The sequence below is a fragment of the Arachis hypogaea genome, chromosome 1 (genome assembly GCF_003086295.3).
Source record: "Arachis hypogaea cultivar Tifrunner chromosome 1, arahy.Tifrunner.gnm2.J5K5, whole genome shotgun sequence".
NCBI classification, from domain to species: Eukaryota; Viridiplantae; Streptophyta; class Magnoliopsida; order Fabales; family Fabaceae; genus Arachis; species Arachis hypogaea.
Genome location: NC_092036.1, coordinates 11497304 through 11569392, shown reverse-complemented (window position 1 = coordinate 11569392; position 72089 = coordinate 11497304). Strand labels below are relative to the sequence as shown.

The window sequence follows — 72089 nt, the reverse complement described above, 5'->3', positions numbered from 1 at the left end:
TCCTAAATTCTACCGATTATAATGATGTCTTCGCTTGTGGTGCGATTGAAGTTAATCTGGCTTCCGGCACTAAGTCTTTCACAAACTCGCTTTCTATCTGAAATAGAAGTTCTGACACACCTTCAAGAATTGTCTTAGAAACTCTCTCGTATAGGGATTTGTTTCATCTTCACTTACCTCTTAACAATAAACAGCTAAAGATTGAATTCGCTCTATTCCTCTTCCTCAAAGTTTTGCCGTCACTGGATTCTGAACAATAACTCCGCATAGCCCTCAACACTCCTGATTTCTTAGATATGGTTCAACCTGCTTCCCTGATACGGTCTAACCTGCTTCCACTACGTCACTTAATCCTTAACCTTCACAAGCCTAACCACTCCTCTAAGTTAGCTAAATGTTACTCCGTCTCAACAACCAATAGTTTTCGACTAATCACCGACTTGGACCTCATAATTACTGAAACTCGTCATGCGTCACGAAGGAACATTACATATCAATGGTAGGCAAGGAAATTAAAAATTCAACTGTTGGTTCATAATTACCTCGGGTTTGAAAATCGGGTTCGGTTGCATCCCGGCTTCCTCTGTACGAACAATTCCAAGACATATGCCCTGGCCTCCCGCACTTGTAACATACGCCTAATCCGGCCCTGCATGGTCTGTTTGGATGGTACCTCTTGCAACTTGAGCACCTTAAGTCACCCGGTTGAGCACTAGTTTGCCCTTCTGAATTTGGGTCCGAACGATTATCGTTCCTTCGGTCATTGTTCCGGCGCTGAGAATGTGAAGCGACAAAATGATTCTTCTTGAAATTTTGGCTCTTAGGTGTAATCTTTCCCTTTTTCTTTGTGAAGGATTCCTGGCGATTATTCCTTGCTACCTCAGTTCTCCTTGAGCTTTCTCCCGTTGTTTGACCCGTGTTAACTTGCTCCGGATAACCCGCTGGCACCCATGTATTCGGAACATTATGTCCACCTTCATATTCACTATCACCATCGTTGCCAGTTCCAGCTTGTGATTCCATCTCATCCATCACTCGGATGGTCGCAGCAGCAACAGCGCCAACGGCAGCAACAACACTTGTCATTGCGGTCACGATATCGGTTAAACTACCTACCGGTATAGTCACCTCATCAGCTCTCCGTCCTCGACCTTGCTTACGCTCGCGACGGCGCCTACGAGATGCCATTTGGTTCCTGTTCACTCCAAACAAGTGATATCAAGGTGATCAGTCTCAATATCTCAAGTTTAGTATTTCAAAGTCCCAAATGCATGCTCATGAGCATTCATGCCTCGTATATCTGTTAGATACCCTAAATAGCATGTATAGACACCCAGAGTATGCCTAGAGGCATAATCAGTCCGTCCCTCAGGCTCTATAGGAACGAACTGCTCTGATACCATAATGTAACACCCTACTACACAGTGTTTTACGCTTAAGTCATAGAACAGAGGTAGTGTGGTATTACAGACCTCTAATAGTAAGGATATACATATAATACTGGAAAATAATATACTAGGAGCCTTGAAGCAAAGTGGGTAAACAAGAATCGCAGAATAAAAAGCGCAACGCTCAAGGAATAGGATTACTTGCGTGCTAAGGGACCTAATAGGAACATGATAAAACAATAAACGAAGGGATAAAGAAAAGCCAAGGAACAGCATAACTAGCCTCTGACTCAGCCTGCGAAGCTAAGGCTGGCCGGAGGATACATATATACATATAAACATACATAAGTGTCCCCAAAATATACCAAAATACCAAAGTAAACTCCTATCTCTCCCTCAACCTCTAAGAGGGGCAGCATACATAAGTTACTTGGAGAGTAAACTATACATATATATACATATATACAAATAGAAACCAAAATACACCCAAGAACTACTTCGCTTTCCAGAATCCAGACGCCTAGCGAGGAGCCTCTTGATCTGCATCTGAAAAACAACAATACAATATGGAATGAGAACCGGAGGTTCTCAGCATGGTAAAAGTGCCACGCGCATAAGAAATACAGTCCTGAGAATGCCATAGGCAACCCCTAGAACTCCGTTACTCAATTATCCAACTTAAGCACTAAAATAGAAGCCATAAACAGGGGTAGGTATTCTAAATCTGCCTAACTTACTCAAGTTCAAACTTAACCTAACGACAAACCACTGAACCGAAAATCATACATGCATAGAACCGAAATCACAATAGCCACCGAACCACTATCACAATAGCCACCGAACCACTATCGCAATAGCCACCGAACCACTATCACAATAGTCACCGAACCACTATCACAATAGCCACCGAACCGAAATACGTTCATGTGGTTAATCCTTCATTTTCAATTTTCAATCCTAAACTAACACCAAGCCATTTCTCCTTTCCTCCATCCTCCATCATCCACAATGCAACAAAAACAAACAACCAAACAAGTTCACGCACAAGTAATGAGCAGATAGTACAAATAGCAAGTATAGCAGGTAGCAGGTGATATAAATCAATTAGGCAAACCCAGGAAATGCATAGCAATCAAGCAAACAAATGCATATGATGCATGTCTGTCCTATGGCTGATGGGGCCCATCTGTCGGTTATCCAGCCAACCCGACAAGTCTGAATTGTCCTTAGACTGTCCCTCGTCGCGCATCCCCAAGAGTCTATGCATAGATTTCACATACATTCATCATATAATCACTCAATGGGGGTATCCATACCCGGGAATTTATACGTGCCCGGTCACCCTTACGACGTAGGGTTAACAGAGTATCGAGAATCAACCTGGAACACGTGGTGGCGAGCCACGGTTTTTACCCAGGGAAACTCGTATCTCAGATATCATCATTCATAAGCCATTTCATAGTCATAATCATTATTTAATCATTCATCAAGCCATGGCATGTTAACTCCTTTTGTTAACAACCTCTCTTTCACATTTTTCATCATCATTCCCTTATAATTCATCTTGATTACCCTTTCCAGGTCCTGGCCAAACTATTTATCAAATTCTCCTCAAAACTTCTTAATATCGAATAATCTTAAAATCAACCCAACTCTAACATTAAACAAATCACATCACACGAAGATTAAACTTTACTTCTCGAACCCATGACTATCACTAAAACATCCTCGACACTCTATTTTCTTTGCTGTTTTTAATATACAAATGAACTCAGAATTGCACAAACTTTATGTCCAGGCGTTCATATTGAAATAAGCTTTCTAACAAACTAAATATCATAATTTTCTGATTTTTCTAGCCTCAGGAATAAAGGAAAAACCGTGACTGCTCTGCAGTGCATAAAACCAGAAAAACAGCAGCAGCATGTGATATTCAAAATTCAATATAAAATCCAAGTTAAATCCGATGACTTTAAAAATTAATGTAGTTAAACTTTACTCATCCAGAAACAGGTGTGTCTTGGTTGCAACCCAATTGCTATTCAATTCTAAGAGTTACAAGCATTGGAAGTTGATGCATAACTTGCTGAAATATGTTTCTTTTCAGCTCTGACCACCAATATTCAAAAACTCTCAACTCCCAATCCTCAACTCTTAAAATTATGAAGTTTTAGAAAAATAAAGAGGATTAATCAATATTTTATAACAAAATTGGTTTCGCTCCAAAACTCAACTCGTAGGAGTCGCAGCAAGACAAACAAGTTGCTGCCCTGTTTGACATTTTCTGCTGCAGGACAGATTTAACAACCTATCTTTAAAAATTTGCCATAAATTGTATATTTAACAAAAAGGTCCCAAATTTTCCAGTTTAGTTCCTTATATTCCCAAGTTTAGCCCAGACTTGGTCTCATGCAATTCCGATCATTACATAATTAGTTACAGCAAATGCAATACCACCACAACACAACTCTACATCCTTATTAACAAACACCAATCCTAATCCATCATAAATAAATATAAGAACACACTATTAATAACTTCCACACCTAATAATTCCAATATATATATATATATATATATATCCACCAACAAATCCATTCCAATAACATTACAAGGCTAATCATTAAATACAACAAACAATTCAACTTATCCTATGGTATCTCTAACCTAAGCTTTCACAACACCGTAAATATTAAACGTACGAAACTTAAACCATACCTTGGCCGATCACTTAATTCACCCAAGGCAGCTTCTCAACACAAAATTACAGCCTCTTCAAGCTCAAGTAAAACAGCCACAACTAAGTTTTGATCACCAACAAGCCTCCAAATATTCTCAATGCATATATACCCACTTAATCTACACCTAATACATATACATATTCCAATTTCAATTCTCCATTACTAAAACAAGATTGAGCTAGGGTTAGGGTATTCTTACCATACCCATATGCTCAATAGCTTGAGCCCACAAGATCCAGAAGCTAACTTGAACCTAGAACACAAGAATTGAACAATTTTTAACTTAATTGTTCATAAATTTCCGAAATTAGGAAAAGCTGGCTGAGAAGGAAATAATGAGTTACCTACCAAATTGTTCCATGGGTTTCGTAGAGCTCGTCGCGGTGAACGCATGATCGCAAACGATTTGTCAATCGGAGCTCCGGATCAAAAGTTATATGGATTTGAAATTAAAGTGAGGGTTAGGTTTTTGCTTGTGTTCTTCTTCCCCCTAAGAAATGTTTCCCAGCGTGAATAATGAAGAAGAAGGGAAATAAGAAGCTGTGCCTCTTTAATGGATTGGGTTCGGTTGGGCCTTGGGCCCATTTTGGGTCCGGTTCAACCAGTCCGGCCCATCCGGCCCAATTTTGGGCCAAACTTTTCGAAATTGGTATCAAAATTCTCGTTTCGACGAGCTCTATCCTATTTTGATATCAGTTTTGCGTATTTAATTTTCCTATTGAAAATTCGATTTATTGACTAATTATATACCGATTTTAGCGGGGTTTACATCCTACCCACCTAATTAGGAATTTTGTCCTCAAAATTCAGAGTGCGCTACCTGAATAGAGGTGTGGGTAGTCCTTCCGCATCTCTGTCTCAAGCTTCTAGGTGTATTCTCCAATACCAGCCCAACACCAAGCTACTTTCACTTAAGAAAACCTCTCTCCTGCGTAAACGTTTAATGCTAGTATCATCAATCCTAACCAGAGTTACTGGAAGCGTCAGACCTTCTCTTACTTGGACTGATTCTGATTGTAGGACATAACTGGGTCGAAAGTGTATTTATGAAGCTGTAATATGTGAAACACATCATGCAGGTTCGAACATTGTGATAGTAAAGCGATCCTATACGCCACTGGTCCGATGTGATGGGAATTTAGCTTTTTAGTTTTTGATTGATCATCCGATTCTAGTTCGTTGAAGTGATCTTCAGAAATAGGTATCCTCTTCCTTCCAACTTGAGAAGTCTTCTTCCTAGATCTGCCTAACTCTTTTGTCGGCTTTCATAGTGATAATTCTAACTTAGATTTGTGTCACTCTTCCTCCATTGTTTCGGCTGTCAAATTCAGGAACTAAGACGTTTGGTATTTCAGTTTTCGGTTAATTCAAATGTGTTTAACATACTGTGAAGTTTCACCTTCTCCCTGATGTATAGTCTCTTTGATATCCCCAAGAAGTGGTTTACTCTGATGGGCAAAACGGGCCTGGTCACTTGATCCACAGTTCACTAATAGTATCACCTTTTGTCCTAGTCATCGGCAATCTATTATGAAATCGATGGTTATTCTCTTTTCTTTCTCATGCGTCGAACATGCAATCACATTGATCGTCACTTTGTTCTTACTCAAATTTAAATTTAAATTTAGAATTGATTAACAACTCATATTTTTTTAATTTCAATAAAAAATAAATTAATTAGATATAAAATATTCATCATTTAATAATTTTAATTATTTAAATTTTAATTATCAAAAATTGGATTAAAAATTAATTATAAACATAATAATCGATATATATATATATATATATATATATCGATATATATATATCGATTATACTACATTTTGTCTCTGTTCTGTGGACCAAGGAGAAAGGGAGCTCAGCGGCAAGAGGATTGTAACATGAGAGAAGCAAGGAGGTCAACTTCTTTCAAATATACAACATGGGTTCTGGCAATGCAATGTGGTTGGACTCTCATGTCGATCCGAACGAATTATCCTTTCCACGGAGGTAAATCTTTGCCCGCTAGGCAAGAGGATAGCAAGTTACAAATTCTGTGTTTTTCTTGATAGGGCATGTATTTTACTATAAAATTGAAGTAGTTAATGGCGGGGTTACCCCTATTGTGGTGACGAATCTTGTATGTGTTCCTAAGAAAAAGGAATTTGTCCAATTTTCGGGGTCTCGAAAGGGGGCGTGGAAACACATAAGAACTCTTGAATGGAAATCGAAAAATAGATGTAACTCCAGTTACTCCGGAAATGGTAAGATCTTTGGCGCAAGAACGCAAGAAGAGGGGTTGATCCGTATCATCTTGACTTGGTTCTTATCTTTTTCTTTTTTTAAGAAAAGAATACCGAGTCGAGTTCTTCTCCTACCCGTATCGAATAGAACATGTTGAGCCAAATCTTCTTGATGGAAATATATATATATATATATATATATATATATATATATATATATATATTAGTACGTAAATAATAATATCCAATGTATTGATTATTTTTTTTGACAGAGTTAATATATAATCTATCGAGGATTAATTTATTATCCAATTTTTTTTATAAACTTTGTAATATGTGAAAATAGTAATCTTATTTTTTATTATTATTTAAGAAATTTTTCATAATTTTTTAATTATATAATTAACTTAATTAATAATCTTTATTAAATCTTTTATACTAAAAAAATGTCAATTTATACTATTTACATATTTTTTCACTACTAATAAATAAATAAATATTTGCACTATTATACTTGTTGTCCTAAATGATAACTTAAGTTATTTATTTTGTATGTTAAATTTATTAAATGTTAAGATGGAAAATTAAAATTGTTCAATAAATTATATAAATAGTCATTACAGAAAAAAAATTATATATCATATATAATAATTCTTGATATATATAGTGTCATGTATATATTAAGATTCTCTATTTTAATTATGTGAGTGATTATTGTTATTTCCACTTTTTCGTTACATTAGAAAATAATATTTAAAACTAAAAAAGAGATAATTAATTTTTTAATTTGAATTAAAAAATGTCTTGCAAATATATCTAACTTTTACATATACTAAGTGTTATAATATTAAATAGTATAGTATTTGCTATAACAATGACTCAAAATATTAATTTAAAATATATTTAGGCCTAGTAAGATCTCAATGCAAGAAAGATCAACTAAAATCTATTGTTAGGGTCCCAAATCTGACTTAGGTTCATTACCTTAAAGGCCCAATGCAGATGAAGTCCACGCGTCCCCTCTTAAATCGGCTCAAATTGGATCTTCGTTGCTAGTTAGATATGATAATAAGGACTCAGAAGAGCGTGAGAAACCCACTTTCTATCCCTCATTCCTATTTTAAAAAAAATGTCCCCATTCTTTCTCCGTCATTGCAAGTTCCTATTTAATTAACCCTCAGAGAACGTAGATCTCTTCGGGTATCTACGAATATTCTTTAAAAATTTTTTAAAAAATTAACACAAAAAGACATAATATAATAAATCATAAAATAATCAATTCAATATAATTTAACACAATTTATAACATATTCGTTATGAAAAATAACATTTCAAAAGGAGAAAACATAATAAAATAATCCAACATAATAACATAACATAATTTTTTAGGACGATACTGAACGACGTAGTGACGGACTTGATGAGAGGTAGAGAAAGTGAGTTAGAGAGAGAGAGAGGATCAAGGCTGAGAATGAGCCAGGAAGAAAAAGGAAAGATTCGAATTAGAAGCAGAAATTAGGGTTACTAAATTCAAGAAATGGATTTACGTATATATAAATTAGGATAAATTAATAATTTTATATTCGCGTATATTTAATAAGTTTCATGGAACGGGTACTTATGTCCGTGCCCCTATTAGGAGTGGCAAATGGGAAAAGTCCGTCCTGTCTCGCCAAAAGCCCGCTCCGCCTAGTAAGACGGTCCTGAATTTTTCCCCCGCCCGCCTAATGGTAGGCTAGCGGGATCTTCTTTTTTTTATAAACCATTAAATATTAAACAATATATATAATTTCACAACAATTTCAATAAATTTATAATTTCTAAAAACATAAAAAAATTATAATTTTTAAATTCATGCACATTAACGTGTTTATAATTATAAATATGTAATAACTTAATTATAAATCAATTTTTTTGAAACAAAATAATAAAACTAGCATTGTCTAAAGCAAAAAATATTATCTAAAATATATAATTAAACATCTTCAAGTTTATAATCAATCAAACATAAAACACAATCCAAAATATAAATTAAAACTTTTTCAATTATCATCTTCATCCTCTTGTAAATCAATAACATCATAGAAATTTGTAAAAAAATGGCTCTACCAAAATAAAAATTTGGCCCAGCGGAAAAGCCTACCCCGCCCCGCCGAAGCCCACCAAATCCCGTGGATTAGGTGGTGCAGGGTAGGCAGAATTTTTAAGTTTGGTGGTCATAAATTTTCAGCCCAACCCGCATTTTTTGACGGGTTATGCGACCAGCTCGACAGGTTTTGACCCGTTTGCCACCCCTAGTCCCCATCCATTTTCGCGTGGCAGGTCGTGAGGATTTCAGGAGTCCCCATCTAGCTCCAAAATGTGAGTAATCTCTGCAAATACCCATTTTGGCTGTTTTTGTGATCATCCTTATTGCTAGCATTCATTGGTTCGTGACATGAAGCTATTCTAGCCACTCAATAAATTTTCAGATAATCAAAGTTTAGGTTATATCATTTTTATAAAGTTACATGTATCCTTATTATAACAATATTAATAAAAGATAAATGGATAAATACTAAACTATTGTTTGGATATAAGATAAAAAAAATAAGAGAAAAGAAAATAGAAAGAAAAGTATATTTTTTTGTGTGCTGTTTAGATAAAAAAATGAATGAAAAGAAAATAGAGGAAAAAATTTCTTTTGCTTGAATGGAAGAAAAAGTAAGAAGAGAAAAAATCATAATAGAGAAAAATTATATTAATATTTTTATATATTATATATAAATTATAATTCAAATGGTAACTCTGTATTTTTATCTATATTTGTACTTTTGAATCAGTTTTTTTCGCAATTTTGAAGAGAAAAAATTTACATGAGCTCCATATACACTTTTATGTTTTTCATTCAATTTCTTTGTTGAACCAAATAATGAAAAATTGATTTTTCCATCCATTTTCTTCTCTAGCATGTTATTTCTCTACAAATTCTTCTAATCTAAATAATACATAAATATGTGATCTATTCTATTATATATAACAATAACTAATATCATATATTAGGCTAATTTACGTTGATAAATCAAAATCACCCTAAAATTATCTGAATCCCCTAAACCCAATAACGTTACCTAGTTATCTCCATTTACATTTCCATATAAATCGAATTTAATGAATTCTAATTAGGGTAATAAGTAGTAAATATAATTTATATTTAATAATTTACCTCTAACTTATGGTAAAAATGTAAGATATGATGCAAAAAAAAAAAAAAAAACTAAAGCGACATAAATTTTTTACTAACAAAAAAAATATTTTTTTTTAAATTTTTTAGACACGTATTTATCTTTTTAAGTTATACATTTTGATTTATATAAATTAATGATAATTAAATGTACAAAAAAATACTAATTAATAAAAAATAAAATTTAAGATAAACATGTCCTGAACAAATTGAAATAAAATAAAGACTTTTAATTATGATCATTAATTATAATTACATATATTTATTTCAAGATTTATACTTCAAAAACACAGTATATTAATATTTTGTATTTTTATTTTTTAATTTTATACTATCACAAACATTAGTTACTCTCCAATAATGACAATAAAAAAAGATAAACATAACTAAATGATCTTAAAATTATATAATAATTTTTAACATAACAAAAAAATATATAATTACCTAAAATATAATATTTGTGTAGTAATTAAAATTTAATTGTCAATATAAAGTAATATATAATATCATTTCGTAATTAAATAAGTGTTTAATGAAAGAATTTAATATTTATATAAAATATGACAAAATAAATTAAAGTTTGAGTTTAATCATAGCAAGCGTTCAAGTTTAAATTTTTATAAATTAATTTATTTGTGTTAAAGTGAATTGCGCAATAAAAAATTCATAAAAATTTCATATATTGAAGTAGACAATAATTTATTTATAAATACAAAAAGTGTATTGAATAAGTAAGAAATTATTTTATTTTAATTTGGTCCATAATTTACATGATTTAAATTTAGCATAATATATATGATTTGATTTGATTTAATTATTAGTTGAAAATATCTCAGTTGCCTATTTTATTCATAGATTTATTATTTTAATGACTAATAAATTAATCAAATTAATTAATTAGTACACACAATAAATTTGGGTTAATAAATTAAAAGAAATAAATTAAAAATACTAACAGATATTAAAATAAATAAATTAAAAAATACTACCAAATCAATTTGATATAAATTACAATAAATTATATAATATTTAAATATTTAATCAAATTAATTAGTTGATATAGTTAGTTTATCGTAATAACTTATAGTTAATGAGTTAAAAGAAATAAATCGGAAAACATTCTTAGAAGTATGCTACGTCAACTTCATCATTAAATACAAAAATTCGATTTTTGTATAATAAAATAGATAGATAAATTTGAATACGTGATATTATTCTTATTAAAATTATCTAATTATATTATGCAACTTAAACTTTTAGAGAAGATTATTAATGACATCTTATTGGTCAAAAAATTTATTAATGACTCTAGAGTTTAGATAACTTGATGTGAATTTTTTTTATTTTTTACATTAACTTTAGATAAAAAAAATTAATTCTGACATATAATTGAAAACTTAAAATGCAATTAATAAAAAAATTTATCTATAATTATTAATGAGATGTAATCTAGATATAATGAAAATTAAATCATATAAATAGAGATTTTGCATAATAGATAGAGTTAAATTCAAGGATAAGGATGTTTTTTAATTAATTTTTTAATTTATTCAATTACAATAATAATAATGATAATAATAATAATAATAATATATTTGTCTACATTTAACTTTCTCGTAGATGATTTTTAATCTATTTTATATTCATCTACATTAAAAAAAAGAAATGAATGATATACAATCTTTAATACGGTGCTCTTTTAGGTATTTAAAAATCTATAACAAAAAAAAAGCCTTGAAAAACCAAATAGCCACCTAACTTTTCTTGCCCTCAATTCTGTGACTTCACTCCCAAAAACTCAGAAGAGTAGAATATTACTTGACTTGCTTTCGAATGCAGAAGAACATGCAACTTCCATCTCGTCGCCGTTATTCCACCTGCCCAGTCATTGTCGTTGTTGTGTCTGCTCTGCTGCCGTGTGCGTTGCTATGTGTCATCCAATTTAATGAATTTAATTAGAATAAACAATAAATTATTTATTTTAGACTTCATAAATGAAAAAACCAATTCACTGATACAATGAATTACAATTAACGTAGTCTAATTAATTAAGAAATATGAATTATAATAAATTATATTAATATTTAAATATCCAATCAAATCAATTAGTTGATATAATTAAGTTATTGTAATAAATTGTATTGAATGAGTTAAAATAATTAAATCGGGAAACACTCTCTGGAGTATGCTACGTCAGCTTCATCATTAAGTGCAGAAACCCAATTTTTATATAATAGAATAGATAAATAGATAAATAAGTAAGTATTTGCACTATTATACTTCTTATTTTACATGATGACTTAAGATATTTGTTTTGTATGTTTGTATCTTATATTCATTAAATATTGATATTAAGAGGAGAAAATTATGTAATAAATTTTATAAATAGTAATTATAAAAAATAAATAATTATTTATTATATATAATAATTTTTGGTATACATAGGATCATATATATATATTAGGATATCTATTTTAATTATGTGAGTAATTATTGTTATTTTTACTTTTTTATTATATTAGTAAATAATATTTAAAACTAAAAGAAAGAAAAATAACTAAAAAATTTTCTTAATTTGAATAAAAACTCTCTTATAAATATAATAAAAATATAAGATGTGATGTAAAAAAAAGTTAAAGTGACATAAATTTTTACTAAAAATAAAAATATTTTTTTGTTTATTTTTTTTAGATACATAACTATTTTATTCAAGGTATAAATTTTAATTGATATAAATTAATAATAGTTAAGTATACCAAAAAAAGAGCAATCAATAAAAAAATAAAACTTAAATAAGGAAAATATGTTTTGAAAAAAATTAGAATAAAATAAAAACTCCAATTATAACCATTAATCATAATCATAATCATATATATTTATTTTAAGATTTATACTTCAAAAATTCAGAATATTAATATTTTGTGATTTTTATTTTTTTAATTTTAGACTATTATAAATATTAGTTGTTTTCTAATAATAGCAATCTTTTTAAAAGAATAAACATAATTAAATAATTTTAAAAATATATCATGATTTTTAAAATAACAAAAAATATACAATTATCTAAAATATATTATTTTTGTGTAGCAATTGAAATTTAATTGTCAATATAAAAATTATATATAATATCCTATCATAAACAAATAAGTGTTTAATAAAAAATTTAATATTTATATAATATAAAAAATAAATTAAAATTTGAGCTTAATCATAGAAAACACTCAATTTTAAATTTTTATAAATCAAATTTTATCATTTTTTTCTCGAAATAACTTATACAATGAAAAATTTCTAACGCATTATTAATACTCAAATAATAAAAATAATATATTAATAAATAAAAATATTATTAAAAATTAAATGTACAGATAAAAAATTATAACTTGCAAAAATATTGCTAGAATTTATTACATAAATATTAAAAGTCATGTATTTATATAAATTAAATTATATTAAATTGTAAGATATTTAGATATTTAATTAAATTTAAAAATAAATAGTATGCCAATTCAAATAATTTAGATCGGAGATAAAAAAGATATATAATCAAATTATATTATATAACATAACATTTCTATAAGTTTTTTTATAAGAGATTTAATACAAAAATATTTATTATCATCTGTTTAACGTAACAATTTAAATTTAGGTGAATTGTTCCAAAAAATACTTTTTTCGAATTATTTATTGTTAATATCTGGTCAATTTCATAACATTCAATAATGACATAAATGATTATATTTAAACTACAAAGTTAACCTAAAATAAAATTTAGAAATTGATGAGAACAAAATATTAAGATAAAAAATAATTAGAAGCGTAAAAATAGAAAAAAATATCAAATTTAAATAATGTCAAAAAGAATCTAATATATAATGATGTGAATTGTAAAAAATAGAGGGATGCATATATAAAGAAGAATAACATGCATGCATAAACGTTTTTTTTACTATATCATAATTTGCTCCAGCTATACAATGAATTCAGCAGTAGTCGGCAGCTCCAAAAGTTTGCATCGGTGCACCTCGAGCACATGACCTAATTTCTTAAGTTGCAAGTATGCCGAGCATATTGTCATCCAATTCCATCAGCAATAGTAATGCTTAAATTGAGACATTTTCGAGTTATAAACAAATAATCAACGAAATATTATTCATCCATACCTTCTCATTTATCCATAAAAGAAATTTTACATAAAGAAAAAAAAGAAAAAAAGAAGAGTTAAAATAGCAAGAGCGATAAAAATGATGATTCTTATAATTTTGTTTGACCGTCTATATATAGAAGACCAGAAAATCATGATTATCTAACAAAGTTAATTTGCATTTATTGCATTTAATTTGAATAAGCAAGAAATGATCATATTTTAGTTTAGTATTTAATTCACATTATTTGAATTTGACTCAATACATATAATTTAATTTGATTTAATTATTAGTTAAAAATATCTCAATTGCTTATTTTATTTATAGATTTATTATTTTAATTATTAATAATTTAATCAAATCAATTAATTAATATACATAATTTATACCTAATTTGATTTAATAAATTAAAAAATACTATCAAAATATTAAAAGAAATAAATTAGAAAATACTATTAAAACAAATTGATATAAATTATAATAATTATGTAATATTTAAATATCTAATCAAATCAATTAGTTGATATAATTAATCTCATAATAAATTATATTTAATGAGTTAAAAAAAATAAATCGAGAAACACTCTCAGAAGCATGCCACGTCAGCTCCATCATTAAATGTAAAAATTCGATTTTTATATAATAGAATAGACGTTAATTCATATATAATATATAAACAAATTTAATTAGAATAAATAACAACTTATTTATTTTATTTTAGACTTTATAAATGAAAAGACTAATTCACTAATATAACGAATTATAATTAATGTAGTATAATTAATTAAGTAATATAAATTATAATAAATTATATTAAGAAAAGAAATATTTAAATATCTGATCAAATCAATTAGTTGATATAATTAAGTTAGTGCAATAAATTGTATTAAATGAGTTAAAACAATTAAATTGAAAAATACTCTCCGAAATATGTCATGTCAGCTTCATCATTAAATGCAGACATCCTATTTTTATATAATAGAATAGATTTGATTTTGATCTATCTCTTAAATTTGAAAATACCAGCAAATAAATGTGTTGAGTATTAGATCCCTTATTTTTTGAATTATATATCAATTTGGTAAGTATGATCTCAAACTAATTTATTGTAGATTCATATTTAAAATAACAGAAATATTTGATAACAAAAAAATATTAGTAAAAAATAGTTAGAATTTATTTTATTTAATATTTATTAATAAAAAATAAAATAAATTTTAACTTTTTTTTGTCTTCTTAACATTACTGTAAAATAATAATAAAATTATAAATTTGTAAAACAATAAAACAATACTGATATATTATATGAATGAGATTAATGCAAAGAAAAGGAAATAAAAGAGAGGTATAGAGCTAAGGATCCATAGAAACAGGACAAACCGATTTAAGGGTGTGGGGCTGATGAACCTCGGAAACGGTTACGTCGATGTCTCCATGCAAGAGAAGCAGAGAACTGATGCCATCACTTATTAACCTAGCAATGAAGTTAAAATTCAAAGTAGAGTTTAGAAGAAGAAAAATTATATTGAAGCTCGTGATAGAATGAAGCATGAAAATTAAAGAAGACAAAAGAGGGTATTTATAATTCAATTGGTGTGGATGCTTTAAGTTATTAACAGTGGGTCAAACATGCATTACTACTTATTGACCATTTGCATGCGATTAAATTCTATATTTAAATTAGTGCGTGTGAATAGAAGAGTTAATCAGCGTACACGATCGACTGTTTATGTCACTATGGATTCTTTAAGCAAGTTTTAGAATGCTACCTAACCCATAAAACTTATCTTTTTGAGCCAATATTTGTCGCTATTAGTTGTACATTAATACTAACTACTAAAAGCAATCATTAATATAAAATATATATTAAAAATAAATTAAATTATAATATAAATATATAATAACTAATTTTAACAGTTAATTTTAATATATAAATAATATTTTTTATTTTTGGCCAATAAATATATTTTTATACGTAGTATTAAAAAATAATCATATTAGATATATATCAAAATTAGTCACTAAATAAAGTAGAATATACATTAGAATATAAAATATATATTAAAAATAAATTAAACTACACATATATTTATTTATACATAAATATATGATAATTAATTTTAGTAGTTAATTTTAATGTACAAATAATATTTTTTATTAAAAAAATAGAGTTGGTTAAACTTTAGACAATAATCTTATATTCTAAATTTTAAATAATCCTAATTAATAATGTAAAAGAGTAATATAAGTTAGGGAATCAATTTTTTTAGCTAACGTTTGTTAATTTTTTTAAAATGATTTTGTTTATCTTAATTTCTAAATCTTAAATAATAAACTCTTAGTCTTGCATCCTAAATTATAAATCATAAACTCTAAAGTTATTTAGTATTCACTGACTAAAAATCAGTTTTCTATACTTTAAATCTTTATAAAAATAGGGGTAAAAAACCTAAACAAGCTAAAGGGAGATCAATTTGACACAAATAAGCTAAAGCAAAATCTGATTCATCAATTAACCAACGGATATTTCTATATAGTTCGAACTAAATAGGTTCGAACTCAGTTTGCACATAATTCAAACCAAATAGGTTCGAATTACACGTATAGACCAAAGCAACATAATTCGAACTTGATAATTCGAACCTATTAGCATATATTTACCAAGTAATTCAAAATATGTTGATTTGAATTAGTAAGAATTCGTTCCAGCAAGCAATTTAAGTTACGAACATAGAATCCGCATCATGTCTTAATAAGACTCGTACAGTTATTTTTGTCGGTGTTCATTAGACATACATTTCGTTTAAAACTGCGGTGACAAAACATATTCATTAACTAAAAATCCATTCAAAGTACATCGCACTAACGTTAACAAATTTTATCAGTCACCAACTACAAATAAGAAAACCGATAATAGTGGAATCTAAACGCGAAATTGAAATAACAAAAGTACCAAAGCCACCAATACACCTAATCATGCCCCCGTGTGTGCTCTGCTCCTCCGAGCTGTAGGCAACTCTGACGTGTGTGGCCGGGCTGCCGACAAAGCCCACATCTCTTTGGCCGGTTCGGATCTGCCTCATCCATATTGGTCCGTATCCGAGTGGACCTGGGACGACCCTCTCTCGCACGCCTCTTATTGGGGTCAGGGATGACAGTCGGCCCGTCATATGGTGGCCAAAAACCCTCCGGAATGGGAGGTGTGAAACCCATCTGATACACACTGAAGACCGAACTAAGACGATACACCTGGTGGACGTAAGGCTCCCATGTAAGCCGTGAGTAGGCACAGCATGCCAGTGCGTGGGGACAAGGGAAATGAAGTGCCTGGAAGTATCCGCAGTCACATGTGTGAGATGCAAGCAAGACTCTGTAGGTACCCAGTGAGAAAGAACCAGTCGGAGTTGTCTCTGCGACGGTGAACTCGGAGTTATCCCTTTCATACACAGTAACCGTGAAGCACCTAGCTGTCTTCAAGTTGGCCTCTATACACTTCACCAAGTGCTAACTAAATTGTTGTCCGGTTTCCATCTGCGCTTCAGCCTCCCTCCCTTTGCGAACAAATAATTCGGCCAACCTTCCGTATGTTGCCTTCACTAGGGAGCACACAGGAAGATTTCTGACACCCTTGAGGATCGAGTTCACACATTCAGATATATTCATCGTTATGTGTCCGAATCTACGCCCCTCATCACAATGTTGTGTCCACAAGGAATACTCAATCCGGTTAGCCCAGTCACACATCGCCGGGTCTTCGGACCTAAGAATATCAAACCAGTAGTGGAACTCGACCTCGGTCTTAGCGTACGCCGCATTCACAAGTAGCCTCCTTGCGTCTTTGCCCTTGAAGATGAGGGCGAAATTTGCCGCAACATGTCGAATGCAGAATGCCCAGTATGCAAACGGAGGTAACCAGCCTCCGTTAGGAGCCTCAAGGGCGGCCTTGATGCCGTTATGCCTGTCCGAGATAACCAGTAGACCCGGCTGCGGTGTGACATGCTCATGCAGGTGGGAGAGAAAGAAAGACCACGACTCAGCATTCTCACCCTCGACTAATGCGAAGGCAACATGGAGTATGTTGGAGTTCCCGTCCTGTGCAATCGCGACAAGCAACGTTCCCCCATACTTGCCATACAGATGGGTGCCGTCAATACTAACAAGGAGCTTACAATGACGGAATGCCTCGATACATGGTGGAAAGGTCCAGAATAGTCTGTGAAAATAAGCTCGAGACTCGTCCAACTGTCCACTGACACGAACAGGGCTCGTTCTTAGCACTGCAACAGTACCAGGCATCGTCTACCGGACACCTGACACCCACCTTGGGAGCTCGTTGTACGACTCATCCCAGTCACCATAGATGAGGGCAACAGCCTTCTGCTTCGCCAACCAGACCCTCCTGTAAGTCGGCCTAAACCCAAAGTGTGCGGCGGTGGCATTTAGGAGCACCTTGATACTGACGGATGCATCAGCCCTAACCATTGGCATAATGAATGCCGATATCACATGATAATCTAAACTCCTGTGGTCACTGGAAATGGAGGTGGCGAGACAAGTATGCGGTCCGTTGTAACGTTTGACCTCCCAAATCCCCTTGCGCTGTCGGAGACTGAGCCGAATCAACCATGTGCACCCATTGCCGAACTCAGAACACTTGCCCACATACCGGCGATAGTCAGACTCCACGACCTTGTACTGTACCCCTCGCCGGATGCTGTAAGTCTTGACACTTAACAGGGCCTCTTCTTTATCCGAAAATTGCTGACCAACCTGAAACTCTGTCAAACCTGCAGACCCTTCAGCATCTCTAGCGCCAAATCCAACCGGCTGCCCAGCAACCCCCTCTTGCCTCATGGCATCCAAGTCCAAAGAGAAAAAATGTGGAGGGTACTGCTGCGTGCCGGAGCTAGAACCACCGCCCACCCCAGCAGGATCACTTGCTCCAACATCATCTCCACTGTCATCAGCAATCATATTCGGCTCGATATCATCGTCCTCTGGATCATCCAAGAATCCATCTCCAACACAAGCCGGTGCAGCACACTGTAAAGATGTCGGCAGATACTCCCCTTGTCCGACCTCGTCGCCTACACTTTCGTGGAGATCAACAGTGAACGAAGGGGAGGCGACAGGTTGGACAGGTGGCTCGTACGTAGGGACGGAGGAAGATGCAACGACAGGTCTGGAGCTAGAACCGGCAACCGTGGCTAAAGTGGTGGTATTACGGTTCGAACCCCCGAGTTGGACACCGCGTCAACCAACTTTGCCAACAGTTCTGGTGTCCTCACCTCTGGAAACTGCCGGCGACAATGAAACATGACCTGCAAGTCCTCATCACTCCCGATCGTGAAACAATCGTACTTTACGGTGTTCTGGAGCACCGTGATTGAAAATCGATAAAAAAATTTCTTAACCCGTTTCACACCTTCCAGACCAAGTTTCAGCAGTACAGAGCTAACAAGGTCCTCATACCTCGTCGTAGGCGTGACGATAATACAGAGAGGATCCTTATCAGTGAACTTCACACCGGAACGAGTTTTCTTCTTAATGGATCCTCTGTGGTGAACCAACACTCCGAAACTCTCCTCACTAGCCATGTAAACCACCTCTAATGATAGCAACTGACGTTCAGACCATATATATACAGCGCTGGTCCTCACTAAGTCGAACCATTCTGGTACGAAATATGCTCAGTGTAATTCGAACCTATTAGGTTCGAATTATCAAGTTATGGTTCGAACCAATTTGGTTCGAATTATGTTGCTTTGGTCTATACGTGTAATTCGAACCTATTTGGTTCGAATTATGTGCAAAGTGAGTTCGAACCTATTTGGTTCGAACTATATAGAAATGTCCGTTGGTTGATTGATGAATCAGATTTTGCTTTGGTTTATTTGTGTCAAATTGATCTCCTTTTGGCTTGTTTAGGTTTTTTACCCTAAAAATAGAGTAATTTGGTTTTTAAAGAATTTAAATTGAGAAATTTTAGTTTTTTAACAAATTTTTATTATTTTAGAAAATTTTTAAGATGGATTTGTCTTTCGGTAAAAGAATTATTTTGTTTTATAATAATATTTTTAAGATTTAATATTTTTATAATAAAATTTATTAGAAATTTATTTGACTAACATATATATTAAAAAATTTATTAAGGTAAAATAAAAAAGTAATAATTTATCTAGGAGTAATTTTTGAAAATTTTTGGAATAATAAAATTTTATTAGAAATTAAGATATTTGATTTGAAATTCTTTAGAACAATTTGGCATTTACCCATAATTTAAATAATTATTAAAGAAACTTGGTTGATTATATGTTAACTAATTAGAAATACTTAGATTATAAAAATATAATAGGAAAATTTTAAATAAATATAAAATTTAACTGAAAATTGAGTAACATTTTAGAGACAGCTAGAATAATTTAAGCTAGAATAGTGCAAAAATTAGAGAAAATGGTGGAGGACTGCAGAGGGACATATATGAGATTATTCAAGAAGAATGGGAATAAAATATTAAAAAGTTATTGACTGAACCAAGCTAAATAATAAATCTTTCACCATGTAGACATGTAGTTACTTTCTTTTAAGACACCTTTTTTAGCTTTTGGTATTGTCACTTTAATTTAGAGATTTGTTAATACCGGAGAATGAATAACGACCTCAACTAAAATAAGTCATTTTTTTTTATTTTTGTTCAAATAAAGCATGTTGGCCGCATTCATCACATATATAAAGTTGTGTTATTTATATACCTACAAATAAATGTTTATTAATTGACAAAAAGGAACACAAAAAGATGAAAATATTGAATTTAGTTTTTAGCATAAGTATAATTATTTTTGGGCTATTTAAAAAAATTGGAATTCTTTGAGGAATTGATCTTTGTTTTGTTCAAATCAAGAAATTGAAATCTAGTTTCTTTTATAGGGTATTTGGGACATATAAAAATAAAAAATATATCTCTTGAGAATATTTTTTGTATTAAAATGGCCAACTTGTAATTCTAGAAACAAAAGTAGATGTTTGTGTTTGGAAAATTCGTTGGAAGAGAAGAAGTATGTGTAGACTTCTTGAAAGCTTCAATTTTTTTGTTTGTCAAATCTTTTTTATGACCGCAGAAGTGATTTTTCTACCAAAACCACGTTTACAAGAAACAATTATTTTAAGCTTCTGCGTTTTACTAATGAGCTTTTAGTCATGGATACTAACCATCTATTTACATTTTACCAACTTTATCCTTCATGTATGTTATTATATTATTTATAGGATTCTTGTTATTTTTATTTATATGAGCTATATTTTTTTATTATTTATTATTTTTATTTTTTTCAACTGTTTGTTTGATATTATACACTTTTATAATTGTGATTTTTGTGTATTATGTTTGTTATTATCTTTTTATAATATGATTTATTAATTTTATTAGATAAAGTAAATTAAATAAAAAATTTAGCTATAAATAATAATAATAGTAAAAAATTATAACATACTAAAAAAATACTAAAAATACTAAAAATATAGTATATAAAAAGATCATCTAGAAACTTTCAAATTTGTTTTAATTACTATAAAGTAAATATTTAATTTTTTTTATTATTTTTAGTACTCTTTTTTATAATTATAATTCTCGTATATTATGTTTTAATGTAATTTTTTATAATATAGATTATAATTCTATTAAAAAAATAAATTAAATAAAAAATTAATCATAGATAATAATAAAATCATAAATATTTGATTCCAAATTAATATTAAGAATAAGATTATTGAGAATACTAGAATAAGAGTACGATATAAAAAAATACTAAAATAATATTTTTACGTTAATACTTAAAAAATGTAACATTTGAATAAATATTTATATATATATATATATATTTTTTTATTTAAAAATATATTTAGTCTATTTTTATATGTTATTTTTATTTTAGTAAGTAAATATTAATTTATTATAAAATTAACTAATAACATCTATTTAAATATCTAAATTAAAATGATAGGATAATATAAAAAAATTATTTAAGTTAAAGTCTATTTTAGTAATTTTTTATCTAAAAGTGATTTTAAATGGTATAAACTAAACAACATTTATTTTATTATAATCAATTTTGATACAAAAATTATCAAACATAAATCACTTTAACACAAATTTATTTTTTATCAAAATCAAGTTTGCAAAATCAAATTTATGCAAATTCCTGTTTATAAACTGTAATCCAAACACACACTAAATATCCAGGGACAGGTGGAGTAATTTTTTGGGGGTCGATGCACTCTATATTCCAATATTCTTTCAAGCATTTACTTGATATTAGTCTTCTAATAATATAATTAACGACCACGCACGCTATTCTTAATTAATCAAAGGCATTTCATCATGATGAATGGACCTTGAAGGAATAATCAGCCACAATCATATTCAACGAAAGTAATACAATTGATTCATAAAATTGATTTAGAAGTCAATTAGAGCATGCTTATTAAAGTGACATGGAATTTTTCTAATAACACTATGCTAATTAAACACAATTATTTAACTTGTAGACAGTGACAAACACAATTAATAATGAGGTGTTTGTTACGATACGATGATAAATTCATACGTACCGATACGTTTAAAATATGTACAAACAGTAATAAATTATGTGGCATTTTTTTCTATATCAGCATTAATTTTTTTAAATATATATTATATCAGCATTTTTACTAATATACCCCTTTAATTAAATAAAAATAAAAAACATTTATTTATTTAATTTTATAAAAAGACTTAAACATCCTTTATTTATTTAATTAGACAAAAATACCCTTTTAAATTAATTAAATTTTAGAATTCAATTAATTCTAATTTTATAGTTTAAAATAATTGAAACAACAAAACAAAAACATATTAAAAAAACAAAAAATCAAAATTATTTTTCATTTGTGTTAAACATATTAAAAAAACAAAGAGTAATTACCCAAATCAGTCCCCAATGATTTTAAAATCGGACGTTTTAGTCCCCGAAAAAAATTAATACCCAAATTAGTCCCCATGGTTTATCTCCGGTGGCCAAAACAATCCCCAGACCCATTTCTCCATTTTATGCCACCGGAAAAAGCTGAAGTGGCACAGTTACTCTCCAGTGTGTCCAGCAATAAGAACAGGTGTCATACAAGGACAAATTAGTCCCCAGCCACCTCATCAAAATGGCATCGTTTAGAGATTGGAACCAAACGTACGTTGAGTTTTAGTGGGAGACACAAGGTCAGGCTTCTTCTTCTCAACTTCAACCCCTTTCTATTCAAATAGAAACCAAACCCCACACATTCTTCAAACTGTTACAGAGAAGGTGGCTATCAATCCCTCGCACCTAATCTCCTAGAGCAGCTGAAGAATTCGATCACCAACGGTAGCATTGGGTGACTCTGTTGATGCGTCGCTCCCGAAACAGAAGCAATAATTGGCGCGTAAGACAGAGGGAAGTGGATGTTACGATCGTTGAACACGCTCATTGAGGAAGGTGAGCTTGTATTCTCTTTCTTATGTTGATTAGGTTTATGGAATTTTAAATTAGTTAAGTACAATGCTGAATGTCACCATTACAGAGTATGTTGGATTTTGAGTTTCTGTTCTGTGATAATTATGGAGTATAATGGTTTGGTTGTTATGTTGTGACTGTATAGTGTTTGGTTAGGGTTCAGTTACCAAAATTCTCAAAATAGAGTAGTTTAGGGTTTGATGATTCTGTTTGTTGATTTCAAGTATGTTGTACTTGCAGTTAGATGGAGGATTATGTAGTTCCTGTTTTCCACCACGGTGGACATTTTGTAAGGGATAACCAGGGAGTTCTTCTATATATTGATGGAAAAGTTAACAAATTTCCTAAGATGGATATTGACCTCATATGCTTCTTTGCCCTGGAAACTCTATTCAAAGGTTTAGGCTATTTAGATTACAAGGCTATGTACTGGTTTGATCCTAAGGCTCCTGACTTGGAGAGGGGGCTGCACCCTATAAAAAGAGATTTGGAGATTAATCATTTGCGTGAAAATAAACAGATGAACCAGGAGACTGACGAGTTTTATTTATATTTCGATCACCCAATAATGGTTACTCCACCAGAGGACATCAATTTGAACTTTGATGCTGATGCAGATGTTGAGGAGGAGTCTAGTGATGACGGGTATGAAACGACAGAGGATGAACCATATAGACCACCCCCAGCAGGATTTGAGGATGAAGATAGTGACTCAGATTGTTTGATTGAGAAGAGAAATACTAGAAAAGTTGGCAAAAAAAATAGAAGGTGGTGTAGGAATGCAGAGTTCACAGAGGAATACAGGTGCAAGAAGGAAGGCTTTAAAAGAGAATAAGAAAGCTACAGATGGGCCAAGTACAATCAAGACAAACACTAATGGAGCTACTGGTTCTGGATCAAAGTATGCAGGCCCAAACATGTCAAGGGCTGCTGTTTCTGCTAAGCCCAACATTAGGGCTCCAAAAAATGCTGGACAAAAAGGTCATGGGTCAATTTCATCTGGCCCAACTGCAAATGGGCCAAAAATTGTTAGAACAAAGGCTGGATTGCCAAATTTTGAGGCTGCCAATGCTGCTAAAGCTACTAACAGTAGTGGTGAAGATGAGGCTGAGGAAAATATTGAAGAAGAAGATCCAATTTTTGAGTATGAATCAGAGACATTATTAACTCCGGAAAGCTCTGAAGATAAGAGAGATAGGTATGAATTTTCTCAATTTAATGAAGGTGTTGGATTTGGGGAGGTAAACTTTGAGTTGGAAATGGAGTTTGCCACAATTGAAAGTTTTAAGAATGCTCTTAAGGATCATGTAATTTTTGAGGGGAGAAAAATTAGGTACATAAAGAATGATCAAAGGAGGGTTAGATGCGATTGTGAACATGGGGTGGAGAGGATTAAAAAGCCAAGAAAGCCAAAGGAGCAAAGTAATGTTATAGGTGAGCATAATGTGAATGAAGCTGCTGTGACTGAAGAGACTGTGACAAATGAGGCTACCAAAGTTGACGTTGGGGATATGAATGCCGGAACTGAGGATTGTGTTAAAAATGAAACTGGTAGTGCCAAATTGAATTCTTGTCCATGGCTAATTTTATGTACATGGAATAATCAGCTTAAGAGTTACCAAATCAAGACTTATACTCCTCATCACACTTGTGCCAGAGAATTCGGAAGCAACATGGCAGATCAGAAGTAGGTAGCTAAGAAGCTGGAGAAGAGGCTTCGAACTCAGCCTTACATGACCTTGAGTGAGGCTTATGAGCACATCAAGATCGACTACAATGTTATGATTAATGGGAAGATGGTATATAGGGCCCTCAAGGAAGCAAGGGAGCGTGTGATTGGCAACGAGAGAGCACAATACAGCAAGTTGAGGGACTATCTAACAGAGATACACAGAAGTAACCCAGGGAGCTCCACCATTCTTGATGTGACACCCATCCCTCAGTCCCTTCCACTGTTTAACAGACTATACGTCTCTCTAGATGCATGTAAAAGGGGTATTAAAGCTGGATGTAGAAAACTCGGTCTTAATGATTGCTTCTTGAAGGGATACTTTGGGGGCCAACTATTGTCCGCTGTAAGTCAAGATGCGAACAATCACTTCTATGTGATAGCATTCGCTGTTGTTGATAGTGAAACAAAGGAGAGTTGGAAGTGGTTCCTCACCTTGTTACAAGAAGATCTTGGAGATCAATACATTCATGGGTGGAATTTTATCTCAGACCAACAAAAGTTATTCTTTTAACTTAGTTGTTTTCGGGTTAATGTATAAGTTAATTTAGTTGTGATTAATTATCTTACTTGATGGATATAAACTAACAAGCAAATGAGTAATTATCTTGCTCTGCACTATTTTTTAATTAACATTGTTAGTTCTATTAGTTTCAATTAAGTTATAATTAAGTCTTTGATTATGTTACATTGTTGGGACTGTTTATAGTTGCTGATTAAGTTATAAGTTAATTTAGTTGTTTTCGGGTTAATGTATAAGTTAATTTAGTTGTGATTAATTATCTTACTTGATTGATATAAACTAACGAGCAATTGATTAATTATCTTGCTCTGCACTAGAAGAAATTTCCCCATTCTTTCAATAGTTATTTAGAATATATATAAAAGGAAACACGTTCTGTTAATGCAGCTTCCAAAATACTACTTCAATGTGTTGCTAATATATTGCTCTTAAGACTCAATCAAACATAATCATGACCTACACACCTAGAAACCTGACAAAATTATATAATTAATGCAAAGATCACTATAATAAAGTAATATTTTCAGAGTACTAACAATAAAAAAAATGGACATTACTAATTGATTTAGTCATAAGAGAGTTTGAAGTAGAATTTCAATACCAGACTTGGTTTTTAAATGTTTTCTCTCTTTGTACCAAAACCTCTCTAAGTTTTTAATATGAAAACTGAGTATACATTTTGTTAGGACTAGATATCTTCGAGCTTATTACTCTAATGATGTTATCAATATATTGCTGTTTATTGCCTACTATTTCCAATTTAAGTTGTGCTTATATACTTGCTCTTAGGGATTGTTGCCGGCACTAAAGGAGGTGATACCGCATGCTCATCACCGAAATTGTGTCAGACATATTTGGAAAAATTTTACCAATCGATACAAGGACAAGCAAGTCAAGAATATTGTGTGGGAATGTGCTAAATGCACTACTGATGCTGAATTCAAAGCAAGTATGAAAAAGTTGAAAAGGATCAATGAAGAAGCATGGAGTTATCTAGAAAAATTTGAGCCTGCTTGCTGGACCAAAGCTCACTTCAGTCACGGACCAAAGTGTGACAACCTCACCAATAACATGTGTGAGGTTTGGAATGCAAAAATAGTGAACTACCGGTCAAAACCAATTCTTACAATGTGTGAGGAGCTTCGATGCTATATCATGCGACGGATGACCAAGTACAAACAAGTATTGGAGACATACATCGGAACTGAGATCGCACCCACTCAACAAAAAAGGTTTGATGACATTATGAAGGATGTTAGATATTGGCAGCCAGTTTGGGTTGGTGACGACGAAAGGAGAGTCTTTGAAGTTCAACAAGGCTCCAAGAAGCTTTCTGTCAACCTGTCTACAAACAAATGTACATGCAATACTTGGCAATTAACCGGTATACTCACTATATTTTGTGTGTTAATTTACAATTGTTAAATTACACTTGTATGTTGCTAAATACATCTGCAATTGTAGGTCTTCCTTGCGTTCATGCACTTGCTGCCATAGCTAGAAGGGGTGATAGACCTGAGACATATGTCCACCCTCTGCTTAAGATTGGGGCAGCAATAGCAACGTACCAACATTGCATACAACCTGTTAATTCTAAGGAATACTGGGAGAAGACAAATTATCTGAAACCTATTCCCCCAAAACTAAAGAGGCCAGTTGGCAGACCCATCAAGAGAAGAAGAAAAGAGTCATCCGAGACTGAAGTGAGCAGAACTGACGGCAACAAAGTTAAGAAGACATTTCGAGTTACTTGTAGCAAGTGTGGAGAGCTCTGCCATAATTACATGACTTGCAAAGGACCTCCAACAGCAACAACTAGACGTCCAACTAATCCAAATAGAAGAAAGACAATGGCTGGTGCAAATCCTGGAACATCAAACCAACCTGCAGATGAGATACATTTCTCACCATCAGCACCCCAGGTGCAGGTAAACCACCATAAATAACCTGTTAATTGTTGCTCGCGATTGTTAAATTGAGTTTTTAGGGCTTCTATAGGGACTTAGGTGAATACTTTAAAAAATATTGGAGACTTATATGTCTTTTTTTAAATTTCACAAGGACCACTTTGGATTTTTATTTGGCTAATTTTTTCATTATTTTAGAATATGGTCGATCATGCTAATTCAACTTAGCCCGCAGCTAATGCACCAGGTTTTGTGTCTAGTATGGTGAGTGAAAAACTAAATGTAAAGATATGTAATTCTCCAAAGTGCAAGGACCACAATATCCTGCACCAGTCCAGTCTAGCACTCCACCTTCTATTCCACCACCTAGACCAAGTCAAGGCATCTCGGTAGAAACAATTGCAGCGGCAAGTGAGGGTACTACATCAAGGATGTTCCAGTTTATTCCAAATCCTGGGTTCAAGCATCCGAGACAGAAGTGAATGAAGACAAATGATTATGCTTTTTGATGTAATAGTTTGGTTTGTATTTTGGTAATGAGCTTTCAAGTTGATGGACCTAAACTTGAAATACTCTTAATTTACAGATTGAGATGGAGTAGTGTGGATGAAACTTTTTTTGTGAATTATGTTTCGGCTCATGTATAGCCGAATTCTGACTTTAGTTTAAGTTGCTACTATGACAGTTATGTTGTTTTTATTAGGTCGAATCTGTGACTTGCATTCTATGATTTGAAGTTGCTATTCGACCTTAAAGCAATATATTTGCTCTTATAAGTAATGGTGCTGTTGTTTTTTTCCATTATTCATTTCATGCTACTTGTTACTGAACTTATAAGTAATAGTGCTGTTGCTTTTTTCTTTCATTATTCATTTTACTACATGACATAGCAATATGATTTTCTGTTTGGATTCATAAAGGTCATCAACCAAACAATTTTGGAATAAAACTTTAAAGCTGATATATTGCATAAATTTTCTTCTTCTCACAAGCATTTAGATCACAAAAAAGCATACAAATTTGCATATAGGTTTCAGTGAACTCTTAATATTAAGATATAACTTACAAAATAGCTATTGTTACTAACAAAATCAACACTAACATTGCAAAGAACATGATAACAAGTACTACATTCGTACATTTACTCTTGCCCTCAGCTTTTGGGACTACATTTTTCTGAAGCTCTAACAAATCAATTCTATTTTGCAACTCCATCAGTTTGCGTTCCAAACCAGCATCATTGGTATCATACATGGGTAAAATATCAGCAGCAATCTCACACACCCATGGTTACATTCTTCACCGAGTTATCATTCCTCAACTTAATGTCAAAAATCTTGTCAACCCGTGCAATGAACTTGTAATGAGATAACTTTTCCTGCTCATCACACAAAACTAGCTCTTCAACACAATTCTTATAGAATGTAAATTATTCGAAATCCTACAATTGTTTACCTTATATAGTGGGCATCCAAAAAACACTCTACCCGGATTTTCATGAGTCCTTGAAGTAGAGATTATTGCATACAAATTGCATAGACATATTGGGTGTTGCCCTTTAGGGATTTCAACTTTGCTTAGGCTGCTGATGTCACTGTCTCTGATAACGCTACAACTATGGCCACCGCCGAGTCTCCCACCATGGCGATTCGAAGAAAATGAGCTTCCTTTGCTTGGTGTCATTGTAGCTGCTGATAAACTAGGGTTCCAAAAGGTTCAATGAAGAAGACGCTTCTGTTCAAGTACAGAGGGGTTGAGGTAGAGGAGAAGAAGCGCGACCTTGTGTTTCCCACTTAAACGCAATGTTTGGAACCAATCCTTAAACGGCGCCATTTTCATAACATGGTTGGGGACTAATTTGTCCTTGTATGACACCTGTTCTTATTGCTGGACACGCTGGAGAGTAACTGTGCCACTTCAACTTTTTCCGGTGGCATAAAATGGAGAAATGGGTCTGGGATTGTTTTGGCCGCCGGAGATAAACCATGGGGGACTGATTTGGGTATTAATTTTTTTCGGGGACTAAAACGTCCAATTTTAAAATCCTCGGGGACTGATTTGGGTAATTACTCAAAAATAAAAAACCAAAATTGTTCTTCATCCGAGTTCATAAACCTTCTCCTTCACACCTATGGAGATTTCGGTCTTCTTCATATTCTTCTTTCCTCTTCCTATCCTCTCTCTCTGTCTCTCTCTGCTCCTCGATCTCTCTCATCTGTCTCAATGTGCATCGCAAGCAAGACGCCATTGTTTTACTGGGATGCCCTAACCAATTACCCAACCCAGCAACCTTAGCTCCACACAACATCTAAACGCGAACCCATCCCTCCCATCACCCTGAGCTCCTCCTTCCTCTCTCCAATATCGATCTCACTCCCTCACCTCCGTCCATCTCCAGCCACCGTCACCGAAACGAGATTCGAAGCCACCGTCGTTATCGTGCAGCTCTGTTCCACCATCGTGCAGCTACTGTTTCAGCTTTGAAAGCACCATCGCGCAGCTCGGTTCGATCGTTTCCAGGCTCGCCTTTTTTTCCGTCGCGTAGCTCTGTTTCATCTTCGACGGCGCTATCTCTGTTCCTTTTTCCTTCACGTGGAACACACTCATAAGAGCCTATGCTAGAACCGCATACCAAAAACACAAGTCCATGGAACTTTACAAAGCAATGTTAATGATGGAACGAGAATAACAAAGTGCAGCGGTTATTCCTGATAATTACACATACCCTTTTGTATTAAAGGCATGTGTTTACTTGTTCTCTCTTTCTGAAGGAAAACAGGTGAAATGCTCATGTATTGAAACTTGGGTTTGAATCGAATACTCATATTTGTAACAGTTTGATTCATTTTTATGCAACTTGTGGGTTTCTAGACTTGGCACACAAGGTGTTCGAGAAAATGTCTGAAAGAAGTGAGGTTTCATGGAACATCATGATTGACTCTTATGCAAGTGCTGGTGAGTATGACACTGCGTTGAGAATGTTTTGTGAGATGCAGAGGATTTATGATCCTGACAGTTACACCATGCAAAGTGTGATTAGTTCCTGTGCTGGATTGGGTGCTTTGTCTTTGGGTTTGTGGGCTCATGCTTATGTCTTGAAAAGGAGTGACAAGAACATGATTGGTGATGTTTTGGTTAACACTAGCTTGTGTGATTCCTTTAAGTAAACAAATTACATGACTCCTAAACGATTATTAGGTTAACATACTTGTGGATGTCTCAGTATGCCAGATTTGTTACTAGGTCTATGCAATTCTCAAAACATTTTTTTCTTAACCTTTTGGCCTGTTCTTGGTCTGATTGTTGTTTTAAACTTCTAATGATATTGTTGCAGAATGATCCTAAAGTCCTTAATGGGTTTTGTTTTATTAACCAAGCTCTGAATGCTATCTAAAATACACCAACCAAAATATCTATAAATTGTTTTAAATTGATATAACTGATGTGAGTACGTGACGAATAAGCATTGCAAGTAAGCAAGTGCAACTAATATGTTCTAAATTCATGAATTCTTGGCTTCACTTGGGCCATTGTCATATTTAATTGAACACATAAAGCTTCTCTCTCTGGCTCTCTGATTTTGTCTCTTCTGTTTCTGTGGCAGGATATTATATGACAAGCGATATAATCTCTTCCATTATCCAGTCTCAGACGAAGATGCTCCTAACTATCACTCAATTATCCAGAACCCAATGGACATGGTAACCATGTTACAGCGTGTTGAAAATGGCTGGTATATTACACGTTCTGCATTCCTGCAGGACATTGATCTTATTGTTTCCAATGCAAAGGTATGCATCCTGTGGCCTTTAACTTGGCTGGGTCCTATTCAATGTCCATTCTTGTGATGTGATATAGTTGAAAATGATTGAGAGTGCTTTATTATCTGAAATTGATCCTTTTTATTTTCCACACAGGTTTACAATAGAGAGGGTTAAAACGGTGCTCGGATTGTGAGTAGAGCTTGTCAGCTCCGTGATGTGGTATAAATGAACTTCCTTTTATGATTAGTTTTGAGCTAGAGCTTTTGTGCTGATGATTAGTGTCTATAAATGTTCAGTTGTGGACTCACCTTGCTTCTTTTTTTCTCCTCTTTACATTTGTCAGGTGCATGGGATGATCTCACAGATGGATCCAGCATTAGTTGCATACTGTGACAAGATTGCTGCCCAAGGTGGCCCGGTACATTTGTCTAATGAATTAAGGGGGTCTACATTCCCTGCTACTCCCGTTGTAAAACTAGGAACTGCCACTAGATTGAGTGCTCGACTTCATAATGTCGAACCAGAGGTTAGTGTGGATCAGAGCTATGAAGCATTGAAGCACACTAAGAAGAGTTCTAATGTTGCACGTGGAGGTATGGATAGATTCATTTACAGTATGCTTGTTATTAATGTTCCAATGTAAAATTAATAAATTATAATATCTAGAACTCATTCGAATTGTACCTAATATTAATGGTGTTTTAGCCATCATGAGTGGACCTGAGGCATGATAATCATGAATGTTACATTAGTGACGAATCTATAGAACTTCTGGATTCCATTTACTCCCTTTTAGTATTTGGTTACCACTTCTGTATGCATGCGTATAAATACGCTGGGTTCCATGTTGCTTGGTTGCAAATTATCAATTGATCGTTCACTATTTACCTTTAATCAAATACTGATTATATGAAGTTTTCAAAATTGGGTTTAAATAGCAAAAGATAAGTCAGGACAAGAGACTTTACCATCCAAGAGTCAAACCCAATCAACTGATGGTAATTTGCATGGAATGGGTACAAATGAAAGTGTTCATGGTAGCAGTCTTGAAGATCGCCACGATATCAGATACTGAACTTTCAACAAGATTACAGTCTATTAAGCAGCTTTTTGTTGTTTAGATATTGGAATTGATGTTTAGATAATTTTTTGTTGAAAAGTACTTTTAAGATAATTCTTTATTGGATTGTGTTTCCTTTACATGGTAAAATATTTGAGATATTTAGAGTCTAAATACCAAAATCAGTCATCAAAATTAGTCACTAATGTATTTATATATAAATACATGTGTTGTTCGATTTATTTTTAATATGTATTTGTATTTCAATATATATTTTATACTAGTGGCTAATTTTAATGTACATATAGCATGATTGAAATTAAAAAAATACATATAATGATTAAGTACTGCTTTATTTGATAATTCGGTAGCTACGAAACAGCTTTTTCTAAAAAATAAAAATAAAAACATTTTGAACATGATAAATCTGTTTTGAAATTTATATCACAAAAAACTATATATATAAGTTATCTTTACAACTAATTTTAAATTGTAAGTTTTTCAAAAACACGCAAAAACAACGAAGAAAACCTCATATATGTTCATGGCCGTTTCACAAAAACAATATATCCATCCATGCAACAGTTATTGGAAATTCACTTTCAAAAAGAAAATATTTCTGTTCACCAAAACATTAATAATAACAAAAGATAAAAGTAAACCAAGATAACAGATAACTTGGGACTAAGCAACAAACTCAGCTGCTATACTTAATATATGGCACATCAATTGTCAAATCAGTAAAATAAAAACTACTTTTATTTTCCTTACACCAAACAGAAATCAAAGGTAGAGAAAAATCTAGAAAGTTTGCCGATTCTAAGCCTTGGAGTCAAAATCACTAGCTAATTTTTGCTTGCTTCTTAAGTTAGCCAACACCCTTGCAGCAGCCGAGTCTCTTGCTTCGCGAGGATTGGAACAAGTGTCACCCCCCAATGAACACTCAAAGTTGGGTCCTTTAAAGGTCACCAAAGCTCGGAATCCACCTTCATTAAGCAATGTATATATAATATATATAGTGCATGTCAAATACATGATAATTCTTCAACATAGATATACAAGCAACATAACTGTGTATCACAAGAATCTTGGCTTCTACACCTAAATTGGACAACTTACCATCTGATGGAGATACTCGATACATTGGTATGGTCCAAATATTTTCATTACATATACTGTCTAGTTCCTGGAAGATTAAATAGAGATCTGAGTACTTGTATGGAGATCAAAGGAACAGTTGCCATTGACTGCTAACTAACAGGTCATGAACATAAGCATTATTATTAGTATTATCTAATAGTCTCCCACTGACAAAGCAACATTTATGGATCATGGGACCCTCTGTTGAAACAGATTTAACAAGGCATCATAGATTCGTTAAACTGGTTCCTCTTGTTTTACTCAAACACATAGCTTAAGCATGTGAATGACCACAAACACCAATCACAAGTGTTAATCTGAAGGAAAAAGACAGTGCCGAGTTCCCTTCTGTGCTTGGCCAAGATGATTCCCCACTTGGTTCAAATTCTGTTGTAATAACAAATGCTTCAATATGTGATGTACATTTAGAGTCCGCTCATGTTCAGTTTTCTAATTCTAGTGATGCTCAGACTTTACTTGAAAAGGAAGAAGAAAATACTAATTCTAATATCCTTCCTACAAGTGTTGATAGAATTGAAGAATCACCTTCAGCTCAAGCTCTGATAAATGATGCTGCAAAAGAATGGAACTCACCAGCAAGATATCCTACGAACATGAAGAGGAAAAAGAGAAAAGCCAAGAGCAGACCATATTGGATACAATTAGTATGTTGCTCATCAGTGGATCTTCAGAGAAGGCAAAAAACTGCCATATGATGGTTATGGTTATAGTTATTTTCACGCTATTTGGGGTCTTGTCTGCTTCTAGAGTTGAGATACATATTTTGATCATGCATCTTATTCTATTGAATTGGGTAGCCTCCTAGAAGTTTGGTTGTATATTTGAAGCATGTTCAGTTGCCATTACTGTTTATGTTATTTTAATGTATCATTATCATGGCTTTGGTGCCTTGTTATATATTGAAAATTAAGAAAACGTTGTGATCTTGTGAGCTTTACAAGTAGGGAGGATTTTAGTCCAATATGTAAGGACTCAACCTTTTATTATTGTTTTGTTTTGAACTTCCATTCAAAAACTGTTAGACGGTTTGAAGTACATAAATAAATAAATACTGTCGATAATAAGCTCGCTATTTGGTCCATAAAAATACATGTGAGTGTGATCCTTAAAAGTGCAGTACGATTGGGTATATCATTATCCTTAAAAGTGTCACTGTCAAATGTCAATTATGCAAAATTGGAACATTATCCTTCCTAAACTTCAGACGCAAACCCTGAAATTTCATTATGCAGTTTTCAGTCGATTGTCTTCAAACCCTAGATACTTCCTCTCCCTATTCTCCACAAATTCCGCTTCTCAGCCATCCCAATGCTCAAAGCAAATCTACCCAATGACGACCATCAGTTTTCTTGCAACACTTACAACAACATCAAGGTACTCCGGAAAATTCCTAATAAGATCACAGGTTTTCTCCAAAAGCGATCTTTTGGCATGTTTGGGAACTGAGAGCTGGTTCTTGTTTGGATTAGGCCTGGGGTAATCAGCATGAAAAATAAACAGCCAGAATAAACATTAGAAATGGACGCAGAAAGTTGTATTTGTTACTGAATTAAAATGATAGAGAGGATATTAAAGAGACCTCTCAATTCTCAAAACAATCACAATTACTCAGAGAATTTGAAACCATTCTCTGTATCCTATCACTTCTATTTATACTAATCAAATGACTAAACCATTGTAACCAAGTACTCCTAGCTAACTCTTACTAATGGTAATCAACTTATATACCAATGTGATCCTAACACTAAAGAATCAAGTTTAAGCACCATGAAATTTCAAAGAAAAATGACAAAGAAACTACATGCAAATACCAGGTTGCTTCAACATCAGATAAATATTCAGTTTTATATTGTGAATATAGAACCATGAAGAGATCCCATTGATGATGTACACTTCTGCATCTAATTTTATGTTTGGTTTGGAAAGAAAACTAAAATCTTGATCTAGGAAGTGTATAAAATTATGCTTTAAGAATTTTCCCCAACATTTTGCCCAAATGTCACCCATTTTGTCATTTTAAATGAGAGGAGAACCTCATTTCACTTGTAATGAGCTCATGCCACCGTTAAGTGCAGCTTAACAGAGCTTGTTATATGAAAAGAGTCGGTTCAATGAAGCAGCAAGAACAAGACATTCCCCTCATAAAATTTGGCATAAAGTTTGTTTGAAGTAATAATATGGTTTACGAGAGTACATACATTGTTTGATCCATATAGTCATAAGCACAACCACAGGTTGAAATTCACAAATTAGACAAATACCATTATTAACCTTTATATATCTGCTTCAAATACCGTAAAAAGAAGCCACTCTAGATAATGTGAAAAATGAGGCTTCTCAGTTGATAAATCTGCCAGCCTTAAAGCTTCTTCAATTTTGTCCCTCTAGAAAAAACATAAATAAATAAAAGTAAATCCAACTGGGGATCTGATAGATAAAAACAATTTCATTAAGATAAGGAGAAGGAAAATACAAATTGGGGATAAGCATTCCCCTATACAAAAGTAAAACCAAAAAACAAAAGATTTATCTATAACAAATCCACTTTTTTTGGGGAACATAGATTTGATTAGAACAAAAAAGAATTTGCAAAAGTGGATACGCCATCTCAATGTATATCAAGGTATAGCAACCTTAAAAGATATGTGACAACAACACACAGATACAAGTTCAAATGATATCCATGTCTCCGTTTTTGTTGGTGTAATCAACTAAGAAACTGAGAAGGTCCCTTCTCCAACCCTGCCACAAAAAGTATAAGGATGAATAACTATAATAACTGTTGAAAACATGACATGAACTCGGTCAGCAGGCGAGTCGTAGGAGCTACACAAATATAGCAACTAAGAGATCTTATATGCACTACTTAGTAGTTAGTATACACTTCTCTTATATACCTATTAAAAGTGATTGATAAAAGGCGAGAGAAGATAAAAAAAATTCCTCTTTTATATCAAAAACGAAAGGTGTACAAGAAAGGTGCATAATAAAAGTGGTACATTTCTCCATTGACAGTATTAATGAGTGCCATATAGCAGCAGTAGTTGATAACATCAACATTCAAGCCCTGAGATGACCAAGATAAGCACTAATGATCTTATGATTAAAAAGGGAAAGTCAATTTATATATATCTATAGATAAATAAGTTATTACAGCTTCATGCATCACTTAACAACAGTCCAACTGAGGGACTTACTTTGAAGATGTTGCTATGAAGGTTTCAGATATCCTGCTCATCCATCTCCTCAAGAATAACATATTTGCCAGCAGAATCTGTTGTGTGAAGCACTGCCACCTCACCTTCACCAAAATGGCCCTTCTGAAGCTTCAGAAATCTAAAATAGAAAAATAGACCGAAAAAACATATAAACAAGCATAATAGAATTAAAGGAAAAAGAATTTTGGAAGACAAGTTTGCTGATGACTTACTTGTACCAGTTGAATAAACTGACACCAAACAGAATAGTGCAGAGACCGAGCCCTTTCACCCATATAAATTTATCATGAAAGTACAATACCGCAACCTACACATAAACAACATATAATCAGAAAGTGCAAGTAAATCTACAATCAGCAACCGCAACACTAAGAAACCTCTATCCTATTCAAACATAACATGCAACAATTATAAAAAATATAGTACTAAATTAATTCATATATTGAAGCAATGTAATCTTGACAAAATGATACCGAAAGGATCTGGTAATAAACATACAAGATTAAGAGGAACCACTGGATATTCATATCAAAAGCTATCTATCAACAAAATTTTCAGCCAAATTTTAACAAAGTTTCAGCACATTCTTAACAAAGAGTAACAAATTTTTCCAAATCCTTCTGATGTTAAGCATATTAGAAAAAGAAACCCAACTTTCAGGAGACAGTAACAAAATCATAAAATTTGAACAAGATCAAATACAGACCAAAAATAGAACAACACTCACAGAGCCAAAAATCAAGAACAATCAACACAACATACTAAACAGAGTCAGAAATCAACAACAATCAGCAACTAAAATTAGAATACAGCAACATATAATCACCCTAAATTCTAAAATCAATAAATTTATCAAAAAAATTCAAAAACAGCAGATTCAGAAGTTAAAAAACACCAAAACAGCAATAGTAACATAACAAGTGGCATGACATTCAGAAATCAAAAGCACATCAACAGAGCAAGTAGTAAAGTTACAGTGGTGATATCACTCAGATGCATGTCAATAAAAAATAAAGAACACATAAAAAAGCAACACAGCAACACACAAAACAGCACCACAACAAAAGATCATTCAAAAAAATATCACAACACACAAAAATAGCAACACAGCAGAACTAGAGCTCATTAGTAATCAAATAATCATTCAATAAAAAATTAAAACATAAAACATTCAAATATTCAGTAATCAAATAATCATTGAACATGGCATAAATAAAAAACGCAGAAGAAGTTAGCAGTGAACTGACTGTCGAAGTCTAAGATTTTTTTTTGGTTGAGCTTCTGCTCTCTGAACTCGAAGGAAGGAAACTGGAATGAAGATGTGTTTTTCTTCTGAGCAGTGTGAGAAGACGGGGGCAGAATCGTGACGGAGACAGAGGCCAGGCGACGAACACAACTCAGAAGACGGTGGTGGGTTGGAAGAATCTGCGACGACCAGACAAAGACAATGGTGACTGAGTGCCCGATAGACGGCGGCAGGAGCGCGATGGAGCAGGTGAATACCAGGAACTAACGCGCCGAGCTCGAGGAAGAAGAAGCTGCGATTCTTGAAGGAGGAAGAAGCACGTACGACCAGACGATGATGGTAGTGCCTAAGAGCGACGGACGGCAGCAGTCCTTGCGGCGGTGGTGGAGAAGCTAGGGTTTCCTGTTTCAACTTCCTTTTTTTATTTGGGAAGAAGCTGTTAAGATAGGAGTATTAAAAGGGTATTTTTGTCTAATCAAATAAAGGAAGGATATTTAAGTTTTTTTATAAAATTAAATAAATAAATGTTTTTTTATTTTTATTTAATTAAAAAGGGTGTTTTAGTAAAAGTGGTGATATACTATATATTTAAAAAAGAAAAAATTAAATGCTGACGTGGAAAATAAATTTCATATGTCTTATTGTTATTTGTCTATATTTTAAACGTATCGGTACGTATGAATTTATCATCGTACCGTAGCAAACATCTAATAATAAAGTCTAATTTTTATACATTGGAATAATCAAATCTTAATTAGGTCCTAGTTTGCTACAAGAATATTTATGTATCATTCATTGCTTTCTATAGTTGTTGGAAAGTCATATGCACACAAATTGATCATAGGTCTTTTCGGAGCTAATACTCAAAATATCTTTAAAATTTGACTTTTGATTTAATTTAATTTTTTAATTTTTAATTAATTTAAATTATTATCATCAATATCCAATTGTTATCACCCTCAATCATACTTTTTCAACTTCACCGCCCTCACCACCATAACCCTCCACCTCCTCACCTCTTCTCACTTCTTCTTCTTCTTCCTCCTCTTCAATTTGATCAATGGAAGAGTATGTTAACGGGTTGAATTTCTAGAGGGTCTCACAGCTTGATGCCAAAGTCACTTCTCAAAGAAGTGATCAACATGGCTTATCACCATGATGTGTACGTTAGCATTATTTGTTGATGTTTGAGTCTGAGAATTCTCTTTATTGTTTCTAATTAGTTATTTGTTATTGTTGTGCTAAGTCAATAATGACTTGTGACAGGAATGCAAGAAGATGGGTTTTGAACTTCTGACACAATTGAACTCAATGTGAGCTCACTTGGGATTCCCGAAGATACTCTTTTTTCTTTATCATTGTCAAATGATTAAATTGAGGAGAAGGAAGAAGAAGAGGGAGAAGAGGGGTGGAGGAGGAGGGAGGGGGGTGATGGTGGTGGGTTGGTAAGATATTATTGAGGATGGTGGCAATGAAATGGTGGGAGGTTTAGACATTGAGGAGGATGAAGAAGCTAAAGAAGGAGTAAAATGATGATGTTTAAATACAAACAGTAAAACAATTTCGTTTAATCGTGTCATATCATCTTTCGAGTGATGAAAATGGACGGAGGGATCAACTGGAGTCCCTCCTTAAAGTTTTAGGTATAATTTAGGTTAATTGAAAATTAAATAACTAAATTGAGTTAGATATCAAATTTTAGAAACTATTTTGAGAATTAACTCGATCTTTTTTATTAAATATGAGATAATAATGCTGTAAGTTTTCTCAGTAGGGTGATAACTGTCCCATAGAACATATTTAGATGCATCTTTGCATATTCAATGAGAAGTGCTATAAAATGGGACAAGTTCCATATTTGCAATGCCACAGCATGTTCTGTCCATGCTCTCAAATCCCGTTCCACAATCACTTAACCAATATGTATATGTATCAATTTTCACATATGAATATGAATATGAATGTAAATTCTTTTGGTATATTAAACCTAGAATATCATCATGTTGGGAGTGGATGCACGCTATTATAATATTCTTTCAATCATTTACTTGGTATAGTCAAAGGTATTTCATCAGGATGAATGGACCATGAAGGAAGTAGCCACAATTATATTCAATGAAGTATAATACAACTGAGCCGAGAAGACTTTTAAAATGGATAAATTTCATTCATGAAGTACAAGCAATACAACATTTATTTAATATCAAAAGTTAAGATAAAGGTATCTTTTACCAAACAGGTACAACAATAAACCAGATATGTTAATAAAGGATACTTATTTTGATCAAGAAATTGAACGTTAAGAATTGTGGGACACTTTTTTTGCATGCATGTTACATGGTGAAGATCTTGTTAGGAAGAACTCGATTTATCATAGTAGGGTTTTTGTCACCTAGAATAGGAGCATTAGTGTCAGGGAAGAACTCAACTCCTGAGAGATTTGTGAGTGTTCCATCAGTAGAAATGTCAACAAGATACCGAAGCAAGTGACAGGAAGGTTATTAGATCCAAGTAAATCTTTGTTAGAATACAACTCCCAATACTTGTCCCCAAGTTGCTTCACTTTGTTAATACATTCTTCACTTTCTGGGTTGAGGAAGGTGTCTTCATGCATGCCAAGGTGCTCGTACCATAGGGACAAGCGGAAGCCATGGATTTGGCCTCTTGCAACACCCTGGCTGGTAGCCAAATGGTGTGGTTGATAAGCTCCCATGGCAATTTTGGTGTCTCTTCCACCATCCATTGATCTCTGGTTGATGTTGGCAGATCCAATGATTATGTACTCATCATCAACTATGAAACAAGCAAACAAAAACAAACAAGAGAAAAAAGAATCCGCATAAATAGCTATGTAAAGTTTTTATAATAAAAAATTACTTACAATACAAAGAGTTTTTTAAATATTAATTATTATTTGTATACAAAAAGAGTACATGAACGTTAAATTTAAAATAATATAGAAATTTAGGTGTAGTTAACTTCATGTGAAGTTGATAGCTAGAGTTAGTCAAACATATTAAATCATTTAACGACGGCCAGCTATGAACTTTACATGAAGTTAATTGCACCTAAATTTTCATTTTGAAATAATCATTTACTTACCTATCATCATCTTGGAATGCACATAAATCATGAAGCATCTTTCTTCTTGGGCTTTCTGGTAATCAGAACCTTGTTCTGGTCTCTGTGGAGGCACATACTCTCCGTCCTTCTTCACCTCTTGATTGCCAAGACAGAAGAATGACAAATATTTCCGAGGATCTTGTGCAATTTTCTCTTCCTTGAGTGCTTGAATAATGTCCTTGTACATCATCTCTATGGTCCTCTTCTACAAATATAGTATTTTCTGAACAGCTCCAGTAGTGTTATTTATTGGAACACCCTCTGGCCACATTGGAATCACTACGTACACCATGAACTTCTCCTTAGCTTTAATCTTGCTAACAATTTTGACTGAAAGCTCCTTTGGGATAAGATGAACAGCATCAAATTCTGTGCTATCCACACTCCACCCGAAAGCACTTCCTATGAAATATTGGTTCTCAATATATATGAAATTCTTTGCTCGCCGAATAGCATTAATGTATGCATCTTGAATGCTCCGATCTATCATCTTGTTCTCCCCGCTAACAAGCCCGTGTTCAAAAGCTTCTTTAGCGGTTTCTGGAAAACCAAGAGTAGTTGTATCATCAATGGATCTGAACAGCTGAACATTCCACGTGTCATCATCATCATCAGGGTTCGTTGCTTGAGATGGTGTAATGATGAAATCCTTAAGCTTTTCTTCTGAAAAAAGCATGCCCTGATCTGTGCCCTGTTTCCAAAATCTCTGCACAAAGGTGGAGTAAACATCCCATGCAATAGGCCCTTCAAGCTTACAATGTATATCATGCCATGGCTCCCTAGGACCACCCTTTTCAATTGCAGATCCAGAAATACTTGGTTGATAAAAATCTTTACTGTGTTCAGCAGCTGAAGTTTGAAAAAGAGAATGAAATTGAATATCATATCTTCCATTACAGAGATCAATACCTCCAATAAAACTCACAATTCTTCATTGATGATCTGTGTAACGCCCTCGCTATCAGAAGTCACGCTTCCGGCTGCGCTACTCTGATAGCAAGAAGTATTACGACTATTTTACATACTAAATACTAAAATAGGAGCCTGTGACTCGACACTGTATCGCTGATTTCTTTGAAGACCAGAAATAAACACTTTATCTTAAGAAAAATACAAGCAAACATAGATTCATATACAAGACTCCTTACATAATAATTCATAATATATTATACATATAAACCATACAATTCCTATCCCTCTTACAAACTTGTAATAACAAAGACGAGGGAAGAAAATAATCTAATTAATACAACAATTTATAAACCAAACACAGTATAACTCTTCTTAATGCTTCTTCATCTGGTTCCTAAAAAAGTAAAGCTGTAGGGGGTGAGAACCTAACCACACGGTCTCACCACGGAGTTTCAAAGTTGTCATAAGAAGATATTTGATAAGAAAACTATTTTCAAGCTCAGTGATTATCATTGCCTTATGAATCTTTTAAAAACCAATAGGTAATCGTTTAAAACCTTTTCGAAGAAACATTGTCTAATCTTTCAGAAATCCGAAACTTTTCCTTTCTTATAAGAAAATCTCAATCAAAAACCAATCACGCAATCAAACAACACAATCATTAACTCAGTACCAAAGTTCATTCTCAAGTGTAGCATGCCAAGACAAATATAGGCAAGACAGACAAGGAAAACACAAGTAGGCAGCAGTTATAGCAAATAGTTCAAGTAGCAGTTAAAAATAGTTTAGCAATTAGGCAAACCAAAACAAGTTCAAACCCAAACAAAGCATACAAATGCATATGATGCATGCCTGTCCTATGGCTGATGAGGCTCATCTGTCGGTTATCCAGCCAACCCGACAAGTCTGAATTGTCCTTAGACTATCCCTCAACGTGCATCCCCAAGAGTCTATGCATAGCTTTTTCTCAAATAATCAATATTGCTCAATGGGGGTAACATTCCCGGGGATTTATATAGTGCCCGGTCACACTTATGTCGTAGGGCCAATAGAGTATCGAGTTTTCAACCTGGTACACGTGGTGGCAAGCCATGGTACTTTATCCAGAGAACCTCGTATCTCAGATAATTCAAATTCATAAGGCATGTGATAAATTCAAAGTTCATATCTCAACATTCTCAATGTCATAATCATTTATCAATCTAAATCTCATTTCCAAATTCATTCTAAAACCATATTTCAAAGAAAATCCTCATTATCCTTCTTTCCATTCCATCCATTAACAAATCCCCATTCAAAACATAATCCTTCTCTGATAAATAAATAAATCTTAAAACACATATAATGTTTAAGAACAAACCTTTTTAGTTAAATACTCCAAATAAAACTTCCAATTTTATAAAATTTCAGCAGCATTTCCTCTAAAACTCGGACACTGCCACCCTTTCTGGGTCCCAACAAAACCATTTCTCAAACTCCTTTTAACTAAATTTCAAAATCAGAACAATTTCAATATCTCAAACTATTTTCAATTTAAATTCATTTTTCTACAAATCAAGCTCATTTCCAATATTATAACCCTTTCCAAATTCCAATTCATTTCCAACAAAGTCAATTAACATTTTCTCAAACATTTTCCAACATTTTCAAACCCAAGTCATTCACAAATCACAAATTATTTTCCGAAGTCAAACTAAATCCAACATCAAATCACTTTCCAATTCTCAAATTATACTTGATAAACATTCGAATCAGATTTTCAAATTAATCTTTCATTCACTACTTCAATATCAACTCAGTATTCAGAACTAGCAACAGGCAAGTAAGCAATCACATTCATTTAAGGCAGTTCAGTTCAACTCATAAGATTCCATAATCACCAAAAATATTTACTCGCCTAAATATCAATTTATAACAACTCTTAAGAACAAAAATGAGTTTTAATAAAAATGCCCCTACCTCGCGAAACCACAAACCAAACGTGTCGGAGAATTCCTTTTTTTCCTCATTCCGAAATCGAATGACATTTACTCCGACTATTTCCCACAGCCGTATAGCCCAAAAAGCACTATTCACAGCAGAACTTGACCCTGAGACATTAAAGTTGCGTAAGACTCACAAACATATAATTGAATACTAACGTGAGGGTTTCGAAACAGAAACACTTACTGTACTAAGAGAATGAAACAACGGCAGTGGCATTAGCTACACTGAAAACTCTCACCAACAACACCATCAAACATGGCTCTATAGTTACAATGGTTTAACCCTGAAACGTGAATACCCAAAACCCTCAACAAGCATATAACAACAATAACAATAAGGATTTTAGTTAGGAATTCACTACAGTTATGAAAAAATAGAAAGATGGAGCGACAACTGCATCAGTACCGGCGCAACTAGAAGCAGAAGCAGAACAGAAGACAACGGTGATCCGGGACAGGGACGAATTGAATTAAAACCAGAATAGTAACTCCAGTGTCCTTCTCCAGCATCAAGGATGATAGTTTGGCTTACCATCATCAGCAGCAACGAGCTAAGATCCAGATTGACGACGGCGACAGCAGTACTAAATAGGAACATACACAATTTTATCCAGAATAAAAATTATAGAGAATTAAAATTGGGAAGCAGAGTAAGAGCAAGAGTATTACAGTTTCAAGAATGGGATTGGGAACGTAGGGGAAACTGCTGTCGGGCAACTTCAGTGGCGCTTTCCTTCAAGCTCGATTGTGATTGAACTGTGACAGCGCGCTCCCTTTGACGGCAGCGCTGATGGCGGTGGATCTCAACGGCGGTAGAAGCTCGGCCACCCGCCTCCAGGAGCGGTGACGGAGTAAGCGACAGCGGCTGGACGCGGCGGTGGTGGTAGAATCGGCTCCCTCTCTCTCTCTTCATGCACTCTTCCTCTTCGTGGTTCTATTACTCGCGGCCAGTTCGGTGGCGACGACTCGATGGCGCGGACGCATCTATGGCGGCGACGGCTTCAGCCGCGACGAGGAGCGGCGGAACAGCCCTCCAACTCTGGCGCGTCTTCCCCCTTCCACTGGCGCTCTTCCCTCTCTTTCTCTTTGCTTTCTCGGATCTCACCCTCTCTCCCCTCCTTTCCCTGTTTCCATTTCCCTCATAGTTGTAAGAACCGAACCGGTGATTGAACCGGTCAGGTTACTGGTTCACTAGTTTATTGGTTCAACCGATAAACTATTAGTTGAACCGATAAAATCGATTTCACGTAAATAAAAAATATAAAATACTAAAAATAGTCATAAACTTAATAAATTCAAAATACATATCTTTAGTTCTTCACCAACATTTTAAAAACAACCAAGTTTCAAAGTCTAAATATAACTAATACAAAGATAAACAAGAAATTAGTTAGTACTAGTACATTAGTATCTTAATTAAATACAATAAGGATAACAATTCATAAACTAAATCCAAGGAGTGTTTTTGCTCTATTATTATTTTTTTGGGTTCTGATTGATGCATCAGGAGTTGATCCTTGTTCTTGCGAAGATGGTGTTTCTGATGGTATATTCGCAGAAGCCATTCTAAAAGAATATGGATTATGGAGTAGCAAAACATCAAAAGTATAAAACAATAGCAATCCTAAATTCCTTAATTCCTATTCCCTATTCAACAAGACAGCAACCTTAAAGGTTTAAATAGTTAAATTCACAGCAATCTTAAATAGTTACATTATTTACAGGAATCTTAAATATTCACAGCACAAGCATATTCATAACAGAACAACATTAGATTAACATTATTCAAGCATAGATTCAAGCATTATTCAAGCATTAGATCGGTTTCAAGCATTAGTCAACAAGCATATTCATCCCAGAACAAATCAACAAAACAACAAGTTTTCACATTTTCAACAAGCATATTTAACACAGGACAAATCAACAAAACAACATAATTCATATTTCATAGATTCAAGCTTTCAACAAGCATATTCATCCCAGAAATTTTAAGTTTTCAACACAGAATAGAATAACATAGGAGAAGTGCAGTTTAAGGTTGCTGGAGAACAGAGGAGAAGTGCAGAACAAGTGAACAACATTATTCATAAGTCATAACACCGTAACAGCAAGAAGTGCAGAACAGACTACAGAGGAGAACTGGAGCTAACCTGTTTGACAGAGCAGAAGAGCGCGACAACGGCGAGGTCGACGGCGCCAGCGATGAGAGACAGCCACGGGTCTGTCCTGTTCGGCTGTTCCTACTTCCTTAGTTCCTTCACCTTCAGACTTCAGAGTTCAGACTGGTGGTGAGATGAAGAAGACGACGGCTGGCGGCTGGCGGCTAGCGGCGGTGACTGGGTGAGTGACACTGTGACAGAGTGAGGTGAGGTGGTGGCGGAGAGGGTTAGCCGTTAGGGGATTAGGGTTGGGGAAAAAGTGGAAAGTGAAAGCTGGGAGTGGGGTTTGGGGGGGCGGGTACCGTGCGTATACGATTTCTTTTCTTTTTTTTTTTATAAACCAAAACGACGTCGTTTTGGAAAATGAATTAAAAAAAAGCGCTTCCGAACCGGTCGGTTAACCAAAAACCAACGGTTTTTCGGTTTTCATCAAAACCGGCCGATTCAACCCGGTTCTCAACGGATCTCTTCCTTATCCAGTTATATCATTCAACCGGGCCGGTTAGGGGTCCGGTTCACCAGTTTTTCGGTCGAACTGGCCGGTCCGATCCGATTTTTACAACTATGATTTCCCTTCTCTTTTTTCTTTCTTAGTTTAATCTGAAGCTGTTTCTTTTTGGGAAAGGGGGGTGTGGCGGTGGTGGCTAGGGTTAATAGGTTTAATTTAGGGATTTTGTTTTTGTTTTGGGTAGTTTAGGTATATTTAATAAAATCAGGAGTATAGAGTATTAATTAAAAATCTAAAAATCTTGAAAATTATTTTAAAATATCATTTGTTGTATTAAAATATTAATTGGTTTGAAATCAAATTCTTTAATTGAATTTATAAGATAATAAAATTAATTTTCTTTATTCCTAAAACTTGAAGTATTATCATAGAATTATCAATTATTTGAATTAAGTCACATAAATATTATTGTCATTCCGTAACTATTAATTTTGTAATCTAAATATAAAAAATAATTCAATAATTATAAAATTAGATAAAATTCTAATTAATTATCAAAACCTAATTTTATTTTTGATTTAATTAGCTTTAATAAAATAATTTTTGAAAATAATATTTCTAATGAATAAATGAATTGAAATTAATTTACAACAAATTTTATTTGAAAAATTCTGCGTCTTACAATCTGAGTCCTTTTCATTTGGCAACTTAGCATCCACCACCACAATTATTTGGTGATGACTGTAACAAACACTATCACTGGGCACAAAATGCAGCGGACATTTGTGTCCTTGAAATAGCCTGGGTTCTGACGTAGTTTCCAATTCCTGGAACTGGAATTATTCCATCCTGCCATAGAAGCATCACAACCCTGACTCCATCGTCCTTTGCCTTTTCCTTGAGCAACTAACCGAGTGTTATGTCTCCACCATGCTTTGGCCTCTTAGGATCTCTTATAAGAGAAATTTGAGTGTAAAGAAACCAGCCAGTGATGTATATAAAGTGTTTGCTTCGTTGATTGCATCAAAGGTATCCTCTCAGCATCTTTGAGGCTTGTAAGTCTTACTTCCATCAAGCACTACTCTTGGAGAAAAATCATCTAGGACATGAGCATCTTGGTAAAGAATAACCTGAACATATTTTATATACAAAAATATTATTTGTACATTAAAATCAACTATTAAAATAAGTTATTTGCATATAAATACATATGTAATTTAATTTATTTTTAATATATATTTATATTTTAACATATATTTTAGAATGATAATTAATTTTAATAACTGATTTTGATATACAGCTAACATAATCGTTTTGGATAATACTAATTAGTTGAACTCAAAATAGGGGTGTGCATGTACTTAAATCTGAATATGTCCTAATATTTTATAGTGAAATGGATATCCTCGCTCCAATTTTAATAACATCACTCTTTCTTTTACAAATTTATGCAATATATAATGTAAAAAATTGTATATAAAGTAACATTATAAAAAATAAGAATGTAATTATCAATTTTTTTATTTTGAGTACACGAATTCGACCCTAAGTTAATCCGAATATAAATCAAATTAAATCAAATCGACTCGACGACGTATGATTAGTATATATAATTCTTATAAATTTTGTACAACAAAAAATAAAATATGATATTTAAATGTTAAATTTAATAAATATTATGTATATTTATATTAAAATAAGTTATTTTAAAAACAAAATGATGTTATATAATATTAAAATATAAATATAATATTAATTACTAATTTTATTATAAAATATATTATAACATAATTTTAGACCGAATTTGATCCATTTAAAACATAATTTTTTTAATTTTATCAAAAAAATACCAAATGAAAATAAAAAATCTAACAAAATCTATTCTCAACAAAAAGACCCCTAACAAAGTGTAATATAGCTATAATGTCTAGAGTTAACTAATACTAACTTTTATTTTGTTTCAATTTTATCCCAAAAATTTTCGATTTGTATTAAATATACCCTTGACAGTTAATTTGTCAAAAAATTTAAGACCAATTTAAAAATAATTTCATAAGAACAACTGTCAACACAAGCAAACCAAGTATAATTTTCATGCATTATTGTTATATTGGTCTTAATTTTTTTGAAAATTTAGCCGTTGAAAGTATATTTGATGCAAATAAAAAATTTTTGGGACAAAATTAAAACAAAATACAACTTAAAGATATTTTTAAAATTTTTACCAAATTTTAAAAATAAAAAATATACTTTATCCTGACAATATATATCCGTTGAAAATATTTTATATTGAAATGGCGAACTTGTAATTTTAGAAACAGAAGTAAATGTTTAAATGTTGATTATTATGATGCTTAAAAGGTGATACTTAAGCGGTAGGTTTTGTGGTGAGTTTTGATGTTTGGTGATTACAAACTTACAATAACTAGCTTAGTTGCATTAATTTATGGTATACACGTATAGTAGAAAAAAGTGTTTGAATTTGAATTTGACATTGTTAATGATAGTAACATTATTAAGCAAACATGGTAAATAGGTAACTAACTATATATATATATATATATATATATATAAATTTAGTGGACTTAGATATTGTTTAATACTGTCTAAACAAAAGAAGCTTGTCAACTTTCTATTAAATGGTCAACCCTCACCCACCCGTAGCTACTAATAACGTGGCCATTGGACACCAAAGATGTGGTTTACTAAGTTATCATAAAGAGTTAAATATTAAAATTAAATTTAAAAAACATAAAGATAAATAAATTTTAAAGATTTAAAATTTATTTTTTAGGTTAGACAAAATTTAAATACCATCTCCCATATATCATAGAATAGAATTTGCCAATTTAAATATAAAGGTGGAGTAGTTTGTTGGGAGTTGATACACTCTATATTCTAATATTCTTTCAGTCATTTACTTGGTATAATCAAAGGCATTTCATCAGGATGAATGGACCATGAAGGAAGCAGCCACAATTATATTCAACGAAGTAATACAACTGAGCCGAGAAGACTTTTGAAATGGATAAATTTCATTCACGAAGTACAAGCAATACAACATTTATTTAATATCAAAAGTTAAGATAAAGGTATCCATTATCAGACAAGTACAACAATAAATCAGATGTGAATAAAGGATACTTATTTTGATCAAGGAATTGAACTTTAAGAATTGTGGGACACTTTTTTTGCATGCGTGCTACCTGGTGAAGATCTTGTTAAAGATATCCACTATCGGCTTAGGAATAACTCGATTTATAATAGTAGGGTTTTTGTCACCTAGAATAGGAGCAGTAGTGTCAGGGAAGAACTCAAATCCTGAGAGATTTGTGAGTGTTCCATCAGCAGAAATGTCAACAGGATACTGAAGCAAGTGGCCAGGAAGGTTACTAGATCCAAGTGAATCCTTGTTAGAATACAACTCCCAATACTTCTCCCCAAGTTGCTTCACTTTGTTAATACATTCTTCACTTTCTGGGTTAAGGAAGGTGTCTTCATGCATGCCAAGGTGCTCATACCATAGGGACATGCGTAAGCCATGGATTTGGCCTCTTGCACCACCCTGGCTGGTAGCCAAATGGTGCGGTTGATAAGCTCCCATGGCAATTTCGGTGTCTCTTCCACCATCCATTGATCTCTGGTTGATGTTGGCAGATCCAATGATTATGTACTCATCATCAACTGTTAAACAAGCAAACAAAAACAAACAAGAGAAAAAAGAATCCACATAAATAGCTAGCTAGGTAGGTTTTTACAATAAAAATTACTTACAATATAAAGAGTTTTGTATGGATGACATTTTAAATACTGCAATTCAAAATAATATAAAAACTCAGTTGCAGTTAATTTCATGTAAAGTTATTAGAGCCGTTAGATAACAATTTAGTCAAACTTGTTAAATCATTTAACTACAGTTAGCAATCAACTTTACTTGAAGTTAACTGCACCTAAATTTTCACTTCAAAATAATCATGGACTTACCTATCATCATCTTGGAATGCACATAAATCATGAAGCGTCTGGCTTCTTGAGCTTTCTGGTAATCGGAACCTTGTTCTGGTCTCTGCGGAGGCACATACTCTCCGTCCTTCTTCACCTCTCGATTGCCAAGACAGAAGAATGACAAATATTTCCGAGGATCTTGTTCAATTTTCTCTTCCTTGAGTGCTTGAGCAATGTCCTGGTACATCATCTCTATGGTCCTCCTCTGCAAATATAGTATTTTCTGAACAGTTCCAGTAGTGTTATTTATTGGAACACCCTCCGGCCACATTGGAATAACTACGTACACCATGAACTTCTCCTTAGCCTTAATCTTGCTAACAATTTTGAGTGAAAGCTCCTTTGGAATAAGATGAACAGCATCAAATTCTGTGTTATCCACACTCCACCCGAAAGCACTTCCTATGAAATATTGGTTCTCAATATATATGAAATTCTTTGCTCGCCGAATAGCATTAATGTATGCATCTTGAATGCTCCGATCTATCGTCTTGTTCTCCCCACTAACAAGCCCATGTTCAAAAGCTTCTTTAGCAGTTTCTGGAAAACCAAGAGCAGCTGTATTATCAATGGATCTGAACAACTGAACATTCCATGTGTCATCATCATCAGGGTTTGTTGCTTGAGATGGTGCAATGATGAAATTCTTAAGCTTTTCTTCTGAAAGAAGCATGCCCTGATCTGTGCCCTGTTTTCGAAATCTCTGCACAAAGGTGGAGTAAATATCCCATGCAATAGGCCCTTCAAGCTTACAATGTATATCATGCCATGGCTCCCTAGGACCACCCTTTTCAATTGTAGATCCAGAAATACTTGGTTGATAAAAATCTTTACTGTGTTCAACAGCTAAAGTTTGAAAAAGAGAATGAAATTGAGTATCATATCTTCCATTACAAAGATCAATACCTCCAATGAAACTCACAATTCTTCTTTGATGATCTGAGTCCTTTCCATTTGGCAACTTAGTATCCACCACCACAATCTTTTGGTGATGAGTGTAAAAAACACTGTCACGTGGGCACAAAATGCAGTGGACATTTGTGTCCTTGAAATAGCTTTGGGTTTCTTTATCATGAGTACCCTGAGTTCTGACGTAGTTTCCAATTCCTGGAACTGAAATTATTCCATCCTGCCATAGAAGCAACACAACTTTGACTCCATCTTCCTTTGCCTTTTTCTTGAGCAACTCACCGAGTGTTATGTCTCCACCATGCTTTGGCCTCTTAGGATCTCTTATAAGAGAAATCTGAGTGTAAAGGGACCAGCCAGTGATGTATATAAGGTGTTTCGCTTCGTTGATTGCATCAAAGATATCCTCCCAACATCTTTGAGGCTCGTAAGTCTTACCTCCATCAAGTACTACTCTTGGCGAAAAATCATCTAGGACATGAACATCTTGGTAAAGAGTAACCTGAACATATTTGAAAAATATTATTCTTATATCAAACCAATTACTCAAATATTTGTGTATAAATATATATGTAATTTAATTTATTTTTAATGTGTATTTGTATTTTAATATATGAAGATTTAATTTTAATATACACATAATCGTTTTGGATAATACTAGTTAGTTGAACTCAAAGGAGGGGTGTGCATGTGCTTAGCCGAATATATCCTAATATTTTATAGTGAAATGGATATTCTCACTTCAATTTAATAACATCACTCTTTTTTTACAAATTTATGCAATATATAATGTAAAAAATTGTATATAAAGTAACATTATAAAAAATAAGAATGCAATTATCATTTTTTTATTTTGAATACAAAAATTCGATCTTAAGTTAATCCGAATATAAATCAGATTAAATCAAATCGACTCAACGACGTATAATTAGTATATATAATTCTTATAAATTTTGTACAACAAAAAATAAAATATGATATTTAAATGTTAAATTTAATAAATATTATGTATATTTATATTAAAATAAATTATTTAAAAAACAAAATGATTTTATATAATATTAAAATATAAATATAATATTAATTACTACTTTTATTATAAAATATATTATAACATAATTTTAGACCGAATTTGATCCATTTAAAACATAATTTTTTTTTTGTCAAAAAAAAAAATACCAAATGAAAATAACAAATCTAACAAAATCTATTCCCAACAAAAAGACCGCTAACAAAGTGTAATTTAGCTATAATAATGTCTAGAGTTAACTAATACTAACTTTTAGTTAGCCAATGTTAGGATTATAATTTAAAATTAAAATTTTTTATTTAAAATATAAAATTTAAAATAAATAAAATTTAAAAAAAATTAGCTGATATTGACGAAAAGAATTAATTCTCTAGTATTACTCTAATAAAAATAACAATAATAATAATAATAAAGTAACTAATTTACTTTATGATGATAATATATACCTTGCATCCCTTATGCTGGGAGAAGAAAGTGCGAGGAACTCCAGGAAAGTCAGGAGATTTGATGCCTTGAGACCAGTTTTGGTGTCGTTTAGCATCAAAAAATTGTAGTTTGATATGGATCTTTGGACCCCCAGATATGGGCCTTTTACTCGCATCAACTATTTCAACCCATTTGTCTACTTCAACTCCATTTAACATTTTCTCATCAACTTCCACATATGCTTCTCCAATAACACCTCGTCCACGAACAGAAGAAAGCCATTTGTCACGTTCCAATTTGACTACGATATTTGATGCTATATGGGCACAACCAATGTAAAAACACTCTTCCAATTTAGGGTTGTTAGGCTCTTTTAAACGCCTGGTTTCAATCTTTACTTCATCCAGATAAATGCTTGCATAAAGGGGCACCTGGAATAGGAGGAGGACGAACTTTTTGTAAATGCAAATAAACAAAAATCAACTTAAAATAGCCGAAATTTATTTTTATTTTATATTCATTAATTCTTGCTGAAATAAATAGATAATTTTAGATATAATAAATATATAATTATAGATATTATAATATAAAATTATAAATATTAAATTAAATAAAATAATTTTGTGTTATTATTTTTTTAATGTTACTTTTATTTTTATTATAAAATAATAATAATACTGATGTTTATGTATACATAAATTGTCATTTATAATATAGGTACAAATCTTGTTAAATTCTAATATTTTTTATAAATCAATCTAATAAAATTTTTATAGAATTTAAAATTGATAGCCAAGGGGCCAACAGGGCCTAGGGCCATGGACCCCAAACAAAATAAGTAGTTTATATATGTGCACAGGCAATTTTGATTATAAATAGTTTAATATTCGTGTAATATATTTTTATATAGTAGTGTTGACTGACTCTATAAAAAGAAATTAAATTTGTATATAACTATATAATGTTTACATAGAAATTGAACTTTTCAAATTCAAATTTTTGTAACAATAAATTATGATGACACTGGTGGATAAATAGTGACAGAAACAGGACTAACCGATGAAAAGGTGTCGAACTTTTGAGTCTCATAAATGGTTGCATTGATATCTCCATGTAGCAGAAATGGTGCCATCACTTATACCTGCAAGTAAAAATGCAATTAAAGTTCAAAACAAAGCACGCACGTTAAGGTTATTTAGAATAATTAGATGGCCATGAAAATTAAATCAAACTTGAAAAGAAAATAAGAAAAGATTGTGTGAGAGTAGTTCTGACTTGGGAGATCGAGTTGAGAAGAAGCATGGAGAGAGAGGACATACCATATACCTATTTATAGTTGGCGGATAATGCATTCCTTAGTAACCATTAATTTGCATGCTATTAAATTATATTTCAAATTAGATAGTGTGAAATAGAACCACATGGAGGAATTTATTTAGTTAGCTTCTTTATTAGGGAGGATCTTTTCCTTTCAGCATTTGAGATTCACATTCACTTGCACTTGCATTATTTAATATCACTATTTCTTCTGTTTTACATTCTTTTTTATCTAATGCTTCCATCTCCGATTCAGGGCAGAACCATGTTCACGTGTAAAGGTTTGTTTCAATTATTTCAGGGTCAAACATTTTTTTAATTAAATAATTCCAGATTTTCGTGTATTCTCACCAAGATTATTTTAATTTTATTATTGTTTCAATTTTATTTTTAACATTCTATTTCATTTCAATTTTATTATTTGCTAAAGATAATTTTATATATGTAAGAACATCTTTAGAGATAATTTTGGACTAGATTTTCATAAATTGGAGTTCAATTTACAAATTTGACACTGATTAATGAATTATTACGTACACATAAAATTTTATTTGAATACTTATTTAAATAGACAAGTGAATTAATTATTTTACCAATTTATGTTGATTAGCATTTATTTATAATTGTAAGGTCTCAGTGCGTCACCAACAAAATATTAAAAATAAAAATAAATATATTTTCAAAAACTGAATATATTTTAAATTATTTGGTAAAATTATATAAATAATTTTATGTATGATAAATACAACAAATATATTAGATATCCTATATGAATAAATTATATTAAGTATATACTAAATCAACTACTAACATATAGAATATATATTAAAATATAAAATATATATTAAAAATAAATTAAACTATATATATATATATTTATATATAAATACATAATAATTAATTTTAGTGACCACACAAATAGCATTTTTTATACAAATACAAATTAAATATGTGACAATGTGGCCCTAAGTTGCGTTCAAAGATAATTTCTCATACTACATGATGCTATTTTGTAAAAATATTATTTGTATACTAAAATTAGACACTAATATATTTATGTATAAATACATGTGATTTAATTTATTTTTAATATGTATTTATATTCTAACATGTATTTTATATTAATAGCTAATTTTAATGACAGATTTTAGTGTGTACGTAACATAATTTAATAACTGATTTTACTGACTGATTTTAGTATACACATAGTATAATACAACTCCTTGAGATCTAAGCACTTGGAGAAAAGGGACCAAAAATTAGATAAAAAGAAAGACCAAATTGAAAGTCTTACAAAAATTATTTAATTTCCGAATGAATATATATGCAACAAGTTGCGAAGACAGCAGAGAGGTATGGCTCGCCATGCACCAAGGGACGCGGGTCAAACTTTTTTTTTTTTTAATTACATACATTATTCATCCAAGACTTTTTGAATCAATTATCTAACAATATTTGTTGAAAGTCTTGTTTTTAATTATTATTTTTCTTACGATTAGTCATCTAATGGAAGTTGAAATGGTTATTTGTTCTAAAATTCAACCGTTATATATATATTATTGCATATTAATTTATATATTTTTAACGTTTTATTTTGTTTTAGCTTTATTTTTACTGTTTCAAATGATAAGAAAAATTAGTTAAACCGCCTTTTTTGCACTTTCTAAAATGATAAAAACAATGAAAGTCAATTAGACATGCTTGTTAAAGTGATAGGGAACGAATTTTCCTAATAAAAACGATGTTAAACCACAATTGTTAACAAAGTCTAATTTTTATTAATTGATATAATCAAATCTTAGGTCCTACCTAGCTTGGTAAAGTATAATATGCATGATTCATTAGACAAATTAATATGGAAAGTAATTTTCAGACAAATTGATCAGTGGTGTGTTTTTGATCAAATCTGAAGTAAGAATGCTGTAAGTTCTCTTGGTAAGTTGGAACCTCATGTGCAGTGCAATTTATAACTCGGAGTCGTTAGATAAAAATTTAGTTAAATTAGTCAAATTATTTAATAATTTTCAACTTGTGACTGTCCATTGAGTTTTCACGGTATATGAATATGAATATGATGTAAATTCTTTTAGTATATTAGACCTATAATTTCATTTATTTTTTATATGATATTTATTATTTGAAAATTTAATATTATGTCGTTATGTTCTATACAAATTTTTAATATGGCTCTTATATAAGGACTACAACACCATCTAAATCACATTACAACATTTTTTTTTATTTTAAATCATGATTTTTTATATCGCGTTTAAAATTATTGTTTATTTTTATTTATGGTCGTAATTTTTAACGGTAATCAATAGTACCTAAAGAGGATTGTAACAGAAATAAAATGAGAGAAAATTTACTAAGACTGAATGAAAGTGGTTATTAATTTGAAGTGTTAATACTAAGGTTGTGAGAATTAAACTGGTTATTGAACCGGTTAAGTAATCGGTTCAATAATTCAATAGTTTAACCGTGATTGAATTAGGATTGAACTGTTTTAATTAAATATATAATAAAATTATTAACTCAAAAGATCATATTCAATAATCACAAAAAAAAATTTAGAATAACAAACTTACATAGAAACTCAAACCACCAGCAATAAAGAATTAAGAATTACAAAAAATTTTAACAAAAACTTCTAATAAAGTATTCAACAATAAAAATTCGAATCCAAACGCAGAGAACTCAGCATTCAAAGTCAGAAAATCTAAAACAGAAAAAATAAACAAAAAATTCATACTCAGCATCCAAATTAAATTCATAATCACATCATCAACTATCCCCAACTCAGAACACAAAATTAACAAAACTAACAACTACTGTTAAAATCAACCATCAACCCCAACTCAGGATTTCATCAACAAAATTAACTCAGCAAAAAAATTCAACAGAATCATTCAAATCAAGCATTTTTTCAGAAGACAGCAAAATCATAAATTGAAGTAGCAGCGCTTATCGACAACTAGGGAGGAAGGGAAGTGACGTCGAGGGAGAAAGGAAATTCAGCTCGGACAGAAAGAAAAGGAGATAGAGGGCTTGACGATGACTATGACGACAGAGACTGCGACGCCAATAGCTCCAAGCAGATCTTTGAGAGGCGACGACGGCAAAGAGAAGCAACGTCTGCAACAACGACGAGATACAGTGCGGAGCAAAGAGGCAGCATCGACTTGACTAATGGGAAGCAGAGAAGAGGTGACAACCAGAAACGATGAGGAGCAACGCGAGGAGGGGAGAAGCACCGTCGACCGACGCTAAGGAGTGGATAGCGGTGATCGTGGCTGGGTGGCGGCTGCTCTTCGTTGGAGTTGGAGGAAGATTAGAAGAGGAAATTAGGGTAAAGTGTGGTGAGGTGAGGGACTAAACAAAAGGGGTTGGGGTAGGGTTCAGACGTTTAGTAATGTGTTTCATTTTTCTTTTTTTTCTCTATGCGTCAAAACGACGCCATTTCAATTCAAAAGTAAAAAATTCGACCGGTTTGGCCAGTTTACCAATTAACCATCGATTCAACCAATTTTTTATCCATTTTTTATAGTACAGTTTTAAAGGTCAACCAAACCGATTAAATAATTGGTTTTAGATTAATTCGGTTAAACCAATCGGTCCGATCCGATTTTCAAAACCTTGGTTAATACAAAGCTCATGCACTCTTCTTATAGATGCAGAGCAAGAATCTCATCAAGATTCTGTTATAACTGATGTAATAGATAAAAGACTCTATTCATGCATGGACTACGTAAGTTAACTAAACTTGACAATGTTAACGCCCACGTTCGTGATCCGGTGTAAACCATTTCGGACTATTTTGATCCGTGTAATTAGATATCCTCTAAATATAGTTTTTTATTCAGTTTTTATATGAGAAAATAATAAAAAATAAGTAATTTTTTTATTTTTTAGATAATTGATATATAAAATTGAGTATTTAAATTAATTAAATAATAATAAATTCTTAAAAAAAATCTACTCACCTCAAAGTAGTTTTTTCCCTTCCCTTTTATAGTGTTAGGGACGTTATTTTAGGACTTTGGAGTTATTCCTGCTTAATGTCTTGATCCTTATTAATTTATATTTTATTACTTTTAATTTGTTTTATTGAAGGAGAAAATTCAGGTGAAATCGACTTTATGTGAAGTTGATACCCGAGAGTCATTGGATAAAAATTTAGTCAAATCAGTTAAATCATCTAAGAACTCTTATATATCAACTTCACATGAAGACGACTTCACCTGAATTTTCACTAAATTAAGATATTCGTTGTCGTAATGTCTTTATTGTTGGATCTTCCCTACTAATGACTATTGGGCCTCGTCCATATTAATATGTTATTACCTCCAGGCTGCAGCAATGCAAGTAAAGTCAAAGAAACAAACGTTAGCAGGTTTAGTGTGTATTTGGATTTTGGATTACAGTTTGTAAACAAGAGTTTGTATTAAATTAATTTTGTAAAATTAATTTTGATGAAAAATAAGTTTGGGTTAACGTGATTTATGTTTGGTAATCTTTATATCAAAATTGATTGTAGTAAAATAAATATTGTTTAGATTATACTACTCAAAATTACTTTTAGATGAAAAATTACTAAAAGAGATATCAATTTAAATATTTTTTTTGTATATATGTTGATGAGTTTGGAAAACTCTAATTTAATTTGATGATCAAACATTATTAATATGATTAATTACAAAATTATTAATATGATATCCTGAATTATTATTGCAAGCCTAATATGCTTATAAACATCCAGCCTTGTTCAAAGTCTGTTATATTAAGTGGTTGAACTAATTTGTGACTAATTGGACTAGAACCATGTTGAACTAAGCCCAAAATTAAATTGCTTGCTAGAAGCAAGCTTGCATGGTCCGAAACCATTAAGCAAAGAAAGCAAAATTTCATTGCTTCCAACGGATCTCATTTTTCATCATGTGATGGAATTCAAATTTTATTAAGATGAGTTAATGTAGACCTTGAAACTATGAGAGAGAAATTGATTTGATTGATGGCCTTAACGAGGCATGCTACCTAAAGCAAAAGGAAGTGGAAATTTAATTTACTTTATCAAAATCCATTAGTTAGTGTTCAAATTTCTCTTTCCTCTCTCTCATCTTGCTTCTTGTTTTTGGTCACTTCCATCACAGCAACCATGGAAGCTTTTGTAAGCTATCAAAATGAAGCTAGAAGCAAGCTAAAGACCATCACAATGATGGCAAGAAAAAGAAAACATAAAGTATGTAGTGGCTGAGATCTTCACCAAAATATGGTAAGATTTGGTGAAGTAAGCTCAAGCTCTCCATACCCAAAAATGAAAGAGAATATCTCGGTCAGAGGAAGAAGATTTCAGGGATGGCTCGTCTCTGCTTTTGGTTCACTCATCACAGAATGTAGCTAGGGTGACTACGTGATGGAGGAAGCAAAAGTGGAGCAGGAGGAGCTGTCATGCATCAAGAAGTATCAAGGGCTATGAGTCCTTCTTGGAGTGCAAGCAAGGAAGGATGGCTCGGATTAATGAAGCTTGGTGTAAAGAGAAGAATCAGAGGTAATTGCATGTTGGGTATAGCATTCGGTTTCCTCTTCTCTCTCTGGCCGAACCGATTTGCATGAAGAAGAAGAAGTTTAGCTTGGTTTAGTTAGTTTCAACCGTGGATGCTTCCCCCTATAAATAAGGGAGAACAGGCAAGGCTTGAAGTAAGGAGTGAGAGTGTAAGGTACAGAGTTTTCAGAGCTACCTAAACTAACAGATTGTCTTTTCCTTCAATGTATTCTGTTTTGTATTTTTCTGTTTGATTTTGTCATGCCTTGAGTCTCATGAAAAAAGGCAAATAGTGAGGTTTGTATGAAAAAGCCATAGAGCGGAAAAAGACAGAGAGTGTAAAATTAAAAGAAAAAGCCATAGATATCTTTAGAGTTCATTTGTACATCTGTATTGTATTTTATGATTCTGTGGGAATCCTCTTGCAAGTTGGGTTAGCAATTAATAAAGCATATGAGGATAGCGATATTTATAGTTTCGGTTTTTTCTAAGAGTGAATTTTTTTCCGATTAATTAACAAGCAGTAGTAAACAAAAAATAAGCAATAAATATTTAAAGGTGGAAAATATTTAAGAAAATAATTTCTAATTTTTCCCCCTTGTGATAAATTGTTGGATGCTTTATTAGCTGTGGGTCAATTAATAAATTAAACACGCATTAGTACTTATTACCATTATTTGCATGTGATTAAATTCTTTTTTAACGGGCCTGCTACACATACAAGTTTACAAGCTTATAAGTTGGCTCAGCCCAAATAGAACTCACGCGCATGAAGAGAGATAACATGGCGCGTCAAAATCACGCGCTCAACACTCAAACGGTTACGTATGGCAGACTCTTCCACTTCTTCCACTTCTTCCACTTCTCAAAGCGCTTTGAAAACAAGGAAACCCTCCCATTTTTGAGCGAAAATCAAAGTTCAAAATATACAAATCGTTGTTCAAAACCTCCATCAAAACACCATCAAACTCTCCGTGAAGAATCTGAAGAGAAAACAAAGCAACAATACTCAACGTAAGTTCATTAAGATTCCTGTATATTTTACTTTTCTTCTACGTCATTCTTCTAGGGTTTACTATTATTCTTGCTTCTTTGTTACACTGTTCTAAGTTCTACGTCATTCTTCTAAGTTCTACGTCATTCTTCTAAGTTCTACGTCGTTCTACGTTGTTGTTCTAAGTTCTCTTGCTATTGTTGTTAATTTTTGGGGGTTTATTCCGTAGATTGGGGGGTGTATACTGCTTAACCTTGTAATGTGGCTTGATATTGAAGCATGGCTGAGTGATATCTGACTGATATCTATATGGATGTATCTGAATAATATCTATGGGTGTATCTCACTGTTATCAATGGGTGTATCTTGCTGATATCTTTGGGTGTATCTGACTCATATATATGGGTGTATCTTACTATAATCAATGGGTGTATCTTATTATTATTAATGGGCGTATCTGACTCATATATATGGGTGTATCTTATTGATATCTTTGGGTGTATTTTTTGTTTCAGAGAAAATGGCAGCAAGAAACCAAACAAAAGACCTTAAGTGTGCCACACATCTCCTGAGTGATAAGTTCAGAAACATGACTGAGGAGAAGAAGGCGATTGTGAGGGATCTCGGATTCGGTGGGTTGATGCTCATCCCACCACTAAGGGTAGATCACCAACTCTTAAGGGAGCTGGCAAACAACTTCAAACTTGGGAAGAACAGACTGAAGACAGGATATGGTTCTTTCCAAATAACACAAAAAAAAATAGGTCATGCGCTTGGCATCAATGCAACAGGTAACTAGCTTAAAAATATAGGTGTATATTAAGTTGTTGCTTAGGTGTATTTAAGTTGATGCTTGGGTGTATTTGAACTGACTTTGATACTTTGTTGTCTTCCTTTTTGTAGGAGATCTATTTCCTTAGAAAGTTGAGTATAAGAAACTTTCTGATGATGACAAAATAATTTATAGAAGATTCCAGGGTAAGACCCTCAAAAGTCTTACCGATGAAATGATGGAAATCGGCGTTGGCAACGAAGAGGAACGCCTGATGTTCAAGAGGATATTCATCCTCTACATACAGATGGCGTTCCTTTTGCCAACGACGATAAACAAAATATCGCTCGTGCACCTGGCCCCAATTTTTAAGATGGACGGCATATCGGAGAGAAACTGGGGGGGGCATGTTTTGACCTTTATGGTCAAGGGCATCACAGACTATCAGGAGAAGAAGAAGAAGGTAATTAATGGCTGCCTCTTTACCCTGATGATAATCTACTTTCATCTTTCAAAAACAAAGGCAAGAAGAGGAATGAAAGACCACCAAAGCCCTGGATTACCAACTGGACTAAGGAGCAGTTGGTGGAAAGAATGACTGCAGAAAGAGAGAAAATTTTGGTAAGTAAACATAATAAGTTGGGTGTATTTTATTTACCTGAATGCTACTAACTAAAATATCTCATGTTTCAGGGGATTGTGAAGATGGCAGAGACAAGAGAAAAAATGAAAAAAATAAGAAAAAAAAGAAAAAAATAAGAAATAAAAAAACAAAAAAAGGAAGGCGAGTCCAACATCGTCTTCGGAGACAGAAACTACTGACAGTGACACTTCTACCTCTGAGTCTGAGGCTCAAGAAGACTCAGAGGATTCAGGAAGAAAACACCCCAGCAAAAAGGGGAAAAAATAAGTACCATACTTGGGTGTAATTTCTTTTTCGAGTTGGGTGTATTTTGTTTGATCACGTTGGGTGTATGTAGTTTATTAAGCAGGGTGTGTTTCGTTTGCTGCGTTGGGTGTATATTGTATATTCAGTTGGGTGTATCTTGTGAATTCATTTGGGTGTATTTTTAGTATATTCTAAATGATGATAGTTTGCCTTCCAGAATGGACTCCAAAAAAAGAAAGCAGAGGCAAGAGGAGTCAGATTCTGAAATTATTACTCCTTTCTAAGTGATGAGTAATGTCCTGAAATTATTACTCCTTTCTTTTGGCTTCATTATAAAGATTTCGTGTATTAACTGAAGTGTCTATTATTAACTTATAGGAGCGAAGAATCATCACCTGCGGAGAAGGAGAAGAAAAAGAAAAAAATAAAAACAACACCAAAAAAGTAAGCACTTCTTTGGATAATATTCTGTGATAAAATTAATTTTTTATTTCTGATTGGTACTCTTTTTTTTTTCACCCAGAATACAACAAAAAAAGAAAAAAGTTGTTGTGGAGGATTCACCTCCTGAAGAAGATCAATACTTTGACGGGTACAATACCTCGTAAGCTATATTACGGTCTATCATCGTAATTATTTTTGTTAACATCTTATTTTATGAATGTAGTGAGAGATATGAAATATCAAGTGACAAACTCGATGAATGGCTAAGGGAAAACATTGATAAATCTGCTGCAGAGGGGTATGTCTTGCTGGGCTGTGTATTTGAGATTTTGGTGTGTTTTGTTTGCTAATAATTGTATCTTGTTTCGCAGGGAGAACCAAGCTGACCTGCGATCGACAGAAGGTCGCTATATGTCCTCTGAAACGTAAGAAGCTTTATTATTTAATAAAATCTTGTTATCATGATTTGGATGTATTTTGTGGAACCATTTAGGTGTATTGTGTGGATCAAGTTGGGTGTATGTTGTTTACTAAGTTGGGATATTTCGTTTGTTTTGTTGGGTATATATTGTCCATTCGGTTGGTTGTATCTTGTGCATTCATTTAGGTGTATTTTATACCTGTATCTTATTTTGTCTGAATAACATGAAATCTGTTTAGAATACCGGCTGTGAACTTGGGAAGTGATGATCCTTCCTCTCAAGGACGCACAAAACAGAGTAGTGTAAACCAGCCGTCACAGAGCATGTAATTTCTCTTTCGAATAACCGTTACTTTTGTTCTTCTATTACCTTCTACTTCTAATTCTGTATATATTTTTTTTAGAAAAAAAAAGCCCTTTATTATTTTATTCAAGAAAAAAAAGGCAGCAAAAAAAAGCAAAAACTGCAAGTATGTAAGTTCTCAAAAAACAAAACCTGTCTTCTTTTTGAATTGTTCGGGTATATTTTTTGACCTTTTTTGGGTGTATTTTAGGTTGAGTCCGACTGATTCGAATATGATGGTTGTGAGGGAACAAACACTGTCGGAAGCGCTTGTAGTGTGAGTTTTCCAAGAATATTTCAACCTTATAACCTTATTATTTTCAAATACGTTGTTAACCTTTCATTTTTCTTCTTGTTTAGAGTCCCGATCCAGGTTTTTGTGCCGGCATCCCAAACAATCACTGAGACAGATTTTGAACCAACCCCTATGCTACTGATTGAAGGGACTACAGAAACGTAAGAAATAGTGTTGGGTGTATATTTGTTTAGAGTTTGGGTGTATATTTTGTGTAACTGTGCAGCACTCCTGAACCCCCCAAACAACTTCAAGAAACCACACCCACGCTTCCCCCAGCTCCAACTTAAATGTAAGTTCATCAGATTAAAATCAATCTTTGCTTATCATCCGTATATTCTTATTCTTACTCTTATTCTTATACATCATGACGCAGTCATCCAGCCGCAGAAGACGCTGCTGCCCTGTTGATGATGGCACAGACAGCAACCTATGTTCCTAAAACAGATCCAGGGATGCCATCATTCAGCCTTGGATTAACTGATTCAAGCCAGGAGGGGGCATCAACGCAGGAGACAGAAAAGGAAAAATCTCTAGAAACTGCAAATTTGCTGGAACAATTAGACAGTTTGGTCCAAAAATTAGCAAGCAATACGGCGAAGGGGAAAAACGAAAGTCCACAAATTCAGAGGGAGACTAGGGGAGAAAGTTCCGCAAAGTTTGAAACTCCTGGAGGAATAAATCAAATTCCAGATGATATGAAACAAAAGTGCTACATCTGGGGGACGAGACTGAAGGAAGACGTAGATGGCAATACTAACGAGTATGAGGAGATGTGCACTCTGATTGGCCAAGGAGAATATACTTTGATAAGAATGCACCTTGCATCCCTCCAGGCAAAAAGTGATATAGAATCTCAGGTAATATTAGAATAACATTAACGTTTTTACACCAAAGTCAACTGCAATGTTTATTAATGTAAAATTGATTTCGGCATATATTTCTAGATTGTATCTGCCATCTGCCTCATCCTCAACCAGAAAAATGAAAAGAGGTTTCAGGAACAAATATACTGTCTCCCCCCCGATATTGTGGTAAGTGTTACTTCTACTAACTTTGGGTGTATTTTATGTATTGATTTGGGTGTATTTTTTACTTTCGATTGGGTGTAAGTTGTGTATTTTCAGTATTTCATTTCTTGTTTCGCAATTCTTGCAGAGCATGGCACTTTCGGATCACTCAAAGGGAGAATTCATATCACCGAAAACGAAAAAAGAATTCAGGGTGGAAGCCTACCCGAGTTTCATTCCCTTCATAGATAAAAAAAAATTAACTTCGCATCCATATGTAAGTTTTCGTTTGCTAAATTTGTTAGTACGCTTATTTACTTATATGCCAAATAAAATAACACATTGTTGAAATGTGGCAATGCTTCAGATTTTTGCTCCTGTTTGCCACTCGGGGCATTGGTGGTTATGGCTGATAAATACAACAAAGCGAAAATGTCAAATACTTGACCCGCTACACAAAAAAGCTCCAAGCGATGAGAGAAAGGACATTAATAAATTCACTGTAAGTTGTCTCTGTCTTTTTTACTTTAATAGATAGGTCTATTTCGTTAGTTGTGTTGGGTGTATATTGTCCATTCAGTTGGGTGTATCTTGTCCATTCATTCGGGTGTATTACTGATTTGTTTTGGTATTTAAGGGATATGTATTTTCAAGATTGATAACATATGCCGGCGGGGAACCTCTGGAGAAAGGGGAGAACGAGTAGAAAATTAAAGCATCATATGTTAAAATATCAGGCCAAAAAACAAGGTATAAATTTGTGACTCTGAACATTAAATTTTCCTAAATGAGATTTGTAATTTATTTTCTTCGTTTTCAGCTATGGCTGCGCTATCTACGTTATGAAGTGGCTTGAGTTAATTGAGCCGGAAAACATCAAAAAGGGGAAGTATGAATGGGATAATTGGCCACAGGTAACTGTCTTTAGAACTATATAACTCTGTATTACTTTACTGAATTAATATTGCTGTTTAAACAGAATATACTTTTTAATTGTAGGAGGAGGTGGACCACTATAGAGTGGAGTATGCTTCCCGGATACTATTCAGTGAGATGAATAAACAGAGAGATCGAGCAATTAGAGAGAGTAGTGCTATAAGGCTGTCGAAGCCATCATCTGTATTATTGAGTCCGTTTTGTCAGATTAATTCTGCTGATATAGAAACTGGGTAATCCAACTGTTGGGTAGTTTGTAAATTGAACAAATGATGTAAATATTTGCCATTTATCAACAACTTCTATTCCATGTATATTTTTTCCCATAGTTAAACTATCTGTGCTGGTAAACTGTCTGTGATGTATTCAAAAGCTGTATTACAGGTGGTAAAATATGAAGCAAAAAATCAAGGCATATATAAACGCAAATTATAAACTGTTACACCCAACGCAAATCTAATAATACACCCAAGATTGCATAAAATATACACCCAACTGTCTGTGCTGTATTCAAAATGTATGAATTACATGTACTAAAATATGAAGAAAAATATCAAATGAAATATACACCCATAACCTGCGAATTTTTACAGCTTTTGTTCTATATGTATCTATATATGTGTCTATATGTAAATTGTGAATTAACAAAAATACACCAAAAAGAATAGTGCCTTTATACCCATATTCTATAAAACTATACACCCAAAGAGTTATCCCCTGTTGCTGGTACCATGAACTGATAATTCATAACGTGTCCTTGATATTGGCTGGAATTTGAATGCGCCGCTGATGCAGCATCAAACAGGTTTATCTGAATATAACACTCACACATTAGCTAAACTATTAACGAGAAAAATAAACTCAATCGCCACAAATTTAAAGAACATTACTTTTACCTCGCTTAAAACTTTCGTCTTCTTCTTCTTTGTGGCATTTGCAATCTGTTTCTCCAGCTTTAAACCTAGCCTGTTTTTTGGACGTCCTCTTGTTCGAATCCTTGGCGGGCTTTGAAGCTCGTTAACGGATTCCAATTTGGCGTCTTCGTGGGATAAAGAAGATGTCCCCTTCCTTTTGACTTTTAATGCTTCCATCTCGGCCATGACGTTATCGTATGCACGGTGTAGAATTGCAGTCAGCTCCTCCGATTCGGAGGCAAATTCGCAAATATTTTGCGAACGAAAAACCAATTGGTCGAACCTCTTGCTTCTTGGCTCCATTAGTGGCTCGTCGTGGCTGCTCTTGATGTGTGTGTGTCGCCTCTTTACCTTCTTGCTCCATCGTTCCAGTATATATCTAGGGGACACTTGGCTTACTTGTTCGAAGCTTAACACGCTTAGTGCGTGACGGCACAGTATCCCTCTCGACTCGAATAATAAACATTGGCATTTTACCTCGGCTGCAACTGAGTCGTAGGTAACCGCGAACTTGTTGAATATTGAGCTGGAAACTTGTTCTCCGACTTCGTATATTGAATAGCCTAGAGCGGAATTCTTTAATCTGGTGATGCAATTCGCCTTTCCTCTGAATTGCGCTTGGACTTCCCTAAATTTTGCATGAGTGTACGCATCTTGAAACTGAGCTTCAATGGAGGATTTGGTTGCACACGGTATGACCGTATGAAAATCTGCAGCATCTGATTCTATCTCTGCTTGCTCCCTGCTTCTGAGGCAATTATCGTATTGTTTGACGAACTGAATAAGCGAGCTGTTCCGGGTGATGTACTTGTTAAAAAATGAATGCATGCTCTCGCTCCTTTGTGTGCTTCTCATCCCTGCCCAGAAGTGGTGATCCAGATAGATAGGAACCCATATGTGACGGTCTTCGTACAGATCTGCATAATACACCCAAACACAGACTGTAAAATACACCCGAGAGAACATACAATTTACACCTCTGCTGCAGATTTTAAAAACACATTACCTGAAAGCCACTTGTTGTCCGCAAGACCAAAATTCAGTAGAAAATCGTTCCAATTCCTATCGAATGAGTCTTTGCTATGAGAGTTCCAAACAACATGGCTCATTTCTTGTTCGATATCGGCATGTCCCTTGTACCCGTTTAATTTGCTTGGAATCTTCTTCATGATGTGCCAAATACACCAGCGGTGAACTGTTGTTGGCATACAGGCCTCTAAAGCCCTTTTCATTGATGCGCACTGATCGGTGAGAAACCCTTTCGGAGCGTTTCCTCCCATGCAACGAAGCCAGCATTGAAATAACCATTTGAATGATTCAATTTCTTCGTTCTTCATCAAAGAGCATCCGAGAAGTGTTGACTGACCATGGTGATTCACCCCGACAAAAGAACCACAGATCAAATTATACCTGAAACAAATTACCATGGTCCAGAATGCAAAATCATTAGGTACACCCCAACAAATACTTCAAATACACCCAATGAAACAGCCAATATACACCTCTGCTGCGGATTCATAAAAATAAATTAATTTAGCATCATAAACAGGGACAGTTTGTTACCTGTTTGTATTATAGGTGGTGTCGAATGAAATGACGTCTCCGAAATACTCAAAGGCGGCTCTGCTTCTTGCATCGGCCCAAAAAGCCAGCTTAATCGATTGATCCTCCTCGAGTTCGAGCTGAAAAAAGAAATTCGGATTCTTCTCTTTCATTCTTAAGAAATATTTCCCGAACTCCTTTGCATCTTCTTGTTCGGAAACATTCCGCACTTTCCTGGTAATGTAATTCCTCACGTCCTTTTCGATAAAATTTAACTCGCGGTGACCCCCGGCATCCGCAACAAATGATTGGTAGGTTTTGCTTGGTCTGATATCGGCCTCCTCGTTATTCTCTATCGTACGATGAATGGACAAGCTTAGTTCCTTGTGCTGTTTGAGCATCTCTGCTTTGCTTGGACAGCAGGGGTGTGAATGATCCAGCACAACCTTTGAAATGATCCAAGCACTGACATCCTTCAATGTGTGTATATAAATTCTTGCAGGACAGTTTAAATTGGCTGTCAGATTGGTCTTCTCGGTCAGAGATATTTTAGATTTCCATTTTCCCTCTCTGCTACATGTAATCAGTTGATTCTTAATCTCGTTTCCCTTCCTATTTGTGCACCGAACTCTTGTAGAGAAACCTGCAGCCTTGGCGTAGTTTCTGTAAAATTTTCCAGCATCTTCAAGGGTGGCAAAGGTCATTCCGACCTTCGGAACAAGCTCGTCATCAACAACCGAGAGAGGCTGCACAATACACCGTGTCAGAACTATGAATGCACCCATAGATATGATTCAAATACACCCAATCATGTCTAATATGATACACCCGAACCGCAACAACTCAACTACAGAATGACCTTTAAAGCCATAAACTGTAAATACACAGGCTGCAGAATACACCATGTCAAAAACTAAAAACACACCCAATCATGTATGATATAATATACCTGAACAACAACAACTCAATTAAAATAACAAAAAACCAGTAAAGTGTAGATACACCCACACTTCTAGCTAAAATACACCCAAAGAAGAATTGATCTACACCCGAGCGTCTGCTATAAATTCCAGGTAATTAATCACAACTAATACATTGAATCGACAGATTCATGTTAACGTGTTACTTTCACAGTCAATGTTCAGCAATTTTTCAACTACACAATGCTATACAAATTATTGAAAGAAAATTCATACTAATCCTATGTAAATCAAACCTTAGGAACTTCGTTAGATTCAAATTCATAATCCACTTCGCCTGGATTCAGCTGACAATCTGAGGTTGAATGATCCATTATCTTCAAAACGAGTTGAAACTTTAATTTCAGAAAACAACAAATCAAAATAGAAAACGAAGCTCGAGTTGCAGAGAGAGAAAAAGGTAACGTAAACGAAGAACATACCAGTGAGAAAAGGAGAGGAAAAGAACGATGGAGAAGAAGGAGGGAAGATGCGCGAGAAGAAGAACAACCAAATCTCAAAATAACGAAAACGAAAAAGGAAAAAATATTTTAAATTTAGTAGTTAGATATACGCGGGATGTTATATAGCGCGTGTAATCAACGTACGTGGAGCAGCGCGTATTTTGATTTTATTGTTTAATGAACTTGTAACGCATAGAAGCTCTAATGGCTTGTATGCAGAGCTTTTTCCCTTTTTTAAATGTTGTGAAATATAGAATCACCAGTTATGTGGATTACTGGTTATCTAGTAGTTAGCGGTGGATTTGATTTTGTTTTTTAATGAAAATTTCTGGATTTAGTAACTCTTAATTATTACAGGTAAAATAAATTTTTAAGAAAAAAATAAATTTCTTTCTGATTTTTTGTTTATGAATATTTAAGTTTAAGAGAATTTAAAAATATATTTAAATTTCTGGTTTCTTTAAAATATGGACACATTGATTCCTAGTCTAATTTGTTCTATTTTAAAAAATTTTCTCACATGTTCGCTGATAATCGGGATAAATGCCGGTCAAGAATTATCAAAAGTATTTTTATAAATCAACGTTGTAAGTACAGTTTTAACCAACGAGATTTAATTTCCGCTATCAAATTTAAAATGTGTCACAAATAAAATAAATAACCGAGAGTAAAATCTCGGGTCGTTTTTTCTAGAAGTTGACACAAGATGCGAATTATTGGTTAGAATTTTCTAGATATTTTTTTTGAAGTTGAAAATGAAAAAATAGATGACTAGAAATTAGAGCAATAGAGAACTAGCAAGAGTTGTAAAATAATCAATATAAAAAGCCTTAGTTAGGGGTGAGAATTGGAAATTTTATCCTTATTGTCTTTTCCAAGTGTAATGGTAAAGGCTCATTGCTCTTACTTAGTTATTCTCGAGCAAATGAAAGAAAGTCAAGTGAACACTTTAGCTCACAAGTCCTAGTCACTTCATAGAGGAGAATTAGAGTTAGTGAGGTTAAAGCTAATCAGCAATTTTCAATTACAGATCAACATTTGAGTATAACAATTCAAGTGGCTCCAATTACTCAACCCTCAAACCAAGCAAGGAAATCCACTCTATTATCATGAATGACATTTCCTCAAATACTTTGTGAACGAAAATAAAAGACATGATAAACATGATAAAATAATTCAATTCAAATTACCACTAATAATAATCAATAATAACAAAACAAGCAAATAATAATAGATATGGAAATAACTCAATACATGAATAAAATTCAAGAGTAACAAGATTCAAACATGAATTCAATAACAAATAGAAAAGAGTGATAAAGGAATTAAGGAAGAAAACTAGAAGAAAAATGACCAAGAATGAGCTACACACAACTAGAAAATGGATTAATACGGACAGATTTACAAACAGATTTAGTCTTTATTACAGACAGACTTTTGGTTATCGACAAAATTCAAAACAAAACTAAGAATGCCAAAAATCCTAGAGAGAAGTAGTAGTTTCTCTCACTACAATTCAAAACTCAAAACTAAGCTAAAATAATTAATTATTAAAATAATTAAACTTTTCACAACAAAAATAATAAAAAATTATGAACAAAAAAAATTAACCATCATGATAATTTTTTGTATTTTTATTCATATTTTAATTATAAACATAAATATAATTTGATATTATTTATGAAATATGACTATAGATGTAGATAAAATTTAGTTATATTACTTATATATATAGTTTCATTGTATTATATTGCTTATAAAGTTAGATTATAATTTTGACAATAGAACTGTTCTATTATTTTTATATGTATGACTAATTGGTGATATTAAAACATTACTCTTAATTATAAATAAGGTTTATAATTTAAAAAATTAAAGACTCAATTAAAAAGATACAAAAAAGATGATGTTAAAATATTCTAACTCTTTAAAATAAAAATATTCAAAATTCAATTAAAAATTATTTAAAATTTAAACTCAATAAAAATTTATATTCAATGTGTTTTGTATTAAATATATTTAATAACCTATTATATCATATTGGTTAAAATTAGCTTTTATAATATTAATTTTTTAATAATACTTTATTAAAAAAAACTATTTTTTCAGAATTTTTTAAAAATTAATTAATATTATATATATTTTGTTACACTACATCTTGTTATAAAAAATTTATTTATTTTTAATGCTTATATTAAAAATAAAAATAAAATTTAAATTAGTAAATTTTAATCTATAATATAATAATAATATAGTAATTATTTTATATATTGTACGAATATAAATTAATTATTTTTTTATTTGTAAAAATTTTAAGAGCTTGTTATATATATATATATATATATATATATATATATATATATATATATATATATATATATATATATATATATATATAT

At 32.9% G+C, this 72089-nt stretch overlaps 2 protein-coding genes, 4 long non-coding RNA genes and 1 pseudogene across 9 annotated transcripts; 3 read left to right on the top strand and 4 right to left on the bottom strand.

Annotated features, from left to right (window-relative positions):
* Nucleotides 1-1640: 1640 nt before the first annotated feature.
* Nucleotides 1641-4631, bottom strand: LOC140183906 (uncharacterized). Its single transcript, XR_011880451.1, has 4 exons — nt 4478-4631; nt 4329-4382; nt 4107-4253; nt 1641-1934 (listed from the first exon to the last, which is right to left on the bottom strand). It is a non-coding gene; the product is annotated as an uncharacterized lncRNA (long non-coding RNA).
* Nucleotides 4632-24976: 20345 nt separating this feature from the next.
* LOC140179617 (uncharacterized) lies at nt 24977-29064 on the top strand. Its single transcript, XM_072218803.1, has 4 exons — nt 24977-25318; nt 26285-26852; nt 26960-27423; nt 28984-29064. Exons 1-4 carry the CDS (start codon nt 24977-24979, stop codon nt 29062-29064), a joined length of 1455 nt encoding a protein of 484 aa, XP_072074904.1.
* Nucleotides 29065-29505: 441 nt separating this feature from the next.
* Nucleotides 29506-32495, top strand: LOC112796761 (uncharacterized). Of its 2 annotated transcripts, XR_003199369.3 has the most exons (6): nt 29539-30181; nt 30274-30357; nt 31007-31193; nt 31320-31385; nt 31510-31759; nt 32105-32495. It is a non-coding gene; the product is annotated as an uncharacterized lncRNA (long non-coding RNA). The 2 variants fall into 2 exon arrangements; XR_003199368.3 differs by lacking the exon at nt 32105-32495 and having other exon boundaries at nt 29506-30181; nt 31510-31951.
* Nucleotides 32496-34459: 1964 nt separating this feature from the next.
* Nucleotides 34460-38612, bottom strand: LOC112796754 (uncharacterized). 2 transcript variants are annotated; one of them, XR_003199357.3, is made up of 6 exons: nt 37853-38612; nt 36818-36912; nt 36585-36723; nt 36021-36129; nt 35682-35771; nt 34460-34858 (listed from the first exon to the last, which is right to left on the bottom strand). It is a non-coding gene; the product is annotated as an uncharacterized lncRNA (long non-coding RNA). The 2 variants fall into 2 exon arrangements; XR_003199350.3 differs by having other exon boundaries at nt 35659-35771; nt 37853-38278.
* A 266-nt stretch (nt 38613-38878) lies between these two features.
* LOC140184728 (uncharacterized) lies at nt 38879-39720 on the top strand. Its single transcript, XR_011882268.1, has 2 exons — nt 38879-39013; nt 39118-39720. It is a non-coding gene; the product is annotated as an uncharacterized lncRNA (long non-coding RNA).
* Nucleotides 39721-39997: 277 nt separating this feature from the next.
* On the bottom strand, nt 39998-44996 carry LOC112803959 (phospholipase D alpha 1-like; annotated as a pseudogene).
* A 4429-nt stretch (nt 44997-49425) lies between these two features.
* LOC112796744 (phospholipase D alpha 1) lies at nt 49426-54150 on the bottom strand. Of its 2 annotated transcripts, XM_025839346.3 has the most exons (5): nt 54124-54150; nt 53906-53989; nt 52869-53279; nt 50463-51894; nt 49426-50162 (listed from the first exon to the last, which is right to left on the bottom strand). In XM_025839346.3, the coding sequence occupies exons 2-5, from the start codon at nt 53978-53980 to the stop codon at nt 49681-49683; spliced, it is 2400 nt and encodes a 799-aa protein (XP_025695131.1). In that variant the 5' UTR covers nt 53981-53989; nt 54124-54150; the 3' UTR covers nt 49426-49680. The 2 variants fall into 2 exon arrangements, with proteins under 2 accessions (XP_025695131.1, XP_025695122.1); XM_025839337.3 differs by lacking the exon at nt 54124-54150 and having other exon boundaries at nt 49496-50162; nt 53906-54117.
* Between the last annotated feature and the right edge of the window lie 17939 nt (nt 54151-72089).

Bases quoted from the DNA above. Each gene is read 5' to 3' on its own strand.
- LOC140179617 (XM_072218803.1), top strand. From the start codon at position 24,977: ATGACCTTGAGTGAGGCTTATGAGCACATCAAGATCGACTACAATGTT. The intron at 25,319-26,284 runs GTAAGTCAAGAT...ACTTGCTCTTAG, and splicing joins GGGGCCAACTATTGTCCGCT to GGATTGTTGCCGGCACTAAA. The intron at 27,424-28,983 runs GTAAACCACCAT...AACTTTGCTTAG, and splicing joins CATCAGCACCCCAGGTGCAG to GCTGCTGATGTCACTGTCTC.
- LOC112796744 (XM_025839346.3), bottom strand. From the start codon at position 53,980: ATGGCACCATTTCTGCTACATGGAGATATCAATGCAACCATTTATGAG. The intron at 51,895-52,868 runs GTATATATTATC...AAATATGTTCAG, and splicing joins CCCAGCATAAGGGATGCAAG to GTTACTCTTTACCAAGATGT. The intron at 50,163-50,462 runs GTAAGTCCATGA...CTTGTTTAACAG, and splicing joins GCATTCCAAGATGATGATAG to TTGATGATGAGTACATAATC.